Here is a 72,089-nt window from a genome sequence, read left to right as displayed (position 1 = left end):
GAAGTGAAATAAAATATTTTGATTAACATCCCTTACACAATAACCAAAACGTATTAAACGTATGAAAGAATAAGCTAACTAAAGTAAATACTAGAAATGAATACTATAAGCAAAACTATAAAATATTTAGGCATCTACTCGCCGTTTTCCTGCGGAACGGGCTCGGGAACCAAATCCTCCTGATCTGAAATGGTTAAGTAAGGAATAAACTACACTAGCCTAGTAAAGATGTCACACTATCTCACTGTCATAGAAATAAAGGTTGGTAGAAAACAAAAACGACCAATGGAGCATAATTTATAACAAATTCATTTATCAATAATAAAACCCTTTAATGTCCACTTACCTCGGTGAGATTCATAAAAATAACTTATGAAAATAATAACATTATAATATCATGAAATCATACGCACTCTGTAACATAACACATGTCATACTTTAATATTTCAATTATCAGGCAACAAATTTCCTCTTTTACCAGCCTACCAGTATCCATGGGGATCCATAGGGGTCCCTGCTACTCGTGAACCATTTACATTAATAACTTAACTCTAGGGTCGTCCCCATACCCCGTCCGGTATGGGCGCCAAAACCATAAACCTCAATACCCCGTTCGGTATGAGGGTGAAGTGGGTTGTCCCCATACCCCGTCCGGTATGAGCGCCAAAACATTTAAGATCTACATACCCTGTCTAGTATGAGAGACAACGTTCCCGGTAGGGTTCCCTATGGACCCGGTCCGTCCACCATCTCCCAGGATATCTAGTGAGGCTGTCGACTTATCCACTTATTAATTCACATACCTTTTCTATTCTTTTCTTAGTTTTCTGTTTCTCTCATAATCATGAATATTTAAACCAGTAACGAGCATCCAACAATGCAAGCATATCATCGGATTCACAAAATTAAGCAGTAGTGAAGTAAACAGTGATTCATGCATTCAAAACCATAAAATAAATAGATCGGACACCATAATACCTTTAAAACTGTAAAATAACTAAAATAGCAACTGACCAAAAATATATCAGATTCGGGCTCCATTAGTAACCTTAATCAATTATACATATCTATTGATTCATAAAATACTGTTTTATCATTTATTAAGCTTTAATGCCGTGATAGGATATGGGGTGAGAGATCCTTACTTGATTTGAAGTCTAAAATTGGTTTTTCACTGTACCTACGGGCAGTCCCTAGATTCCCTGAATTTTTCTCCGAGAACTGAAACACACTTCCAGTACCTGCACATGTCCCTAAAAAACTCCAAATCAGACTCAGGGCCTCCTCAACCAATTTCAGAATTCTGACTTGGCGGCCCCGCCGCCCACGGTGGCGATCCGCCTCGGGTTGGCTGTTTTCGGCCGTTTCAGGCTGAATTCAGCCAAACTAGCACCAGTTCCTGCGAGGAAACACACGTAGAGCCCTCGGTGGGCCAAAAAATACAAAAAACTGAGGCTTATTGGCGGCGGAGCTCTCGGGTGCGGCAGCTCCTCCGACATGAGTTGCAATTTGGCATTTTGCTCCGGTCAACCTGTAGAGGAAAGGACACTGGTCACAGTGGTGTAAAAATTACATTGAACGGGAATCGGGAAGGGCCTCATCGGAGACAAAAACTGAGAAAACTCACGGCGGAATTTTTCGGCCAATTGGCCAGTGGTTTGGCTCCAATTTGGCCACAAGTGGGTTCAGCATTAAAATCCGAACCAAGGGGAGAAATTTTACCTCGTTTGGCGGCCGAAAAGTACTCCGGTGCGGCAGCGGGTAGCGGTGGTCAATTCCTCTAGTGGCTGGGTTGTCTTCTCCGGCAAGGGCTCTGGCGGCTAGGGTTTGGGGTTGGGTGTGGATGAGATTATTTATAACCTTTCCATTTTAATCTTAGCCATCCATCACGATTTAATCTGGACCGTCCGATCGCGATTAAATTGGAAATGAATCTGGGCCATCCATAGCAATGCGATTTGGGCCATCCATGCGTGATTCAATCTGGGCCATCTGAACGCGTGCAATCTAGGCCATTCGCATGCGCGTTTGATCTGGGTCGTCCGTGCGTGCGGGAATGGAACTCAGCCGTCCGATCACGCGCACGCGGATCACCCACATGACTCCGTTCTGCGTAGCCTCCCGCATCAGCGTCTCTGCCACGCGGCGTGTCCTGGTTGGCCGGAGCTGCTGACTTGGCGCAATTTTTTTAAATTGTATTTTGACCCCCAGTTTCTAATTTTCTTTTCAAAAATACCCCCAGAATCCGAATTTTCACCCATTTTTTCCAAAATTATTTTCAATTAAACTCCAAAAATAATTTTACCCATTTTTATCATTATTTTTATTTTTATTTCTATTTAATTAAATTAAACTAAATGAAAACCATATATTATTACTTAAATAAATCAATTATAAAAAATAAAAATAAAATAAAATGAAAATAATTCCAATAATAATAATAATAAAAGAATCAAGGTGTTACACTCGATACAACGAATGTTTATATCTATTGTCCGAATAGATATGTCACTTAAAGATTTGTCATATTTGTATAAAATATCTTGTATACAGTTTTAATTTATTTTGAAAATTAAATATATATTAGTTTAGTTAATTTCTCTACATATATAAATTATGAAATTAATATTGATGAATAGTAGCCTCTCTATGGCCATATCTAACAACCACTTTATATCCATATGCAAGAGTCGAAAATTATAAGTACAAATGAGATATCAAAGTACCTTGAAGTTGAATCTCTCGAGGACTTGTTAAATGCTCCAAGAACTTTTATGCAAGAAGAAATTTATGAGGTGATCTTTTTTTTTTCTACTTAGAAGTTTAAGAAGGTTTGGTATTTTAATATGCATATATTTTCTTGAATAAACATAATATACAATTGAAAAGATTTCTATAATAGACATGTTTAGCTTCCATAATTAAATAACTAAGAAAATTACCATATATATTACTTACTTCATTTAATTGTATGCAGCAACTTTTGTGTGTATACATATCCATATATATTTGCATATATATATATATATGTATATTCACAAGTGAATAATACTTTATATAAATATATAGGTATATAAGGTACTTTCATCACTAAGATTCTTCAATGACTTGTTTATACATCTAGAAGTATACATAAGAAGAAAAGACCTATAAATGTAATTAGTGCATAGTTATAAAAATTTTGCAAAAATACAATATTTATTTAAAACTTTTAGTCTGTGATAAGTGTAATAGATAGGAACAAGAAATACAGTTAGCACATAAATCAAATATAAAGCTTAGACGATATTATTTGTCATATGTGTAAATCCTAATAGTCAATCAAATGGAGGTGATATATATAAAACCAATGAGAATGAAAGCATTTTAAAACACTTTAAACATTATAAAGTTGATCTTGATTGGACTTCAATAATGCCATATAAGCATTTCTTTAAACCTCATAAAAATGTCTAAAGCAATAGTTTTCAATAAACCACACCTCATTATCTTTGTTGTAAATGATATATGTATAACTAGTTTTTGAGAAGTAGCATGTTACCTAACACAAAATGAAAATTCAATTCTATGTATTTTATTTATTATGGATTAAAGGACAAATATATTGTGTTGTTGATGGTATCATGTCACACGATAAGTAGTTTAGAAAAATTAATTTTGAGTTCTTGAAGAAGAGATTATAACCAAATTAACTTAGCACGAAATTATTGATGGGGTTTTTTTTTTAAATCCTCATATTGATCACTTTCAGTTTTGGATAACACTAAAGTAACAAGTATAGATAAATTCTTAATTATTCTTTTTGTGATATACACAATCAATTCGTATAGAGAAGGCATATAGAAGTTATATTAAGAATTTAAATATCCGTAAAGTTGATCTCATTAATGACTCATCATCTAGCAAGACAGATAATGTTAAATAAAATCTGAGGTGTGCTTGGAATTATATCATGTAAAAATTAATAATTAAATTTTTATTATCATATAAAACTAATTTTTACAATCTATCTGTAGGTACTTCATAGAAGTCTCGATCAATTAAAGGTAACTAAAGTTCAACATTTTTTTCATATGAGAAAAAGTTCAAGGATGCATGCTATTATAGTGAAGACATTGATCAACAAGAACCTCATGAGGTAATTTTACCTTCTCTACTAAATAATAGTTTCTATACATGGTTTTCTCAATATTAACCAACATGCATGAGATATTAGTTTTTTAAAAAAAATTAAGTAAATACTTTTATTAATCAGGAAATCAACAATACATATAAATATGTCGAAGAGGACTAGGTAAACACATACAAATATTTTTTATTTATTTGTCTACATGTATGTATATATTCGTATCTTTCAAAAACTTTTGGCAATAAAAATGCTAAATATGTATAGGGAATACCTTATAATAAAATAAAACAAAAAGTTATTGTTGTATTTGTGCTCAAGACTTTTAATCGAAGGGTATTTTTTTTAATTATCAATCTGTATATATATACAGATTAACACATATATTTTTTTATTTATTTGTTCAGATATGTGTATATATTCATATTTAAAAAAAAAATTGGTAATGAAAGGCTAAATATGTATCAAGAATATCTTTATAATAAAATAAAACAAAAGTTATTATTTTATTTGTGCTCAAAATTTTTATAAAAGGGTATTTTTTTAATTATCAATATGTATATATATACGAAAATATTATACTATTACAAATTTATATATATATACACACACATAATATATAAGGCTTAAGATAAAATTGTAATTAAAATAAAAAAACTAGTTGTTATTAAATAATTGCATATTTTTTTACTTTAATTTGTCAGATTTATTAGTGGGCAAAGGGAAGGGACTGAAAGAGGAAAAAAATAAAAAAGATATGTAGATGGGTGGGAAAAAAATAAGAATTAATAATATGTCTCTTATCCCTATGAGGTCTTCCTCCATTAGCAGGTTTTTTTGGAAAACTCCATTTATTCTGGTGTGGATGGCTGGCAGGCCTATTTTTCTTGGTTTCAATGGAAGCATTGTACTCCATTTGCGAGGCTGTTGGTGACTAACGAATTACAAATATTTCTCTATACACCGATTGACAACTTTAGATTGCCCATCTGTCTGCGGGTGGTAAGAGGAGCTCATCTTGAGCTAGGTTCCTGAAAGCTTGAAGAACTGTTGCAAGAAATAACTGATGAATATTGGATCTCGATCAGTTACAATAGATCTAGGCATGCCATGCAATTTTACTACATTATCCACAAACTTCTCTATTACAGTCTTTGCTGAGAATGGATGAGATAGAACAACAAAATGAGCAGACTTATTGAGGTGGTCGACTACCAAAAAGATGACAGTTCTCCCATTGGAAGGTGAAAGTCCTTTGATAAATCCATTGTGATATCATCCCATACCAGACACAGAATTTAAAAAGGTTGCAGAAGTCTTGTAGGGGAAAGGGTTTCCACCTTTGCTCTTTGGCATGTGTCATAGGCTGAGACATATTGGTAGATTGTTTTGCGCATTGTGAGCTAGTGAAATTGTTGGGCTAGGCATATTTAAGTTCTAAGTGCACCTGAATTACCACCCCATGGAGAGTTATGAAATTCTTGTAATAACTGCTTACTAATCTTTGTATCTGGAGGTACCACTACCCAGTTCTTATAGTAGATTTGCCCAGTTCGTTCTGTGTATGGTTGTCCTAGTTTTTTGGAGGTAAGTTTCTTGAGTTTCTGCATATAAGGGTGCTCAAATGCTATCTTTTAAATGTTGTCCTAGATATTACAGTGGGGAACAGATAGGCTATGCAATACAGGACTTCCTTCTTTACTAGAGAGGCATCCGCGGCAGAGTTTTCCTTCTCTGATTTGTAGAAGATCTCATAGTCATACCCGAAGAGCTTGGACATCTATTTCTGTTGTTCTAGGGTAGTGATGCACTGTCCTAGAAGATATTTGAGACTTCTTTGATCTGTCTTGATGAAAAATTTATGGCTAAGGAGGTAGGGTCTACAGAGTCATACAACCATAATTATTGCTAACATCTCTTTTGCATAAACGGACCAGGACTGCTTTGACATTCTAAGGGCTCTGTTTATATAGGTTATGGGTTATCCATTTTAAGTAAGGACAACCTTGATTCCTTCTCCTGAAGCATCAGTCTCAATGGTGAAAGGCTCACTAAAGTTGGGTAAAGCCAATGTCGAGGTGGTGGTCATAGCTTTCTTCAAATTTTTAAATACTTCCCCTACCTCTAGTGTCAAGTCAAACTTCCCTTTGTTTAATAGGTTTGTCAGTGGTTGGGCTAGAATCCCATAATTACACACAAACTTTCTGTAGTACCTGGTTAGGCCTAAGAAGCCTATGAGCTTAGTGATGTTGTTTGGTGGAGGCTAGTGGGTCATAGCTTGAATCTTCTTCTGATAAACTTTTACTTTGTTAAGGGTGGTAATGTGCCCTAGGTATTCTATCTCTTACAGCTCAAACTCATATTTTTTTAGCTTGAGAAAGAATTGATTCTACTTTAAGACTTCTAGTACCTGTCTCACATGATCAAGGTAGAGGGCCCAAGTAGTATTGTAAACCAAAATATCATCAAAAAATAGTAACAAAAACTTACAAAGGAATGGACGGAACATGTCGTTCATGAGAGCTTGGAATGTAGAAAAGGCATTACATAGGCCGAAGGGCATCACCAAGTATTCATAGTGGCCACTGTGAGTTCGGAAGCCTGTCTTGTACACATCGAGAAGGTATACTCCGACTTGATGATACCCAGTTGTTAAGTCAAGTTTGGTAAAAAAAGTGGCACCATATAGCTCGTTGAGCATGTCATCAATGGTTGGAGTAGGGAAGTGGTCTTTGATAGTGATCATGTTGAGGGCCCTATAGTCAGTGCAGAATCTCCAGGTGCCATCTTTCTTTCGTACGACCAACAGTGGGGATGAAAAGGGGCTGGTGCTGTGTGATCTAGTACAATTATCGAGGAATCTAATTTGTAATAGACCCAAAACAACGTCGTTTTGGGAAAACTGCCAAAACGATGCCATTTTAGGTAAGAAAAAAACCAAAGGCATTCATCTTTGGTCGGGGAAGGAGGAGAGGCAGGGGCGTACACGCCCCTATCACCAACCAGGAAACACGGGAAGGAGACTTGCACGACAAGGAAAAAGAGTCGTGCAGGGCTCCTCCTACTCTTCCTTATAACAACGAAAGGAGGGGAGGTGATTGGTGCTAGAAGAGAGAGGAAGAGAGAGAAAGAGAGAGAGAGAGAGAGAGAAAAAAAAAGAGAGAGAGTAAGAGGGAGAGAGAGAGAGAGGAAAATAGGAACAGGAGGTTGTGACTACCATTAGTCGACAACCGAGAGAGGAGAGGAGGAAAAAAAAGAGGGAGAAGGAAGAAGAAAAGGGGATGTTGCGCACGGTAGTGTGTGGGAGAAGGGAGCGGTCCTCACGATGATTCTAAGCGCATTCAGCCGTTTTGTGACTCCCTCCGGCGCGGTTGTGCCAGATCCGAGGGCACGAGGCATTCTGCCATGAACTTTGGCCATTCTGCAGCGGTGATTGGTAGTGGGCGACAGCGGCGCATGGCGGTCAGATGGTGGTGCGTGTGGAGGTGCACAAACTTCTGTTGGTTGCGCGCGGTGAGTTCTAGGGACCAGGTTCGGGTAGGTGACTTTAAAAAATCCTGATGGTTTACTGTTTTTAAGGTTTATTAATCTTGTTTAATTTTAATATAATAAATTACGTATCTAGTTTATAATTAGGAACAAGTCCAGACATGGGTGTTTGAAATTAGGGGATAACCAGCTCGTTACTAATCTGATACGTATATCACTATAATAGGTTGATCTTGTACATTAGGGATAATTTCATGGGTGAGATTTAAAAAGAAATCAGGTAAGTGCTTACAAATGTAGTTTAATATTTCTAAGATATTAAAACTGTGACGTTTAATAATTGGTGATTAGGCACATGATTCCGACGAGATTTTTCTACTGATTTTTGTGTTCTTATTTATGTTCACTACTGAAATTGCTGATGAATTATTTCGTTATGTTTTGGTAACTGAATTCGTGTATATACTAGTTGCTATGTAATTGGGAGTATATTAGCAGTAGGTAGAAGAGTCTAGGGTGATGAATGGTTATAGTATGCGCGTTATAAGTATAGAATATATTAAATAATAAAAATTAGAAAATTTATTAGTGAGATTAAGAGTATATTAGCAATAGGTAGAAGAGTCTAGGGTGATGAATGGTTATAGTATGTGTGTTATAAGTATAGAATATGTTAAATAATAAAAATTAGAAAATTTATTAGTGAGATTAAATAAATAGATAAACATTAAAAGATTTGAAAAATCCATTTAATCGGTATCACCAAGGGGTGGGTGTATGTGTAGCCTTTGGCATGTGACTGTGGTGAACCCTACCTGTGGATACAACTTTAGCCAGATATGGTAAAGTGATAAAAACTGTGAACTGAATACTATGGACTGCAAACTGTAAACTGTGAACTGAATTGTAACGTATACACGTGGTAGAGAGGATCTTTACTGCTCTCGTTGATACTGACATAAATGACATCACGCGATAAAACTATTTTAATAGAATATAAACTGATATAAATAGATAGGAAGTCACGTGTAATGTTTATGATACTGAAACACTAAATTAGTATCTACTGAACTGCTTACTGTCTAAATCATGATACTAAATACTGAATTATGTTATCTACTGAATTGTTTATGCCATGAGTTATGATACTGAGATGATGGATTCTGAATGTTTATGGAATAAACTTATTTGTAAGGGTTGGTTAATAAATTAAGGTGTATCAAGTATTTTCTGAAGTAAAGAGAAAAGTGTTTCGAACCATCTCCGTCGCCAGTTTTATGTTTTCTACCAACTTGGATAGATTATTCTATTATTTATCGGTTACTTACATGTTTACTGAGCATAGTAAGCTCACCCTATATATTATTCATCTCTTCTATATCAAGATACCCAAAACCTCGCTCCTGAACAGTGAAGGACTTGCTAGGAGATCACTCAATTTTTATTTTAATTTGAACAGTACTTAATATTAAACATTTCCTTTTATAAGTGTTTATTTTAGAGTTTAGATGTGTTTTATAGACACTGGATATATTAAGTTAAATATGCAAGGGATGTACTTTTTATTATTTTAAAATTTGCTGCGCAAAGTATTCCTATAGATTATTTTATCATGATATTGTGTTCATATGGTCAGGACTCTGAATGGGAGTTCGGGCTATCACACTTGGTATCAGAGCACACGTTCTGGGAACTGTCCCTTATGCATGAGACTTAAGGATAGGATTATAGTTGAGAATATAATTTCAAAAAGATAAATCTTAAAACTTTTGCTTGGTGATGTAGGCAAACAAAAATGAGGCAAGGACGACCTCCCATGAAAAGATCTTCTCAGATAAAATTATTATAGGAAGATGTTGATCCTCTTTACAATTTGGTGGAGAGACTCGTTACTGGTCAGCAGGCTAGAGAATAAAGGGAGAGACCTTTCGAATCTTCCCCCTGTTCCTACATGGGAGGACTTTCCTGATCCTCCACCTCCTCATCCGCCTCAATAGGGCTCAACTCTATTAGCGATGGATCTAGGTTATGTTGAGAGGTACAAGCGACTAAATCCAGTCCCTTTTACACGTTCATCGACCTCCTATGATGTTGAAAATTAGCTAAAATCAACTGAATAAGTCTTTTAGGGTTATGGGGGTGACTGATGAACAGAAGGTTATCTTCGCCACCTTTATGCTTGAGGGAGAAGCAGAGCACTGGTGGGAAGTTAAGCAGACTACTCTACCCATGCCCATCACATTGGAGCACTTCTTGGAGGTGTTTAATGCCGAGTATTTCCTCGATCACATTCGTCATCAGAAAGAGATAGAGTTTGCCCAGCTTAACCAGGGAAGCCTCTCAGTCACTAATTATGCTAGAAGATTTACAGAGCTTAGTTGTTACTCTCTTGAGATTATATCTGATGAAGGGAAGTTGGCCCAAAGATTTTAGTGCGGTCTCCGTCCGAAGATTAGGAATCCCCTTATAGTACTGGAGCTTCATACCTATCAGCAGGTTCTGGTCAAGGCACGACTTATTGAGAGTACTATTTGGACCTCTACACCTACAACAAGTAGTTCCAAGCCTCCAGTCCTCTACAAAAAGCCATTCCCAGGTAAGGGCCACTAGAATAAGAGACCTAAGGTAGCTCATCCTATCCCACTGCAAGCTTTGCCAGCCAGACAAGGTCAGAGTTGCGTTCACTGTGGCAAGAATCATGGGAACATCCCGTGTTACCAGCTCAACAATGCATGCTTCAGATGTGGAAGTACCGATCATCAGATCTGCGATTGCCCCTAGCCTCAGTCATAAGCTAGACCAGCAGTCTCAGGCTGAGTTTATGCCATCATAGCAAAGGATGCAGAAGTTGCTCCCAACGTAATTCAGGGTGCATACCTTATTTTCAAGCACATAACATATACTTTAATTGATCTTGGAGCCACACATTCTTTTGTTTCACATGCATTTGCACCATATTTAAGTGTTGTTCTTGTGTCTCTTGATTTTGCTTTAGTAGTATCTACCCCCACAAATGGTAATATGGCGGCCAGTATAGTTTATAAGTCATGTATTATAGAAGTCGTAGATAAAAAAATTGAGGTAGATTTACTATTATTAGATATTAGGGATTTTGATGTGATACTAGAGATGGACTTGTTAGCAACCTATCATGTTACTGTTAACTGTTACCACAAGAAACTTATATTCAATATTCCTAATCAAGTACCATTTCATGCTAATGACCTTTCATTTTTCTTCTTAATTATTTGCGTATAAGGAAGATAATCTGTTGATTTTAATTTATGTGATGTGATATAACAATCTTAATATGTGATAGATAAGATAAGTAAGGGGGTTGATGTCCAAGAAATTCCAGTAGTCAGGGAATTTCTGGATATTTTTCCTGAGGACCTACCAGGATTGCATGTGGATCGAGAGGTGGAATTTGCCATCAATCTTCAGCCAGGTACTCAACCAATTTCATTGACCCCATATAAGATTATCCAAATTGCAGTGAAGGAGTTGGGGAAGCAGGTTCAAGAATGTTTAGATAAGGGTTTCATTCGATATAATGTGTCCCCTTGGGGTGCTCCAGTCACTTTTACAAAGAAGAATGACGGGAGATTGAGATTGTGCATAGATTATAGGGAGCTGAATAGAGTTACAATCAAGAATAAGTTCCCCCTTTTCCAGAATCGATGATCTATTTGACTAGTTGCAGGGTGCACGCGTCTTTTCCAAGATTGACCTACATTCGGGGTATCGTATGATAAATATAAAAGCCAAAGACATTTTGAAGACAGCTTTTCGAACTAGGTACAAACATTATGAGTTTCTTGTCATACCGTTTCGGTTGACTAATGCACCTGCAATATTCATGGACTTGATGAATCAGACTGTTTTTAGATCAATTTGTCATAGTCTTTATCGATGATATCTTGGTCTACTCTAAGAGTAAGGAAGAACATGCTTCGCATCTGGCTCAAGTTTTATAGATTCTTAGAGACAAGAAGTTGTATGCAAAGTTAAGTGTAGTTTTTGGCTCAATCAGGTTACCTTCTTAGGGCATGTAATATCAAAAGATGGTGTATTAGTGGATCCTCGCAAAATTGAGACTGTGTTAATTTGGGAACGACCTACTACGGCCAAGGGTATTAGAGAATTTTTAGGATTAGCTGGATATTACTGCAGGTTTGTGAAGGGATTCTCTAAGATTGTAGCTCCTCTTACTTGACTTACCAAGAAAGACATCAAGTTTGAATGGGATGAAACATGTGAGAGAAGTTTCACAGAGCTCAAGCAACGGTTGGCCACAACTCATGTGCTAGCTTTACCAAATGGGACTTGTGGGTATACTGTATACAATGATGCTTTTTATCAGGGATTAAGATGTGTTTTGATGAAGAATGGGCGGGTCATAGCGTATGGGTCTAGACAACTGAAGACACATGAATAGAATTACCCCACTCATGACTTAGAGCTTGCTGCAATTATCTATGCCCTGAAACTCTAACGTCATTACTTGTATGGGAAAACATTCGAGATCTATACTGATCATAAAAGTTTAAAATATATTTTCACTCATAAGGATCTCAGCATGCGCGAGAGGCGGTGGATAGAACTACTAAAAGATTATGACTGTAAGATCTTATATCATCCAGACAAGGGTAATGTTGTAGCAGATGCACTCAACAGGAAGAATATAGGTACACTGGCTTATATGATGGTTTCTGGGTGGAAGCTCTTAGAGGCTGTGTGGGAAATTCAAGTTCATGATCAAATTGAAGGTGTTTACTTGGCCAGTTTGAATGTCAAACCTGCAATACTACAACAGGTTAGAGATGCTCAGTTGACTAACTCTACATTATCAGCCATTAGGAGAAACACAGAGCAAGGTTTGAAGGGAGGGTTCAGAGTGTCAGATGATGGGTTACTCTGATTTAATGACAAGGTGTATGTCCCCATTAAGGATGAATTAAAGAAAGACATTTTGACTAAACCTCACTGCTACAAATTCGCCATGCACCCGGGAAGTACCAAAATGTATTAGAATTTGAGACCTCGATTTTGGTGGAATGGTATGAAAAGGGACATCATTAAATATGTTTCTAAATGCCTTACTTGTCAATAGGTGGAAGCATAACAATAGCATCCTGGTAGACCTCTCCAACCTTTACCGAGTCCCAAGTGGAAATGGGAACACATCACCCTAGACTTTGTGATTGGATTGCCCAAGACCCGAGTGGGATATGGTGCTATCTGGGTGATCGTGGATAGGTTAACCAAGTCTTCCTGCTTCCTAGAAGTGAAGATGACAGACTCCTTGGATAAGTTAACTAGAACTTATGTCTGTGAGATCGTAAGACTATATGGGATTCCAGTTTTAGTGATATTCGATAGAGATCCAAGATTTACCTCTAGGTTTTGGACAAGCTTTCAACAAGCCTTGGGCACCTAGCTATCCTTCAGTACTACTTTTGATCCTCAGATAGATGGTTAATCAGAGAGAACATTCACACATTAGAAGATATGCTATAAGCATATGTTTTAGATTTTGGCGGATCTTGGGATGACCATTTGCCATTGATAGAATTTGCTTATAGCAACAACTACCAAACAAACACTGGTATGGCCGACCCTATAGATCACTAATTTACTGGGGAAAAGTTGGGGAAAGAAAGTTGATTGGCCCATAGTTAGTAGACGAAACTATAGTAAAGATTGCTAAGATCAGGAAGAACATTCAGCTAGTCCAGAGTAAATAGAAAAGCTATGCAGATAACTAAAGAAGGGACTTTGAATTTGAGGTAGGTGACCATGTTTTTTTTAAGATCACGCCTGTCAAAAGCATTAGTAGATTCAAGAAGAAAGGAATGCTAAACCCTCGATTTATTGGCCCATTTGAGGTTTTAGAGAGAATTGGAGCAACTGGCTACCGACTAGCATTGCCCTAGAGCTATCTTGAGTTCACAACGTATTCCACGTATCAATGCTATGAAAGTATAATCTTGATCCATCTTATGTGATGCCTTACAGGCCTATTTCAATTCAGAAGGATCTATCCAATGAAAAAGTTCTTGTCACTGTCTTATACCGAAAGGAGAATGTACTTTGGAATAAAGTGATTCCCCTAGTCAAGATCTTCTGATGGAACCATACTCAAGAGGAAGCCACTTGGGAGCTAGAAACGGAATTTTGAGACAAGTATACCCATCTATTTAATGTTTTGTAATTTAGATTAACTTTATATAAGAATATTTTATATTAATAAATTAAATTGGGAGGATCAAATTTTTTCTAAGGAGGAAGGATTGTAATAGACCCAAAACGACACTGTTTTAGGTTTAAAAAAATAACCAGAGGCGAATGGAAGGAGGAGAGGTAGAGGCGTACACGCCTCTGCTACCAGCCGGGAAATGCAGGAAGGAGATCTGCACGACAAGGAAGAAGAGTCGAGCAGGGCTCTTCCCGCCACTCCTTATAAAGAAAAAAGGAAGGGAGGCGATCGATGATGGAAGAGAGAGGAAGAGAGAGAGAGAGAGAGAGAGAGAGAGAGAGGGAGAGAGAGAGATAGGAAAATAGGGGGAGAATGTTGCGACTATCATCAGTCGACAACCAAGAGAGGAGATGAGGAAGAAGAAGAGGGAAAAGGAAGAAGAAAAGGAGGTGTCGAGTGCGGGCGAAGTGGGTGGTCTGCACGGCGATTCGAGACGCTTTTGACCGTTCTATGGCTCTCTTCAGTGCGATTCCACTAGGTTGTGCTGGATCCAAGGGCATGAGGTGTTATGCGGTGAATTTTGAATGATATAATTTACATATAGTTGGTAGGTAATTAAATTGTTTTAGAAAAATATATTTTTTATTTGTTTATTTTTTGTCTATTTATGGTAGTTAAAATCCAATAAAGTTTAGTTTCTAATATATTCTCCTAATTGGAAATGTGCCATTTTTAAATTTATTTTAATGATTTAAAATTTTATTTTGATAGCAATGTGGAGTAAATAAGTAAATTTTCCAATCATACAAATGGTTCTTTCACCGCTGCAACACCTTGTTTATATATGTAGGTTGTGTACAATTGCTCCACAAGTATATATACGAAGAAAAGCCCTACAAATGTAATTAGTGCATAGTGAGAAATTTAAAAAAATAGTTATTATCTTTTCATTGAAAAACACAATATTTATTTAAAATTTCTAATATATGATAAGTTTAATGAATAAGAACTAGAGAGATAATTAGCATGCAAATCAAATATATAAGTTAGGCTATAAATCTTAATACTCCTTCAAATAGAAGTGATAGATAAAACTGATGAGAGTGAGTACATATTAAAACACTTGAAACTTTACAAGGTTGATCTTAGTTGGACCTTAATAACCCCTCCAAACTAGTAATGATGATTCCCATATATTAATTTTTTCTTTAAACCTCATAAAAAATGTTTGAGGCAATAGTTTAGTCAATAAATCCATATCTCATTATCTTTGTTGGAAATGGTATCCATAGCTAGTTTTTTGAGAAGCAGGATGTTACTTAACAAAGTGAAAATTTAATTCTATATGTTTTATTTCTCATGAACACAAGATTATGGGCAAATCTATTGTCTTGTTGATGGTACCATGTCTTATGATAAGTGATTCAGAAAAATTAACTTTAAGTTCCTAAAAAAGAGATATAACCAAACTAACTTAGTATAAAGTTACTGTTGGCTTTTCTATAAATCCTCAAATTGTTCAATTTCCATCTTGGACAATATTAACGTAACGAGTATAAGTATAACATAGTTTTGATATATTTATCATGTATAATAAATTAGTCATGACATGCTACATATTGCTTTGGGTATGTGACTAATAACTCTGTAAGTTTATTTTAATTCATTCAACTTTATTTATTTAGATATTTCATAATTAGCTACTCATAATTTCTAAAATAATTGTTCTTTTTTTGATATATACGGTCAATTCGCGTAGCAAATGTATATGTAAGTTACATTCAAAATTTGAACCTCTCTAAGGTTGATCTCATGGATGACTCATCATCTAATAAGATAGATACTGCTGAAATAGAAGTTGAGGTATGTTTGAAATTTCTAATATATAAAAATTAATCATTTAAATTTGATTACTAATAAAACTTATTTTTACAATCTAACTGTAGCCACTTCAGGGGATTCTCGATCAATCAAAGGTTGTTAAAGATTTAACGTTCATTCGAGCAAAAGTTAAAGTCTATGAGAACTTGTACGGAAGACAATGATCAACAAGAACCTAATAAGGTAATTTTACTTTTTTTGCTAAACAATAGGTTCTGTATATGGTTTCCTCAATGTTAACCAACATGTATTGAGAAAAAAATACTACTGAGGAAAAAAGCTAATGTGTGTTTGAAATTTCTATTATGTAAAAATTAATCATTTAATTTTGACTGCTATATAAAACTCATTTTTATAATGTATCTGCAATCACTTCATGGTATTTTCGATCAATCAAAGGTAATTAAAGATTTAACACATTTTTCCTTCAAGGTTGAGGGCTTTTATACTAGAGACAACAATCAACAAGAACTTAATGAGGTAATTTTATTTTCTCTACCAAAAATAGCTTCTATACATGGTTTTCTTAACATTAACCATCGTACATAAATATATTAGTTTTTTTAAAAATAATTTAAATAAATATTTTTAATAAAAAAACCAGTAATATATGCCAACAGACATGAAAAAGACTTGAGAATTAAGTTAAGAATATATATATGTTTTATTTACTTGTTTATAAATATATATATATATATTTAAAAAATTGGTAATAAAATAAAATACCAAGTTCTTATTTTAATTGTGCTCAAGATTTGGATAGAAGGGTATGTTTTTAGTTATCATTATATGTATAATATTGTACTATTATATATATGTATATATATATTCAAACAAATAATATATAAGACTTAGTGGGTTTAGATGAAATTATAATTAAAATCACAACAATGATTGTTATTAAATAATTATAGATTTTTATACTTTAAATTGGTTAGGAATGGAGTGAAAGAGGGAAAATAAAAAAGAGATGTAAAGAGGCAGGAAAAAAATATAAAATGTAATAAAATATCTTCACCTCTTTATGAAGAATCCATTTAAGGCTGCCACCCTCAATTTACATTACCATTCACTATATGATTCATCTCCAGATATACATCTCTCTCTCTTTCTCTCTCTCTCTCTGTATGTGTGTGTAACAATGTTTCATATGAAAATTAAGAGCCCAGAACTCGCTGGTTGCGAGATACAATGATATATTGAACCAAGTGTAAAAGAAGGTGGGGACAATCAAAATTCAACTAGTAAAGGAAGAGAAGTATCCAACATCGTCAATCGAGTACGAGCAATAGTTGGAGTAAGTTTCAAAATATACAAATATGTGAAGGATTTGATGGTTTTTTTTTTCTTTGGAACTTGTTAAAATGATCCCTCTTGAAACAAAAAAGTGTAAGGGAATTGAGAGCGAAGGTTCAAGAAGAGGAAAATGAGAAAAAAGCACGTGAAGCAACCGAGGTGCAAAATGTTGCACTTAAGGCCGAGGCAGCAGTTCTCATTTCTTCCAAAAGACCTAAGAAGAAATTGTCCATCCTTTTGAACACACCGAAATAGTATTTCCACAATATGTATATATATTTGTATGCATATCAATTTTTTTTACTGGGTCTTTATATCATAGAGTACTTAATGTGTGTAGGGGGGTCAACAACTACCCAAGAAACGAAGCAAGTTTCCAATAGTTGGAAGAGCTATAGTTTCGTTTACCCTTCCCGAGGATCTTTTGCAATTGACTAATAATATTAAACTTGTGAGTAAATTTTTTATCACTTAAATTTCTCATATCAACTTGTAGGTCATATGAATTTTGTGGATAAATGGTTAATTTTCTTGGTGATAGTACACTTATGAAGATCTTACTTCACCAAACAATAATCATCATTACACAATTTGGTAACGAACTGAAGGTTGGATGATTGAGAGATGCCAGTGCATAACAAAAGATATGATTCAGTAAGTCTCATTAATTTTTTGAACTGAATTTATTAGTTTCTTAGAGCATGCATCTACAGTTACCCCAAAAACTTGACAACATTTACTTTATTTAGGACTGCATTATTTTATGCATAAAGAATCATGAGGATTATTCGGATCAGTGTGGAAGTCACAGACTTTATAATTTATGAGATCTACCCAGACAAGCTAACTCCCAAGGCAAGGAAGACAAAAGTAGAGGAAGGGAGTAGTTCTGTTGTGCCAACAGGAGAAGGGAATACTCCAATGAAGAAAAGGGTTGGCAGGCCAAGGAAATAGGAGGATGGGGAAAATAACACTTCTTCGGTATGTTGTTTTTTAGTGTATATGTATATATATTAGAAACGTTAAAGTCATCATTAATTTTCTAATAGTAAAATACTTTATCTAGATTCTTTTTTGTTGTTGTGCAAGGTGCATGTGGTGAGGGAACCAAGGAAGAAGAAGGAGATAGAAAAGACTCCATCAGTGAGTGGAGTGTATATATTATATATATATGTATATATATAAGCTGCTTAGTTAGAAATGCATATAATAGTTTCTCAATGAGTAAGATTTTGATTAAAATGTACTTGGTTTACCTATTAATTTACAGATATCAACCGAGGAAGAAAACCAGAAGGGAGTGGCAAGAGATATGCCTTTTGTCATTGATGAAGTATTAATTAACATATAAGATTGAAATTGATATTTTTATTCATGTGTGGATTATTGGATTTAACATGGTTTTGTGTTCTTGTACAGGTGATGAATTCTTTTGGGACTAGGTCCATAAATTATGAGATAAAGAAGATAGCAGATGGGAATGATTCTACCGTAGTAACTCACTTAACCTAATTACATAGTATGTAGTTATTAATAGATTCATATGAAAGAAAATTACATTGACTTCATTTTTCGGAATTTATAGATGATAGTGAAGGCAACGAGGAAGGAAAAGAGAAAGAGGGCAGAAGAATTGATTGATCCCATTATAATCAGAGTAAATTTTACACACTATACATTTATAAATTTTATAGATGAAATAACTTCCTTTTTTATTTTATAAATTAAAAATGATTATTTAGTGGGTACAATTTGATAAATATTTAAGCCGTTATACGTTTATGCTACAAGTAATATATGTTTTTATATAGGAAGCAAAAAGAAAAGTTATTTTTCATGAGATAGAAGAAAATACAGGCAAGTGTAACTCAAACTATAAGCCAAGACATTCATTGAAGAGGTATGATCAGAAAATGAATGAGAAGATTCTAGAGTCTAGTGAGAATTCTTTAGAAGAGCTATTCATGAGGATGAGCTTACATTCAAATAAAGGCATTTTGATCAATGAAAAAGATGACAAGAGAAATAATAATGAGGAGAAAAAGATATATAGTGGTGGTCTTTGTGAAAAAACACAAAGGACCTCGAATACTTTCTTCAATCTAAACTTAGAACCATCTGTAAGTCTCTCTTAACTCAATAAATAGGTAATGATATAATATCTTAACCTAAACCTAACACCAATAAGACTCATATTTTGGTAATCGTGTATTGTGTATATATTGCTTATGCTTTCGCTTAAGATGTTATGTATCTATATGAACATCAGTTAAGTATTTGTTTAGATGCAATCTTACATTTAGGATATACATTAACATTAACTAATTATAATAACCTTTAGTAATCATATACTTTCTGACTAGCTACTCTTGTAATATCATAATATTTTAGGTCTAATTCTAATATAATTTTAAAACTAATTAAGCATTATATAAGTAACTTATCTTTTATTAATATTATTCTATCTATATATTATCTCCTCATATAAACTCTTTATATGGTGACCATATTAGGTAAGAATCTAATAGTAATATTAATGACATTGATTCGATTGTTGTAGCTGTAAAAGACGAAGAGACAACAACAGAAATAGAGAAAATGACCATGGAGATCAAAGATGAACTAATACTGGAGAACTTGAATCTACAAATGATGTAACGCAATGAGACAATCATTTTGCCTTTTGTAAATAAAGATTTTAATTCGCTAATTAATCGAGTAAATTGAGCTGTTAAATCTACAACAGATGATGTTGGGGTTAAAACTGATGTTGTGGGTTCTGTAAATGAAATTACTAGCTCCATAATTGAAGAATTAAAGTCTTAAATGATTCAAATGAATGGATTTGCTAGAGAAAGCTGTCCTCCCAAAATGAATCACCAGTACGCAATTCGACAAAGAACTAAAGGTTGGACTATAGAGCGACGACAACATGTAACCATGAGATATGATTCAATAGGTCCTATTTATTTTTTGAAATTAACAAGTTTTTTTTAGAGTGTGCATCTAGAAATTAAAAAATTTATATATGGTGACTCAAAAACCTTGATAACATTTACTTGATGTGTTACTGCAGTATTTCATCCATAGAGAATCATGGGGATTATTCCGATCAGCTGTGGAAGGCACAGACTTTATACTTTATGAGGTCTACCCAAACAAGCCAACTTCCAAGCCACGGAAGAAAAAAGCAGAAGAAGGGAGTTGTTCTGCACTGCCAGCAGGAGAATGGAGTAGTTGTGCGGTGCAGAAAAAGGTAGGCAGGCCAAAGAAAAATAAGGTGGATGGGGAACAAGGAAGTACTCCAGTAAGAAAGAAGGTTGGCAGGCCAAGGAAGTCGGTGGATGGGGAAAAAATGACTTCTTCTGTATGTTGTTTTCGAGTGCACATATATATATTGGAAATATTAAAGTCACCATTAATTTTTTAATACTAAAATATTTTATGTGGATTTATTTTATCTTTTTTGTTGTGCAGGTGGATGTGGTGAGGAAACCCAAGAAAAAGATGGAGAAAGAAAAGACTCCATCAGTGAGTGAAGTGTATATTATATATATAATATATATGTACATATATAAGCTGCTTAGTTAGAAATGCATATAATAGTTCCTCAATATGTAAAATTTTGATTAAATATACTTTGTTTGACTGTTAATTTACAGAAACCAATCAAAGAGGAAAAACACAACGGGGTGGTAGGAGAGATGCCTTGTGTCATTGATGAAGTAGTTTGTTAACATATAAGATTGAATGTTGTTCTTGATGAGGCAAAAGGAAATATGGACAAACTTTAAAGAATGTTGTTCTTGATGAAGTAAAAGGAAATATGGATAAACATAATTCAAAGTACAAGGCAAGAGGTGTATCCAAGGAGTACTATCATAAAATGAAAGAGAAGACCTCGGAGTCTAATAAGAAGAGTTATTTAAAAGAGTTGTTCATGATAATGTCACAATAATCAAATAAAGTCATTATGATCAATGACAAAAGCAACGAGAGAAATAATAATGAAGAACATCAAAAGATATACATTGCTGCTCTTTGTGGAAAAACCAAGAAGGATCTCCAATCCTTCTATCAATCTACACCTAGAACCATCTGTAAGTCTCCCTTAACCAATAAATCAGTACAAATACAGAAAAGGGTAAGGCAGTTACGAGTGAAGGTGCAAAAAGAAGAGAACGAGGAGAAAACACGCAAAGCAGTTGAGGCAAAACGGTTAGCTGCAGAAGGAGAAATATTGCATCTAAGGCCGTGGCAGCGGTCACCATTTTATTTGGAAGGCCTGATGAAGAAATTGTCAATCCTTACTAACACAGTCAAATAGTGCTTCCACAATTGGTATATATATGTGAAAAGACATATATATATCAAATTTTTTCTAGGTTTTTTAGATTATAACTTAATGCGTGTAGGGGTACCAGCAACAACCTAAGAAATGACATAAATGTCCAGCAGTAGGAAGAGCCACAGTTTCTTTTACCCTTCCAGAGGATCTTCTGGTCTTAGCTGATAACATCCAACTGGTTAGTAAATTTTCTATCACTTAAATCTCTCATATAATCTTGTAGGTCAAATGGGTTTTGTGGAATATTTGTAAATGGTTAATTTTCTTAATGGTAGTATACTTCTGACCAACTCATTCCGCCCAAAATAAGTCATTAGTACACAATTCAGCAAAGAACCGAAGGGTGGACTATAGAGAGATGGCACTATGCAACTATGATATATGATTCAGTAAGTTCCATTAATTTTATGAACTAAACAAGCTGGTTTTTTCAGAGCATGCATCTAGAAATTGAAAAATCTACACATGGTTGCCCAAGAACATTGACTACATTTATTTGATGTGTTACTATAGTATTTCATTCACAGGGAATCATAGGGATTATTCCGATCAGCAGTGGAAGTCATAGACTTTATACTATATCAAGTCTACCCAAAGAAGCTGACTCCCAAGCTAAAGAAGAAAAAAGTAGAAGAAGGGAGTAATTCTATAGTGCTAGTAGGAGAAGAGAATAATCCAGTGTGAAAGAAGGTAGGAAGGCTGAGGGAAAATAATGTGGATGAGGAACAAGGAAGTACTCCTATAAAAAAGAAAGTTGGCAGGCAAGGAAGGTGGTTGATGAGGAAAAGACGACTTCTTTTATACATTGTTTTTCAGTGTATATATATACATACATTGGAAATATTATAGTCACAATTAATTTTCTAATATTAAAATATTTTATCTAGCTTTCTTTTATTCTTTTTTGTTGTGTAGGCAGATGTGCAGGAAAAGGAAAAGGGAAAGAGAAAGAGGACAGAAGAAGAGGTTGATCCATTTATAATTAAATTTAACAGATAAAATAAACTCTGCTTCTTGTTTCTATAGTTGATAGAGTAGGAATTGATACTTGACCCCAATGACAAGATTACAAAAAGTTATTTGGTGGGTACAACTTAATAAATATTTAAGTTATGATATGATTAAGCTATAAGTAATATAATTTTTGTTCAGGAAGCAAAAACAAATGTTGTTCTTAATGAGGCATAAGGAAATATGAACATACATAAAATGAAAGAGAAGATGTCGTAGCCTAAAAAGAATTCTGTAGAAGAGCTGTACAGGAGAAATAATAATGAGGAGTAGTAAAAGTTATACATTTGTGGTTTTTCTGGAAAATCCAAGAAGGACCTCAACCTCTTCTATCAATCTAAACCTATAATTGCTTATAAATCTCCCTTATCTCAACAAATGGATAATGATATATATTTCCAGTTAGACCTAAAACCACTAATGCTCAAACTTTGGAAATCATGTATTGTGTATGTATTGCTTTTGTTCTTACTTTTAAGTGTAATGAATGCTTCATATTTGGTAACATATGAGGGAAGTAGCACGATGGGCAATGAAGAATTTGTCATTCCAGAAAGTGAGAAAGTCAATCAAAGTATTAACATATTATATATATACATAGATGAGGTGATATATATATATATATGTCTATATCTGTATATGTGCACAAACTGAAGTGTTTTTCTTTTACATATAATGAGTGTTTGATGTTTAGTATAAGAGAAAGACAAAAACATTACTAGTAATGAAGAATTTATCATACTAGAAAGAGAGAATGACAATCAAGATACGAACATATTTATATATGTAATGTGATATGTATATAGAGATCTACGTATCTATATATATGCATGTAATTAAGTGTTTGTTTAGGATGTAATTCACATCAACTAAGTATAAGAACCTATAGTAATATATGTGCACATATTTATTTGTTACCTAGTTGATGTTATATATAGATATATATATATTACTTAAGTTTTTGTTTATAATGTAATCTCACATCAACTAAGTATGATAACCTATAGTATTTTTTTACTATCATAACATTTTAGGTTAAATATAATATGATTTAGAGCCAATTAAGTATTATATATACAAGCTATCTTTTATCGATATTATTCTATCTATACACAATGATCATCTTAGGTAAGAATCTAAAAGTAATACTAATAACATTGACTCAATTGTTATAGCAGCAATGGATGGAGAGGCAGTAGCAAAAAGGGGCATCAATAAAATAGGGAATGCGGCGGTAATAAGTTTTGACAATGATGAGATAGAAAGAACGACAATGGACATTGGAGGCGTAATGGTATTGGAGAACTTGAATATGCTAAAATGCAATCCAATGAGAAAACTATTTTTACTTCTGCAAATGAAGATCTTGGGTCACTAATGAACTTACTATATGGAAAATTTAAGTCTAAAAATGATGTTGTTAGGCCTGAAATTGATGTTCTGGGTTCTGCAAATGAAATTACTGGTTCCACTACTGAAGAACTAGAGTCGTTAAGGGTTCAAATTGATGGATTTGCTGGAGAAAATTGTCCAGATTTGGGGTCAATAATAGAGGGTCTTTGTCGATTCAATCATTGTTGATTCTTATCATTATATTGATATTTTCTTAAATTTTCAAACATTTTTATTAAATTAAATCCTTTATATTTTATTAAATATCTAGACATTTTGATTAGATTAAATCTTTTTTATCTTTTTAAATTTTCAGAAATTTTTATTAGATTAAACTTTTTATCATTACACATCTCTTTCTATTGTCATTTTGACTTGGTATTAATAATTTTATTATAAACATATAATACACCTATCAGTATACAAATACAATTTAAATATAATTTCACTTCATTATATAAAATATGTCGAGTAGCATGCATGCTATGAATGATAACACTATTTACATACGATATATGCATTTTAAGTCTACTGCCTAATTATAACTATAGTCATATCTAATACCCACATCACACACATGTACTATACTCATCATAAAATATATATGATGATCCTTGTGAACACGTGTATATGTACAGTGTGATTAAAAGAAAAGATTGAGTAATTAATGGTGTCTCTAACTTAATAAAATTTATCATAATTTATATAAGTCTAATATTAGTTATATATAAAAGTTCATCCAAATGTTTGCACCCTATAAAAGAAATTCATCCTACATTTACACACTTGAAAGGAAAAGTAAAAAAGAAATTAATTATTTGTAATTAATATATATAATATAGGTTTTAAAATGAAGATGGAATAGAGAAATTAATATTAGGAAGTTATTTTAATTAAATAGAAATAAAAAAGGGTAAATAATAATAGATAATAAGGTCCATGCATTTTCGTGTTCAGTTTTCGACATGATAAATACACAAAATGTATAGCATTTTATTCAATAGATAATTTTATATGTAATATTATTGCTGTCAAAAGCACTTTACTTTCAGCAGAAGAAAAATATATAAATTCGGGATATAAACATAAATTATTTTTCTATAAACCTTCTCTTTATATCTTGTGCCAATTAAAAAAATGTCAATATTGTACATATATCATTAATTAAATTTTAAATGTAAGAGTTGAGAATAAAATTAATTATAAATATGTAATTAAAAATTTAACTAAAAATACATAATTTTATGAAATTTTCATATTCATTGACAACCCTATATTAGATTTAAAATATCAAATACATTTTTTACAAAAAAAAATTAGGAGAATCAACAATTCAAAATATCATATGTATGTATATTTTACTGTATACAATTTATTAACTAAGAATATATAAATTTTGTAATATATTTTTTTTTAAAAAAATTCTTCTCTCTATAAACTCCTTGATTTTGGACTTGATAGATATGCAAAATCCATAACATTTAATTCAATAGATGATTTAACCTGTAATGTTATTGTTGAGCAATCAAAAAGCATTATAGTTTATGAGATCTATAATGAGGATTATTCCGATCAGTAGAGATTATTCCGATCAGCTGTGGAAGTCACAAACTTAATAATTTATGAGATCTACCCAGACAAGACAACTCCCAAGCCAAGGAAGACAAAAGTAGAAGAAGGGAGTAGTTCTGCAGTGCCAACAGAGGAAGAGAATACCCTAGAGAGGAAGAAGGTTGGCAGGCCAAGGAAAAATAAGGTGGATGGGGAACAAGGGAGTACCCTAGAATGAAAGAAAGTTTGCAAGCTAAGGAAAGCGGTGGATGGGAAAAATAAGACTTCTTCGGTATGTTGTTTTTGAGTGTATATATATATGTATGTATATATATTGGAAATGTTAAAAAGTCATCATTAATTTTTTAATTATAAAATATTTTATCTAGATTCTTTTATTTTTTTTGTTGTGCAAGGTACGTGTTGTGAGGGAACAAAGGAAGAAAATGGAGAGAGAAAAGACTCCATCAGTGAGTGGAATGTATTTATTATATATATGTTTATATATATGTATAAGCTGCTTAGATAGAAATGCATATAATAGTTTCTCAATGTGTAAGATTTTGATCAAAATGTACTTAGTTCACCTATTAATTTACACATATCAACCAAGAAAGAAAACCAGAAAGGGGTGGCAGGAGATATGCCTTCTGTCGTTGATGAAGTAGTTAATTAACATATAAGACTGAAATTGATATTTTTATTCATGTGCATATTATTGGATTTAACTTGGTTTTGTGTTCTTGTATAGATGATGAATTCTTCAGGGACAAGCTCCATAGATTCCGAGATAAAGAAGGTAGCAAATGAGAATGATTCTGCCCAAGTAACTCACTTAACCTAATTATATAATATGTAGTTATTAATAGGTACATATGAAAGAAAAATACTGTGACTTCATTTTTTTGTACTTATAGATGACAGTGAAGACAACAAGGGTAGGAGAAAGAGGGTAGAATAATCAATTGATCCTATTATAATCAGAATAGTTTTTTCACACTATACATTTATAAATTTTATGGGTGAAATAACTTCGTTTTTTATTTTTATAGATTACAAATTATTATTTGGTGGGTACAATTTGATAAATATGTAAGTTGTTATATGGTTATGCTATAAGTAAATTATTTTTTTTAAGCAGAAATAAAAAAGAAAAGTTATTCTTCATAAGATAGAAGAAAATACAGACAAGTGTAACTCAAACTATAAGCCAAGACGCGTATTGAAGAGGTATGATCAGGAGATGAAAGAGAAGATTCTAGAGTCTATTGAGAATTCTTTAGAAGAGCTACTCATGAGGATGAGCTTACACTCAAACAAAGGTATTTCAATCAATGAAAAAGATAACAAGAGAAATAATGATGAGGAGCAAAAGATATATACCGATGGTCTTTGTGAAAAAACCACGAAGGACCTCCAATACTTCTTCGAATTTAAATCTAGAACCATCTGTAAGTCTCTCTTAATTAAATAAATGGGTAAAGATATAATATTTCAACCTAAACCTAAAACCACTAAGACTCGTATTTTGGCAATCATATATTCTTTATATTTATCTTTTGCTTTTGCTTAAGATGTTACATATATATGAACATCAATTAAGTATTTATTTAAAAAGTAATCTTATATTTAGGATATAAATTCACATTAACTAACTATAATAACCTATAATAATCATCTACTTTCTGACTAGTTAATCTTGTAATATCATAATATTTTAGGTCTAAATCTAATATAATTTTAAAACTAAAATTAAGTGTTATATAAATAATTTATTGTTTGTTAATATTATTCTACCTATACATTATCTCCTCATATAAACTTTTTATATGTAATCATATTAGGTAAGAATCTAACGGTAATATTAGTGACATTGAGTTGATTGTTGCAGTTGCAAGTGATGAAGAGGTAGCAACAGAAATATAAAAAAAGACTGTGGAGATCATATACGAACTAATATTGGAGAACTCGAATCTATCAACGATGCAATGCAATGAGAATATTATTTTATCTTTTACAAATAAAGATTTCGATTCGCTAATTAACTTAGTAGATAGAACTATTAAATCTACAACATATGATGTTGGGGTTAAAATTGATGTTGTGGGCTTTACAAATAAAATTACTGGCTCCACAACCGAAAAATTAGAGAAAGCTGTTCAGATTTTGAGTCAATAATGAAGGAGGGTCTTCGTCTCCTAGACCATCATTGATTCTAATCACCATATTTATATTTTCTTAATTTTTTAGATACTTTTGTTATATTTAACTCTTTATCATTAAAGATCTCTTTCTATTGCCATTTTGACTTGATACTAAGAATTTTGTTCCTTACATGTAATGTACTTCCCACTATGCATGTAACATATAGTTTACATATGTATGTGCATTTAATATGATGTATAACTTCTTTTCCGTACATATCATATGCCTAGTAGCATGCATGCAATGAATGTTAACACTATTTGCATATGATATATGTATTTTAAGTACAGACCAACACTATTTGCTTATGATATATGTATTTTAAGTACAGACAACTTGTGCTGCCTAATAATAACATTAATCATATCTAATATGCACATTATGTACGTATAATATACTCATCATAAAACATAAATGATGATCCTTGAATACATGCATATGTTTTATGTAATTAAAAGAAAGGATTTAGTAACTAATGGTATCTCCAACATATCAAAATTTATCATAATTTGTATAAGTCTAATATTAGTTATATATAAAAACTTATTCAAATTAAGTCCCTATAAAATAAATCGGTCTGCATTTACACACCTTAAAGGAAAATTAAAAAGAAATTTAATAATTATAGGTTATAAGATGAAGGCGAATGCGTAAAACTAATATTAGGAAGTTATTTTAATTAAATAGAAACAAAAACAGTAATTAATAATGGGGAATGAGCACTTTAGTTCGAAGTTGTATTCACATATATATTTTTTTATTTATTTGTTCACACGTATATATATTTTTTCAAAAAAAATATTTGATAATGAAAAACTAAATATGTATCAAGAATATCTTTATAATAAAATAAGACAAAAAGTTATTATTTTATTTGTGCTCAAAATTTTTAATAAAGGGCATTATTTAATTATCAATATGTGAATATATATATATATATATGAAAATATTATGCTATTACAAATATATACAGACACACACACACATAATATATAAGGCTTAGTAGGCTGAGATAAAAACTATATTTGTTATTAAATAATTGCAGATTTTTTAGCTTTAATTGGTCAGATTTATTAGTGGGCAAAGGGGATGGATTGAAAGAGGGAAAAAAGAGAAAAGAGATGTAGATGGACGGAAAAAAATAAAAGTTAATAATTTTTTAGGTTAAGAAAAAAATATAAAATGTAATAAAATATGTTTCTTTTACTCTAAAATAAGGGGAAAAAAAAAAGAGATATGTAATAAAATATCCAACGCCGCCATCCTCAATTTACATTTCTCTCTCTCTCTCTCTGTATCTCTCTCTGTGTGTGTCCCTCTCTCTCCCTCTCTCTCTCTCTCTCTATCTCTCTCTCAATTTACAGCATGTCTCGTACAAAAATTGAGAGTTCAGAACTCACTGGTTCGAATACAGCCATACATTGAACGACATGAAGAGACAGGTGCATCTAACCGAAATTCAACCTCTAAAGGATCGGAAGCATCAAACTTAATTGATCGAGTACGAGCTATAGTCGGAGTAAGTATCGAACTATACAGATATGCGAAGGATCCGATGGGGTTTTTTAAAATAAATTTACTAACACGCTCCCCCTTGAAACAGAAAAGGGTAAGGGAGTTGCGAGCGAAGGTGCAAGAAGAAGAGAATGAGAAGAAAGCACGCGAAGCAGCCGAGGCAGAACGGTTAGCTGCAGAAGGAGAAAATATTGCATCTGAGACCGTGGCAGCTATCCCCATTTCTTTCAGAAGGCCTGATGAAGAAATTGTCCATCCATACGAACCCAGTCAAATGGTGCGTCCACAATCTGCATATATATGTGTATAGAGATATATATATATATATATCAAATTTTTTCTAGGTTTTTTAGATTACAGCTTGATGTGTGTAGGGGCACCAGCAGCAACCTAAGAAACGACAGAAATGTCCAGTAGCAGGAAGAGCCACAGTTTCTTTTACCCTTCCAGAGGATCTTCTGGTCTTAGCTGATAACATCCAACTGGTTAGTAAATATTTCTGTCGCTTAAATCTCTCCTATCATCTTGTATGTCAAATGGGTTTTGTAGAAAATTGGTAAATGGTTAATTTTCTTGATGGTAGTATACTTCTGACCAACTCATTCCACCCAAAACGAGTCATCGGTACACAATCAGGCAAAGAACCGAAGGGTGGACTATAGAGAGACGGCGACGTGCAACTATGAGATATGATTCAGTAAGTCCCATTAATTTTTTGAACTGAACAAGCTGGTTTTTTCAGAGCATGCATCTAGAAATTGAGAACTCTACACATGGTTTCCCAAGAACATTGACAACATTTACTTGATGTGTTACTGCAGTATTTCATTCATAGGGAATCACAGGGATTATTCCGATCAGCGGTGGAAGTCACGGACTTTATACTATATGAGCTCTACCCAGAGAAGCCGACTCCCAAGCCAAGGAAGGAAAAAGCAGAAGAAGGGAGTGGTTCTCCAGTGAGGAAGAAGGTAGGCAGGCCGAGAAAAAATAAGGTGGATGGGGAACAAGGAAGTACTCCGGTAAGAAGGAAGGTTGGCAGGCCAAGGAAGGTGGTCAATTTAATTAAAAATAAATCGACCTCTTCTTCCATCCTCTTTCTCTTTCCCTTTTCCTTCCTCTGCACATCCACCTGCACAACAAAAAAGAATAAAAGAAATCTACATAAAATATTTTAGTATTAGAAAATTAATTGTGACCATAATATTTCCAATGTGTGTATGTATATACACGAAAAAACACCATACAGAAGAAGTCGGTTTTTCCCCATCCACCACCTTCCTTGGCCTGCCAACCTTCCTTCTTACCGGAATACTTTCTTGTTCCCCATCCACCTTATTTTTTCTTGGCCTTCCCACCTTATTTCTCACCGGAGAACTACTCCCTTCTCCTGCTGGCACTGCAGAACTACTCCCTTCTTCTGTTATTTTCTTCCTTGGCTTGGGAATCGGCTTCTCTGGGTAGACCTCCTGCAGTATAAAGTCTGTGACTTCCACTGCTGGTCGGAATAATCCCCGTGATTCCCTATGAATGAAATACTGCAGTAACACATCAAGTAAATGTTGTCAAGGTTTTTGAGTAACCATATATAAATTTCTAATTTCTAGATGCACGCTCTAAAAAAGACTTGTTAAGTTCAAAAAATTAATAGGACTAACTGAATCATATCTCATAGTTACACGCTGTCGTCGCTCTATAGTCCAACATTTGGTTCTTTGCCGAATTGTGTACCGGTTATTCGTTTTGGGAGAAACGAGGTCGTCTGAAGTGAACTCCCTTACCCTTTTCTGTATCAAGATGGAGCATTTTAAAAAGTTATAAAAAAACATATCGAATCCTTAGCACATATGCATATTTCGATACTTACTCCAACCATTGCTCGTACTTGATCGAAGATGTTGGATGCTTCTGATCCTTTAGCGTTTGAATTTTGATTTGATGCACCTGCCCCTTCATGTTGCTCAATGTATGGCTGTATTTCGAAACCAGAGAGTTCTAGACTCTCAATTTTTGTGTGGGACATGTTGTACAGGGATAGATAGATAGATAGATAGATAGACAGAGGGACAGAGAGAGAGAGAGAGAGAGATGTTTATCTGGAGATGAATCAAGTAGTGAACGGTCATATATATTGAGGATGGCAACCTTGGATGGATTCTTCATTTTTTTTCTTTCCTTTCTGTCTTGTTCTAAAAAACGTCTTTGATATTTTTAATCTAATTTAAGAATATTGTGAATGAATATGGAAATTTTATAAAATTTAATGTGTTTTTAGTTAAATTTTTAATTTTATATTTATAGTTAGTTTTAATTCTTAAGTAATACATTTATAATTTAATTAATGATACATGTACAATATTCAAATTTTTTTAATTGGCTCAAGATATAAAGAGAATGTTTATATTAATAGTGAAAAATATCTTACCTATTTTATCAATATCAATAGACATTTTTTGTTCATATCAAAAATTTATATGTTTTCCTTCTAGTGAAAGCAAAATGATTCTTGACCGCTCAACATTAACATAACAATGAAATGTATCTATTGAATTTAATGCTATGGATTTTGCATATCTATCATGTCCAAAACTAGACACTGAAATGCATGTACCTTATTACCTGCAATTAATTACCCTTTTTTGCTTCTATGTAATTAAAATAACTTCCTAATATTAATTTCTCTCATTTATCTTCATTTATAACCTATATTATACATATAAATTGCAACTAATTAATTTCTTTTCTCTTTTCCTTTTCAAGTGTGTAAAGGTAGGATGAATTTCTTTTATATGGCGTGTACATTCGGATCAATTTTTATATATAATTAATATCAAACTTATAGAAATTATGATAAGTTTCATTTTTAGTTAATAAAATATATATATTTTTTAGTAAAAGATACATATACTTGATGTTTTGAATTGCATAATTCTCTTATATTTTAGTAAAAAAAGGTATTTGATACTTTAAATCTAGTTTAGGAATATTTTGAATGAATACGAAAACTTTATAAAATTTTTGTTTTTAGTTAAACTTGTAATTTTATATTCATAGCTAATTTTAATGCCTAATTAATTATAATTATGACTTAATTAATGATACATGTACAGTATTCAATTTCTATTTTAGTTGGCACAAGATATAAAGAGAATGTTTATACTAATAGAGAAAAACATCTTACCTATTCTACCAATAGACATTTTCTGTTCATATTTAAAATTTATATATTTTACAGATAGTGAAAGCTTATTGATTGCTCAATAGTAAAATGTATCTATTGAATTGAATGCTGTGGATTTTGCATATCTATCTTGTCTAAAACTGAACACTAAAGAGCATGAACCTTATTCCCCATTATTAATTACCGTTTCTGTTTCTATTTAATTAAAATAACTTCCTAATATTAATTGTCGGCATCCGTCTTCATCTTATAACCTATAATTATTAAATTTCTTTTCAATTTTCCTTTCAGGTGTGTAAATGCGGACCGATTTATTTTATATGGATGTGATTTGAATGAGTTTTTACATATAACTAATGTTAGACTTATACAAATTGTGATAAATTTTGATATGTTGGAGATACCATTAGTTACTAAATCCTTTCTTTTAATTACATAATACATATGCATGTATTCACAAGGATCATCATATATGTTTTATGATGAGTATATTCTATGTATGTAATGTGCATATTAGATACGATTATTATTATTATTAGGCAGCACAAGTTGTCTGTACTTAAAATACATATATCATGTGCAAATAGTGTTAACATTCATTGCATGCGTGCTAGCTACTGGGCATATGTTATGTACGAAAATGAAGTTATACATCATATTAAACGCATATATCATATGTAAACTATATGCTGCACGCATACTGAGAAGTATATTATATGTAAGGAATGAGATTCTTAGTAGCAAGTCAAAATGGCAATAGAAAGAGATCTCTAATGATAAAGGGTTTAATATAACAAAAATATCTAAAAAATTAAGAAAGTATAAATATGGTGATTAAAATCTATGGTGGTCTGGGAGACGAAGACCCTCCTTCATTGTTGACTCAAAATCTGAATAGCTTTCTCTAATTCTTCAATTGTGGAGCCAGTAATTTTATTTGTAAAACCCACAACATCAATTTTAACCCACAACATCTTATGTTGTAGATTTAATAGCTCTATCTACTCGGTTAATTAGCAAATCGAAATCTTTATTTGCAAAAGACAAAATAATGTTCTCATTGCATTGCATCGTTGGTAGATTCAAGTTCTCCAATAATTGTTTGTCTATGATCTCCACAGTCGTTTTCTCTATTTCTATTGCTGCCTCTTCATCAGTTGCAGCTGCAACAATCAAATCAATGTCGTTAATTTTACCGTTAGATTCTTACCTAATATGATCACCATATAAAGAGTTCATATGAGGAGATAATGTATAGATAGAATAATATTAACAAACGATGTATTACTTATATAATACTTAATTAGTTTTAAAATTATATTAGATTTAGACATAAAATGTTATGATATTACAAGAGTAACTAGTAAGAAAGTATATGATTACTATAGGTTATTATAGTTAGTTAATGTGAATTTACATCTTAAATGTAAGATTACATTTTAAATAAATACTTAATTGATGTTCATATATGTGTAACATCTTAAGCAAAAGCAAAAGCAATACAAAAAGAATATATGATCGCCGAAATACGAGTCTTAGTGGTTTTAGGTTTAGGTTGAAATATTATATCTTTACCCATTAATTTAGTTAAGAGAGACTTACAGATGGTTCTAGATTTAGATTGAAAGAAGCATTGGAGGTCCTCTGTGTTTTTTTCACAAAGACCACCGGTATATATCTTTTGCTCCTCATCATTATTTCTCTTGTTATCTTTTTCATTGATTGAAATACCTTTATTTGAGTGTAAGCTCATCCTCATGAATAGCTCTTCTAGGGAATTCTCAATAGACTCTAGAATCTTCTCCTTCATCTTCTGATCATACCTCTTCAATACACGTCTTGGCTTACAGTTTGAGTTACACTTGTCTGTATTTTCTTCTATCTCATGAAGAATAACTTTTCTTTTTTTCTTTCCGCTTAAAAAAAAATTTTACTTATAGCATAACCGTGTAACAACTTACGTATTTATCAAATTGTACCCACCAAATAAAAATTTGTAATCTATAAAAATAAAAAACGAAGTTATTTCACCGATAAAATTTATAAATGTATAGTGTGTAAAAACCATTCTTATTACAATAGGATCAATTGATTATTCTGCCCCCTTTCTCTTTCCCTTGTTGTCTTCACTGTCATCTATAAGTACTAAAAAATGAAGTCACTGTAATTTTCTTTTACATGCACCTATTAATAACTACATATTATGTAATGAGGCTAAGTGAGTTACTTGGGCTTAATCATTCTCATTTGCTATCTTCTTTATCTCGGAATCTATGGATCTTGTACCTGAAGAATTCATCATCTATACAATCACACAAAACCAAGTTAAATCCAATAATCTGCACATGAATAAAAATATCAATTTCAGTCTTATATGTTAATTAACTACTTCATCAATGACAAAAGGCATATCTCCTGCCACCCCCTTCTGGTTTTCTTCCTTGGTTGATATGTGTAAATTAACAGGCGAACTAAGTACATTTTGATCAAAATCTTGCACATTGAGAAACTATTATATGCATTTCTATCTAAGCATCTTATATATATACACACATATATATAATAAATACACTCCACTCACTGATGGAGTCTTTTCTCTCTCTCCATCTTCTTCCTTTGTTCCCTCACCACATGTACCTTGCACAACAAAAAAAATAAAAGAGTCTAGATAAAATATTTTACAATCAAAAAATTAATGATGACTTTAACATTTCCAATATATATACACTCAAAAACAACATACCGAAGAAGTCTTATTTCCCATCCACCCCTTTCCTTGGCCTGCCAACTTTCTTTCGTTCTAGGGTACTCCCTCGTTCCCCATCCACCTTATTTTTTCTTGGCCTGCCAACCTTCTTCCTCCCTAGGGTATTCTCTTCTTCTGTTGGCACCGCAAAATTACTCCCTTCTTCTGCTTTTGTCTTCCTTGGCTTGGGAGTTGTCTTGTTTGGGTAGATCTCATAAACTATAAAGTTTGTGACTTCCACAGCTGATCGGAATAATCTCTACTGATTGGAATAATCCTCGTTATAGATCTCATAAACTATAATGCTTTTTGACTGCTCAACAATAACATTACAGGTTAGATCATCTACTGAATTAAATGTTAAGGATTTTGCATATCTATCAAGTCCAAAATAAAGGAGTTTATGGAGAGAAGAATTTTTTCAAAAAAATATGATTACAAAATTTACATATTTTTAGTTAATAAATTGTATACAGTAAAAGATTCATACATACGATATGTTGAATTGTTGATTATGTTAAATTTTTAATTTCATATTTGTAATTAATTTTAGGCTTAACTCTTACATTTAAAATTTAATTAATGATATATGTACAATATTGAAATTTTTTTAGTTGGCACAAGATATAAAGAGAAGGTTTATAGAAAAATAATTTATGTTTATATCCCAAATTTATATATTTTCCTTCTGCTAGAAGTAAAGTACTTTTTGACAGCAATAATATTACAGATAAAATTATCTATTGAATTAAATGCTATGCATTTTGTGTATTTATCATGTCCAAAACTGAACACTAAATGCATGGACCTCATTACCTATTATTATTTACCTTTTTTTTTGTTTCTATTTAATTAAAATAACTTCCTAATATTAATTTCTCTGTTCCATCTTCATTTTAAAACCATTAATATATATATTAATTAAAAATAATTAATTTCTTCTTTACTTTTCCTTTCAAGTGTGTAAATGTAGGATGAATTTCTTTTATAGGGTGTGAACATTTGGATGAAATTTTATATATAACTAATATTAGACTTATATAAATTACGATAACCTTTATTAAGTTGGAGACACCATTAATTACTCAATTTTTTCTTTTAATCACACTTTACATATACACGTGTTCACAAGGATCATCATATATATCTTATGATGTGTATAATACATGTGTGTGATGTGGGTATTAGATATGACTATAGTTATTATTAGGCAGTAGACTTAAAATGCATAGATCGTATGTAAATAGTGTTATCATTCATAGCATGCATGCTACTCGACATATTTTATGTAATGAAGTGAAATTATATGTAAATTGTATTAACATACTGATAGGTGTATTATATGTTCAGAATAAAATTATTAATACCAAGTCAAAATGGCAATAGAAAGAGATGTGTAATTATAAAGAGTTTAATCTAATAAAAATTTATGAAAATTTAAAAAGATAAAAAGGATCTAATCTAATCAAAATGTCCAGATATTTAATAAAATATAAAGGATTTAATTTAATGAAAATGTTTGAAAATTTAAGAAAATTATTTTGTTGATGCCTCTATTTGCTGCTACCTCTTCATCCATTACCGTTGCAATAATTGAATCAATAAGATGATCACTATGTAAAGAATGTATATGAAGAGACAATGTATAGATAGAATAATATTGACGAAAGATAGGTAGTGTATATGATACTTAATTGATTCTAATATCATATAAGATTTAGATAAAAAAATTTATGATATTACAGGAGTAGCTAGTTAGAAAGTAGAAAATTGCTATAGGTTATTATACTTAATTAAAGTGAGATTGTTGTCTTCCTTGGATATTTTAAAGCAGTTTGTTAATACTGATACAATTAACGAACTTTGTACATCTTGACTTGTAATTTGACGAAATAAACTAGTTTACCTAAAGCAATGAGTTTGTAGAGAGAGGAATTCTTGAAAAAACATATGGAGATTTTATGAAAATTTATGCGTCTTTAGCTAAAATTTGTAAATATTTTAATAAAAGATATATACATTTGATATTTTAAACTGCATGATTCTCTTAATTTTTAGTTAAAAAATGTATTTGATATTTTAAATCTAATTAGGAATATTGTGAATGAATATGAAAATTTTATCAAATTTATGTATTTTTAGTTAAATTTGTAATTTTATATTTATACTTAATTTTAATGCTTAAGTAATAAAATTTATAATTTAATTAATGATATATGTACAATATTCGATTTTTTTTAATTGGCACAAGATATAAAGAGAAGGTTTACATTAAGAGAGAAAAATATTTTATCTGTTTTAGCAATGGACATTTTCTGTTTACACCCAAAATTTATGTATTTTCCTTCTAGTGAAAGTAAAATACTTTTTGAGTTCTTAGCAATAACATTGCAGATAAAATATATCTAGTAAATTAAATACTATGGATTTTACATATCTATCATGTCCAAAACTGGACACTCAAATGCATGGACCTTATTACCTATTACTACCTACCCTTTGTGTTTCTATTTATAGAAAATAACTTTCTAATATTAATTTCTCTTAATATATATAAATTACAAATAGTTAATTTCTTTTTATTTTTCCTTTCAGGTGTTTAAATGTAGGGTGAATTTGTATATATAACTAATATTAGACTTATATAAATTATGATATGTTTATCAAGTTGGAGACACCATTAATTACTAAATGTTTTCTTTTAATTATGCAATACATGTAACGGCCCTGGAAATTTAAATGAAGATGTATGTATTAAAAATTTTAAATGCGGAAGCGAAATAAAAATTATGATTAACATCCCTTACACAATAACCAAAAACGTATTCAACGTATGAAAGAATAAGCTAATTAAAAGAAATACTCGAAATAAAAACTATAAATATAACTATAAAATCTTTAGGCGTCTAACTCGCCGTCTTCCTGCGGAACGGGCTCGGGAACCACGTCTTCCTGATCTGAAATGGTTAAGTAAGGAATGAGCTACACTAGCCCAGTAAAGACATCACACTATCTCACTGCCACAGAAGTAAAGGTTGGTAGAAAACAAAAACGACCAATGGAGCATAATTTATAACAAACTCATTTATTAATAATAAAAACCTTTACGATCCGCCTCGGGTTGGCTGTTTTCGGCCGAATTCGGCCAAACTGGCATTGGTTCCTGCGATAAAACAACCTTAGGGCCCTCGGTGGGCAGAAAAATCACGGAAAACCAAGACTTACCGGCGGCGCAGCTCTCGGGTGCGGCGGCTTCTCCGGCGCGAGTGGCGGTTTGATGTTTTGCTCCGGTCAACCTGTAGAGAAAAGGACGGTGATAACAGTGGTGTAAAAATTGAATCGAACGGGAACCAGAAAGGGCCTCATCAGAGGCAAAAATCGAGGGATGCCGCGGCGCCGCCGCTGGACTTCGGTGGTGTTTTTCGGTCGATTGGCGGACGGTTTGGCTCCAATTTGGCCATAGGCGGATTCAGCATCGAAAAATGAGCCAAGGGGAGAAAATTTACCTCGTTTGGCGGTCGGAAAACCCTCCGGTGCGGCGGCGGGTGGCGGCGGCCGGCTCCTCCGACGACTGGTTCTTCTTCTCCGGCGAGGGTACTGGCGGCTAGGGTTTGGGGTCGGGTGTGGGTGAGGTTATTTATAACCTTCCCCTATTAATCTCAGCCGTCCATCACGATTTAATCTGCACCGTCCGATCGCGATTGAAATTGGAACAACTCTGGGCCGTCCATCGCGATGCGATCTGGGCTATCTGTGCGTGATTCAATCTGGGCCATCCGCACGCGTGAGATCTGGGCTGTCCGTGCGCGTGAGATCTGGGCCGTCCGCACGCGTAAGATCTGGACCGTTCGATCACGTGCACGCGGATCGCTCATGTGGCTCCGTCCCGCGTGGCCTCCCGCGTCAGCTTCTTTGCCATACGGCGTGTTCTGGTTGGCCGGAGCTGCTGACGTGACTGCTGACGTGGCACAACCTTTCTTAATTGCGTTTTGACCCCCCGATTTCTGATTTTCCTTTCAAAAACACCCCCAGAATCTAAATTTTCACCCCTTTTTCCCAAAATCAATTTCAATTAAATCCCAAAAATAATTTTACCCTATTTTATCATTATTATTATTTTTATTTTTATTAAATTAAATTAAAACCTTATAAATTAAATATTGAAAAATTAAACTTTAAATTCTAATCTAAATTAAAAAATAAAAATAATAAATTTGGGTGTTACAATGCATATGGATGAATTCACAAGAATCATCATATATGTTTTATGATGAGTATAACATGTATGTAATGCGGGTATTAGATATGATTATAATTATTATTTAGGCAGTGTACTTAAAATGCATATATCATATGTAAATAGTGTTATCATTCATTCATGCACACTACTGGGCATGTTATATGAAAGAAAATGAAACTATATGTAAATAACATTAGCAATCTAGTAAGCATATTATATGCTCAAAATGAAATTATCAATAGCAAGTCAAAATGGCAATAGAAAGAGATCTGTAATGATAAAGGATTTAATCTAATAAAAATGTCTTGAAATTTGAGAATACATAAATATGATGATTAAGATCTATAACGATTAGAATTGACAAAGACCCTCCATCATTATCGACATCAAATCAGCACAGCTTTCTCCGGCGAATCCATCCACTTAAATCCTTAAGACTCAAGTTCTTTAGCAGTGGAGCCAGTAATTTCATTTGCAGAACCCACAACATCAATTTTAGGCCTAACAGTATCATTTGTAGATTTAACTTCTCCATCTGCTAGGTTTATCAGCAACTCGAAATCTTTATTTGCAGAAGTAAAAATGATTTTCTCATTAGATTATATCCTTGGCATATTCGAGTTCTCTAGTATCACTTTGTCTCTGATATTTACCACCGTTTTCTTTATCTTCTCCTTGTTATTGACACATTTTCTATTTTGTTGATGCCCCTTTTTGCTGCTGTCTCTCAGTCTATTGCCAATGCAATAATTGAATCAAACTTCGTGCCACCCGTTAGATTCTTACTTAAGACGATCACCATGTAAAAAGTGTATATAAGGAGATAATGCATAGATAGAATAATATTGACAAAAGATAGGTGGCATATATAATATATACTTAGTTGGTTCTAATATCATATTAGATTTAGACACAAAATATTATGATATTACAGGAGTAGCAAGTTAGAAAATAGATAACTACTATAAGTTATTATATTTAGTTGATGTGAGATTACATTCTAAACAATCTTAAATAGCGTGTGTGTATTTTTTATATATAAACATCCATTATGTAACATGTAAACATTTGCATATAGTACTATAGGTTCTTATATTTAGTTTATGTGAATTACATCCTAAACAAACATTTAATTACGTGCATGTATGTACATATGTAAATATATATACATATATATACATATCATACTATACATATAAATATGTGTGATTGACATTCTCTCTTTCTGGTACAATAAATATATGTGGTTCTAGGTTTAGATTGATAGAAGAGTTGGAGGTTCTTCTTTGTTTTTCCAGGAAAACCACCAATGTATAACTTTTCCTACTCCTCATTATTATTTCACCTATACAGCTCTTCTACATAATTCTTTTTAGGCTCCGACATCTTCTCTTTCATTTTATGCCTGTTCGTATTTCTTTCTGCCTCATCAAGAACAACATTTCCTTTTGCTTCCTGAACAAAAATTATATTACTTGTAGTTTAATCGTATTATAACTTAAATATTTATCGAACTGTACCCACCAAATAACTTTTTGTAATTTTTTCATTGGGTTCAAGTATCAATTTCTGCTTGAAACGCTCTATCAACTATAGGAACAAGAAACAAAGTTTATTTCAGCTGTAAAATTTATAAATATGTAGTGTATAAGAATCAATTTAATTACAAATGGATCAACCTCTTCTTCCATCCTCTTTCTCCATCCTTTTTCCTTCCTGTGCACATCCACCTGCACAACAAAAAAGAATAAAAGAAATATAGATAAAATATTTTAGTATTAGAACATTAATTGTGACTATAATATTTCCGATGTATGTATGTGTACACTGAAAAACAACATATAGAAGAAGTCGTCTTCTCCCCATCCACCACCTTCCTTGGCCTGCCAACCTACCTTTTTTTACTGGAGTGCTTCTTTTTTCCTCATCCACCTTATTTTTCCTCGGCCTTCCTATCTTCTTTCGCATTGGATTATTCCCTTCTCCTGCTGGCACTGCAGAACTACTCCCTTCTTCTGCTGTTTTCTTCCTTGGCTTGGGAGTCGGCTTCTCTGGGTAGACCTCATATAATATAAAGTCTGTGACTTCCACTACTGATCGGAATAATCCCCGTGATTCCCTATGAATGAAATATTGCAGTAACACATCAAGTAAATGTTGTCAATGTTCTTAGGCAACCATGTGTAGAGTTTTTAATTTCTAGATGCATGCTCTGAGAAATCCAGCTTGTTCAATTCATAAAATTAATGGGACTTACTGAATCATATCTCATAGTTGCGCACTGCAATCTCTCTATAGTCCACCCTTCGGTTCTTTGCTAAATTGTGTACCGATGACTCGTTTTGGGCAGAACGAGTTGGTCAGAAGTATACTACTATCAAGAAAATTAACCACTTACAAGTTTTCCACAAAACCCACTACTTTGAATTGGACAAAATTATTTACTAACCAGTTGGATGCTATTAGCTAAGACCAGAAGATCCTCTAGAAGGGTAAAAGAAACCGCGGCTCTTCCTGCTACTGGATATTTTTGTCGTTTCTTAGGTTGCTGCTGTGCCCATACACACATTTTAAGTTATATTCTTAAAAACCTAGAAAAAGTTTGATATATATATCTATACACATATATATATATACAGATAGTGGAAGCACCATTTGACCGGGTTCGTAAGGATGGAAAATTTTTTCATAAGGTCTTTTGAAAGAAATGGCTCAGCTGCCACGACAAAAGATAGCTCGTATAGATAATACGTAATTAGTTCTAAATCAGATTAGATTTAGACCTAAAATGTTATGATAGTAAAAAAAAATTACTATAGTTTATCATACTTAGTCAATGTGAGATTACACTATAAACAAACACTTAAGTAATGTGTATATATATAACATCAACTAGGTAACATATAAATATGTGCATATATATAACTATAGGTTCTTATACTTAGTTGATGTGAATTACATCCTAAACAAACACTTAATTACATGACTATATATAGATATGTAGATCTGTATATATGTCACACTACATATATAAATATGTGTATATCTTGTTTGTCATTCTCTCTTTTTAGAATGATAAATTCTTTATTACCAGTCATGCTTTTGTCTTTCTCTGTTATCAAACATCAAACATCAAACATTCATTATATGTAAAAGAAAAACACTTCAATTTGTGCACATATATAGATATAAACATTTATATATGTATCGCCTCAACTGTGTACATATATAATATGTTAATACCTTGACTGACTTTCTCATTTTCTGGAATGAAAAATTCTTCGTTGCCCATCGTGCTACATCCCTCATCTGTTACCAAATATGAAGCATTCATTACACTTAAAAGCAAGAACAAAAGCAATACATACACAACACATGATTGCCAAAATTTGAGCATTAGTGGTTTTAGGTCTAGTTCGAAATATATATATCATTATCAATTTGTTGAGTTAAGGGAGACTTACAAGTAGTTCTAGGTTTAGATTGATAGAAGAGTTGGAGGTCCTTCTTGGATTTTCCAGAAAAACCACCAATGTATAACTTTCGATGCTCCTCATTATTATTTCTCCTGTACATCTCTTCCACAGAATTCTTTTTAGGCTCCGACATCTTCTCTTTCATTTTATGCCTGTTCGTATTTCCTTCTGCCTCATCAAGAACAACATTTCCCTTCGCTTCCTGAAAGAAAATTATATTACTTGTACCTTAATCATACCATAGCTTAAATATTTATCGAACTGTACCCACCAAATAACTTTCTATAATCTTGTCATTGGGTTCAAGTATCGATTTCTGCTGTAAATGCTCTATCAACTATAGAAACAAGAAACAAAGTTAGCTTCAGCTGTAAAATTTATAAATGTATATTGTATAAGAATCAATTTAATTAAAAATGAATCAACCTCTTCTTCCATCCTCTTTCTCTTTCCCTTTTCCTTCCTCTGCACATCCACCTGCACAACAAAAAAGAATAAAAGAAATCTACATAAAATATTTTAGTATTAGAAAATTAATTGTGACCATAATATTTCCAATGTGTGTATGTATATACGCGAAAAAACACCATACAAAAGAAGTCGGTTTTTCCCCATCCACCACCTTCCTTGGCCTGCCAACCTTCCTTCTTACCGGAGTACTTTCTTGTTCCCCATCCACCTTATTTTTTCTTGGCCTTCCCACCTTATTTCTCACCGGAGAACTACTCCCTTCTCCTGCTGGCACTGCAGAACTACTCCCTTCTTCTGTTATTTTCTTCCTTGGCTTGGGAATCGGCTTCTCTGGGTAGACCTCCTGCAGTATAAAGTCTGTGACTTCCACTGCTGGTCGGAATAATCCCCGTGATTCCCTATGAATGAAATACTGCAGTAACACATCAAGTAAATGTTGTCAAGGTTTTTGAGTAACCATATATAAATTTCTAATTTCTAGATGCACGCTCTAAAAAAGACTTGTTAAGTTCAAAAAATTAATAGGACTAACTGAATCATATCTCATAGTTACACGCTGTCGTCGCTCTATAGTCCAACATTTGGTTCTTTGCCGAATTGTGTACCGGTTATTCGTTTTGGGAGAAACGAGGTCGTCTGAAGTGAACTCCCTTACCCTTTTCTGTATCAAGATGGAGCATTTTAAAAAGTTATAAAAAAACATATCGAATCCTTAGCACATATGCATATTTCGATACTTACTCCAACCATTGCTCGTACTTGATCGAAGATGTTGGATGCTTCTGATCCTTTAGCGTTTGAATTTTGATTTGATGCACCTGCCCCTTCATGTTGCTCAATGTATGGCTGTATTTCGAAACCAGAGAGTTCTAGACTCTCAATTTTTGTGTGGGACATGTTGTACAGGGATAGATAGATAGATAGATAGATAGACAGAGGGACAGAGAGAGAGAGAGAGAGAGATGTTTATCTGGAGATGAATCAAGTAGTGAACGGTCATATATATTGAGGATGGCAACCTTGGATGGATTCTTCATTTTTTTTCTTTCCTTTCTGTCTTGTTCTAAAAAACGTCTTTGATATTTTTAATCTAATTTAAGAATATTGTGAATGAATATGGAAATTTTATAAAATTTAATGTGTTTTTAGTTAAATTTTTAATTTTATATTTATAGTTAGTTTTAATTCTTAAGTAATACATTTATAATTTAATTAATGATACATGTACAATATTCAAATTTTTTTAATTGGCTCAAGATATAAAGAGAATGTTTATATTAATAGTGAAAAATATCTTACCTATTTTATCAATATCAATAGACATTTTTTGTTCATATCAAAAATTTATATGTTTTCCTTCTAGTGAAAGCAAAATGATTCTTGACCGCTCAACATTAACATAACAATGAAATGTATCTATTGAATTTAATGCTATGGATTTTGCATATCTATCATGTCCAAAACTAGACACTGAAATGCATGTACCTTATTACCTGCAATTAATTACCCTTTTTTGCTTCTATGTAATTAAAATAACTTCCTAATATTAATTTCTCTCATTTATCTTCATTTATAACCTATATTATACATATAAATTGCAACTAATTAATTTCTTTTCTCTTTTCCTTTTCAAGTGTGTAAAGGTAGGATGAATTTCTTTTATATGGCGTGTACATTCGGATCAATTTTTATATATAATTAATATCAAACTTATAGAAATTATGATAAGTTTCATTTTTAGTTAATAAAATATATATATTTTTTAGTAAAAGATACATATACTTGATGTTTTGAATTGCATAATTCTCTTATATTTTAGTAAAAAAAGGTATTTGATATTTTAAATCTAGTTTAGGAATATTGTGAATGAATACGAAAACTTTATAAAATTTTTGTTTTTAGTTAAACTTGTAATTTTATATTCATAGCTAATTTTAATGCCTAATTAATTATAATTATGACTTAATTAATGATACATGTACAGTATTCAATTTCTATTTTAGTTGGCACAAGATATAAAGAGAATGTTTATACTAATAGAGAAAAACATCTTACCTATTCTACCAATAGACATTTTCTGTTCATATTTAAAATTTATATATTTTACAGATAGTGAAAGCTTATTGATTGCTCAATAGTAAAATGTATCTATTGAATTGAATGCTGTGGATTTTGCATATCTATCTTGTCTAAAACTGAACACTAAAGAGCATGAACCTTATTCCCCATTATTAATTACCGTTTCTGTTTCTATTTAATTAAAATAACTTCCTAATATTAATTGTCGGCATCCGTCTTCATCTTATAACCTATAATTATTAAATTTCTTTTCAATTTTCCTTTCAGGTGTGTAAATGCTGACCGATTTATTTTATAGGGATGTGATTTGAATGAGTTTTTACATATAACTAATGTTAGACTTATACAAATTGTGATAAATTTTGATATGTTGGAGATACCATTAGTTACTAAATCCTTTCTTTTAATTACATAATACATATGCATGTATTCACAAGGATCATCATATATGTTTTATGATGAGTATATTCTATGTATGTAATGTGCATATTAGATACGATTATTATTATTATTAGGCAGCACAAGTTGTCTGTACTTAAAATACATATATCATGTGCAAATAGTGTTAACATTCATTGCATGCGTGCTAGCTACTGGGCATATGTTATGTACGAAAATGAAGTTATACATCATATTAAACGCATATATCATATGTAAACTATATGCTGCACGCATACTGGGAAGTATATTATATGTAAGGAAAGAGATTCTTAGTAGCAAGTCAAAATGGAAATAGAAAGAGATCTCTAATGATAAAGGGTTTAATATAACAAAAATATCTAAAAAATTAAGAAAGTATAAATATGGTGATTAAAATCTATGGTGGTCTGGGAGACGAAGACCCTCCTTCATTGTTGACTCAAAATCTGGATAGCTTTCTCTAATTCTTCAATTGTGGAGCCAGTAATTTTATTTGTAAAACCCACAACATCAATTTTAACCCACAACATCTTATGTTGTAGATTTAATAGCTCTATCTACTCGGTTAATTAGCAAATCGAAATCTTTATTTGCAAAAGACAAAATAATGTTCTCATTGCATTGCATCGTTGGTAGATTCAAGTTCTCCAATAATTGTTTGTCTATGATCTCCACAGTCGTTTTCTCTATTTCTATTGCTGCCTCTTCATCAGTTGCAGCTGCAACAATCAAATCAATGTCGTTAATTTTACCGTTAGATTCTTACCTAATATGATCACCATATAAAGAGTTCATATGAGGAGATAATGTATAGATAGAATAATATTAACAAACGATGTATTACTTATATAATACTTAATTAGTTTTAAAATTATATTAGATTTAGACATAAAATGTTATGATATTACAAGAGTAACTAGTAAGAAAGTATATGATTACTATAGGTTATTATAGTTAGTTAATGTGAATTTACATCTTAAATGTAAGATTACATTTTAAATAAATACTTAATTGATGTTCATATATGTGTAACATCTTAAGCAAAAGCAAAAGCAATACAAAAAGAATATATGATCGCCGAAATACGAGTCTTAGTGGTTTTAGGTTTAGGTTGAAATATTATATCTTTACCCATTAATTTAGTTAAGAGAGACTTACAGATGGTTCTAGATTTAGATTGAAAGAAGCATTGGAGGTCCTCTGTGTTTTTTTCACAAAGACCACCGGTATATATCTTTTGCTCCTCATCATTATTTCTCTTGTTATCTTTTTCATTGATTGAAATACCTTTATTTGAGTGTAAGCTCATCCTCATGAATAGCTCTTCTAGGGAATTCTCAATAGACTCTAGAATCTTCTCCTTCATCTTCTGATCATACCTCTTCAATACACGTCTTGGCTTACAGTTTGAGTTACACTTGTCTGTATTTTCTTCTATCTCATGAAGAATAACTTTTCTTTTTTTCTTTCCGCTTAAAAAAAAATTTTACTTATAGCATAACCGTGTAACAACTTACGTATTTATCAAATTGTACCCACCAAATAAAAATTTGTAATCTATAAAAATAAAAAACGAAGTTATTTCACCGATAAAATTTATAAATGTATAGTGTGTAAAAACCATTCTTATTACAATAGGATCAATTGATTATTCTGCCCCCTTTCTCTTTCCCTTGTTGTCTTCACTGTCATCTATAAGTACTAAAAAATGAAGTCACTGTAATTTTCTTTTACATGCACCTATTAATAACTACATATTATGTAATGAGGCTAAGTGAGTTACTTGGGCTTAATCATTCTCATTTGCTATCTTCTTTATCTCGGAATCTATGGATCTTGTACCTGAAGAATTCATCATCTATACAATCACACAAAACCAAGTTAAATCCAATAATCTGCACATGAATAAAAATATCAATTTCAGTCTTATATGTTAATTAACTACTTCATCAATGACAAAAGGCATATCTCCTGCCACCCCCTTCTGGTTTTCTTCCTTGGTTGATATGTGTAAATTAACAGGCGAACTAAGTACATTTTGATCAAAATCTTGCACATTGAGAAACTATTATATGCATTTCTATCTAAGCATCTTATATATATACACACATATATATAATAAATACACTCCACTCACTGATGGAGTCTTTTCTCTCTCTCCATCTTCTTCCTTTGTTCCCTCACCACATGTACCTTGCACAACAAAAAAAATAAAAGAGTCTAGATAAAATATTTTACAATCAAAAAATTAATGATGACTTTAACATTTCCAATATATATACACTCAAAAACAACATACCGAAGAAGTCTTATTTCCCATCCACCCCTTTCCTTGGCCTGCCAACTTTCTTTCGTTCTAGGGTACTCCCTCGTTCCCCATCCACCTTATTTTTTCTTGGCCTGCCAACCTTCTTCCTCCCTAGGGTATTCTCTTCTTCTGTTGGCACCGCAAAATTACTCCCTTCTTCTGCTTTTGTCTTCCTTGGCTTGGGAGTTGTCTTGTTTGGGTAGATCTCATAAACTATAAAGTTTGTGACTTCCACAGCTGATCGGAATAATCTCTACTGATTGGAATAATCCTCGTTATAGATCTCATAAACTATAATGCTTTTTGACTGCTCAACAATAACATTACAGGTTAGATCATCTACTGAATTAAATGTTAAGGATTTTGCATATCTATCAAGTCCAAAATAAAGGAGTTTATGGAGAGAAGAATTTTTTCAAAAAAATATGATTACAAAATTTACATATTTTTAGTTAATAAATTGTATACAGTAAAAGATTCATACATACGATATGTTGAATTGTTGATTCTCCTAAATTTTCTTTTTGCGAAAAATATATTTAATATTTTAAATCTAATATAGGATTTTGTGTGAATATGAAAATTTTATAAAATTATGTTAAATTTTTAATTTCATATTTGTAATTAATTTTAGGCTTAACTCTTACATTTAAAATTTAATTAATGATATATGTACAATATTGAAATTTTTTTAGTTGGCACAAGATATAAAGAGAAGGTTTATAGAAAAATAATTTATGTTTATATCCCAAATTTATATATTTTCCTTCTGCTAGAAGTAAAGTACTTTTTGACAGCAATAATATTACAGATAAAATTATCTATTGAATTAAATGCTATGCATTTTGTGTATTTATCATGTCCAAAACTGAACACTAAATGCATGGACCTCATTACCTATTATTATTTACCTTTTTTTTGTTTCTATTTAATTAAAATAACTTCCTAATATTAATTTCTCTGTTCCATCTTCATTTTAAAACCATTAATATATATATTAATTAAAAATAATTAATTTCTTCTTTACTTTTCCTTTCAAGTGTGTAAATGTAGGATGAATTTCTTTTATAGGGTGTGAACATTTGGATGAAATTTTATATATAACTAATATTAGACTTATATAAATTACGATAACCTTTATTAAGTTGGAGACACCATTAATTACTCAATTTTTTCTTTTAATCACACTTTACATATACACGTGTTCACAAGGATCATCATATATATCTTATGATGTGTATAATACATGTGTGTGATGTGGGTATTAGATATGACTATAGTTATTATTAGGCAGTAGACTTAAAATGCATAGATCGTATGTAAATAGTGTTATCATTCATAGCATGCAGGCTACTCGACATATTTTATGTAATGAAGTGAAATTATATGTAAATTGTATTAACATACTGATAGGTGTATTATATGTTCAGAATAAAATTATTAATACCAAGTCAAAATGGCAATAGAAAGAGATGTGTAATTATAAAGAGTTTAATCTAATAAAAATTTATGAAAATTTAAAAAGATAAAAAGGATCTAATCTAATCAAAATGTCCAGATATTTAATAAAATATAAAGGATTTAATTTAATGAAAATGTTTGAAAATTTAAGAAAATTATTTTGTTGATGCCTCTATTTGCTGCTACCTCTTCATCCATTACCGTTGCAATAATTGAATCAATAAGATGATCACTATGTAAAGAATGTATATGAAGAGACAATGTATAGATAGAATAATATTGACGAAAGATAGGTAGTGTATATGATACTTAATTGATTCTAATATCATATAAGATTTAGATAAAAAAATTTATGATATTACAGGAGTAGCTAGTTAGAAAGTAGAAAATTGCTATAGGTTATTATACTTAATTAAAGTGAGATTGTTGTCTTCCTTGGATATTTTAAAGCAGTTTGTTAATACTGATACAATTAACGAACTTTGTACATCTTGACTTGTAATTTGACGAAATAAACTAGTTTACCTAAAGCAATGAGTTTGTAGAGAGAGGAATTCTTGAAAAAACATATGGAGATTTTATGAAAATTTATGCGTCTTTAGCTAAAATTTGTAAATATTTTAATAAAAGATATATACATTTGATATTTTAAACTGCATGATTCTCTTAATTTTTAGTTAAAAAATGTATTTGATATTTTAAATCTAATTAGGAATATTGTGAATGAATATGAAAATTTTATCAAATTTATGTATTTTTAGTTAAATTTGTAATTTTATATTTATACTTAATTTTAATGCTTAAGTAATAAAATTTATAATTTAATTAATGATATATGTACAATATTCGATTTTTTTTAATTGGCACAAGATATAAAGAGAAGGTTTACATTAAGAGAGAAAAATATTTTATCTGTTTTAGCAATGGACATTTTCTGTTTACACCCAAAATTTATGTATTTTCCTTCTAGTGAAAGTAAAATACTTTTTGAGTTCTTAGCAATAACATTGCAGATAAAATATATCTAGTAAATTAAATACTATGGATTTTACATATCTATCATGTCCAAAACTGGACACTCAAATGCATGGACCTTATTACCTATTACTACCTACCCTTTGTGTTTCTATTTATAGAAAATAACTTTCTAATATTAATTTCTCTTAATATATATTAATTACAAATAGTTAATTTCTTTTTATTTTTCCTTTCAGGTGTTTAAATGTAGGGTGAATTTGTATATATAACTAATATTAGACTTATATAAATTATGATATGTTTATCAAGTTGGAGACACCATTAATTACTAAATGTTTTCTTTTAATTATGCAATACATGTAACGGCCCTGGAAATTTAAATGAAGATGTATGTATTAAAAATTTTAAATGCGGAAGCGAAATAAAAATTCTGATTAACATCCCTTACACAATAACCAAAAACGTATTCAACGTATGAAAGAATAAGCTAATTAAAAGAAATACTCGAAATAAAAACTATAAATATAACTATAAAATCTTTAGGCGTCTAACTCGCCGTCTTCCTGCGGAACGGGCTCGGGAACCACGTCTTCCTGATCTGAAATGGTTAAGTAAGGAATGAGCTACACTAGCCCAGTAAAGACATCACACTATCTCACTGCCACAGAAGTAAAGGTTGGTAGAAAACAAAAACGACCAATGGAGCATAATTTATAACAAACTCATTTATTAATAATAAAAACCTTTACGATCCGCCTCGGGTTGGCTGTTTTCGGCCGAATTCGGCCAAACTGGCATTGGTTCCTGCGATAAAACAACCTTAGGGCCCTCGGTGGGCAGAAAAATCACGGAAAACCAAGTCTTACCGGCGGCGCAGCTCTCGGGTGCGGCGGCTTCTCCGGCGCGAGTGGCGGTTTGATGTTTTGCTCCGGTCAACCTGTAGAGAAAAGGACGGTGATAACAGTGGTGTAAAAATTGAATCGAACGGGAACCAGAAAGGGCCTCATCACAGGCAAAAATCGAGGGATGCCGCGGCGCCGCCGCTGGACTTCGGTGGTGTTTTTCGGTCGATTGGCGGACGGTTTGGCTCCAATTTGGCCATAGGCGGATTCAGCATCGAAAAATGAGCCAAGGGGAGAAAATTTACCTCGTTTGGCGGTCGGAAAACCCTCCGGTGCGGCGGCGGGTGGCGGCGGCCGGCTCCTCCGACGACTGGTTCTTCTTCTCCGGCGAGGGTACTGGCGGCTAGGGTTTGGGGTCGGGTGTGGGTGAGGTTATTTATAACCTTCCCCTATTAATCTCAGCCGTCCATCACGATTTAATCTGCACCGTCCGATCGCGATTGAAATTGGAACAACTCTGGGCCGTCCATCGCGATGCGATCTGGGCTATCTGTGCGTGATTCAATCTGGGCCATCCGCACGCGTGAGATCTGGGCTGTCCGTGCGCGTGAGATCTGGGCCGTCCGCACGCGTAAGATCTGGACCGTTCGATCACGTGCACGCGGATCGCTCATGTGGCTCCGTCCCGCGTGGCCTCCCGCGTCAGCTTCTTTGCCATACGACGTGTTCTGGTTGGCCGGGGCTGCTGACGTGACTGCTGACGTGGCACAACCTTTCTTAATTGCGTTTTGACCCCCCGATTTCTGATTTTCCTTTCAAAAACAACCCCAGAATCTAAATTTTCACCCCTTTTTCCCAAAATCAATTTCAATTAAATCCCAAAAATAATTTTACCCTATTTTATCATTATTATTATTTTTATTTTTATTAAATTAAATTAAAACCTTATAAATTAAATATTGAAAAATTAAACTTTAAATTCTAATCTAAATTAAAAAATAAAAATAATAAATTTGGGTGTTACAATGCATATGGATGAATTCACAAGAATCATCATATATGTTTTATGATGAGTATAACATGTATGTAATGCGGGTATTAGATATGATTATAATTATTATTTAGGCAGTGTACTTAAAATGCATATATCATATGTAAATAGTGTTATCATTCATTCATGCACACTACTGGGCATGTTATATGAAAGAAAATGAAACTATATGTAAATAACATTAGCAATCTAGTAAGCATATTATATGCTCAAAATGAAATTATCAATAGCAAGTCAAAATGGCAATAGAAAGAGATCTGTAATGATAAAGGATTTAATCTAATAAAAATGTCTTGAAATTTGAGAATACATAAATATGATGATTAAGATCTATAACGATTAGAATTGACAAAGACCCTCCATCATTATCGACATCAAATCAGCACAGCTTTCTCCGGCGAATCCATCCACTTAAATCCTTAAGACTCAAGTTCTTTAGCAGTGGAGCCCGTAATTTCATTTGCAGAACCCACAACATCAATTTTAGGCCTAACAGTATCATTTGTAGATTTAACTTCTCCATCTGCTAGGTTTATCAGCAACTCGAAATCTTTATTTGCAGAAGTAAAAATGATTTTCTCATTAGATTATATCCTTGGCATATTCGAGTTCTCTAGTATCACTTTGTCTCTGATATTTACCACCGTTTTCTTTATCTTCTCCTTGTTATTGACACATTTTCTATTTTGTTGATGCCCCTTTTTGCTGCTGTCTCTCAGTCTATTGCCAATGCCATAATTGAATCAAACTTCGTGCCACCCGTTAGATTCTTACTTAAGACGATCACCATGTAAAAAGTGTATATAAGGAGATAATGCATAGATAGAATAATATTGACAAAAGATAGGTGGCATATATAATATATACTTAGTTGGTTCTAATATCATATTAGATTTAGACACAAAATATTATGATATTACAGGAGTAGCAAGTTAGAAAATAGATAACTACTATAAGTTATTATATTTAGTTGATGTGAGATTACATTCTAAACAATCTTAAATAGCGTGTGTGTATTTTTTATATATAAACATCCATTATGTAACATGTAAACATTTGCATATAGTACTATAGGTTCTTATATTTAGTTTATGTGAATTACATCCTAAACAAACATTTAATTACGTGCATGTATGTACATATGTAAATATATATACATATATATACATATCATACTATACATATAAATATGTGTGATTGACATTCTCTCTTTCTGGTACAATAACTATATGTGGTTCTAGGTTTAGATTGATAGAAGAGTTGGAGGTTCTTCTTTGTTTTTCCAGGAAAACCACCAATGTATAACTTTTCCTACTCCTCATTATTATTTCACCTATACAGCTCTTCTACATAATTCTTTTTAGGCTCCGACATCTTCTCTTTCATTTTATGCCTGTTCGTATTTCTTTCTGCCTCATCAAGAACAACATTTCCTTTTGCTTCCTGAACAAAAATTATATTACTTGTAGTTTAATCGTATTATAACTTAAATATTTATCGAACTGTACCCACCAAATAACTTTTTGTAATTTTTTCATTGGGTTCAAGTATCAATTTCTGCTTGAAACGCTCTATCAACTATAGGAACAAGAAACAAAGTTTATTTCAGCTGTAAAATTTATAAATATGTAGTGTATAAGAATCAATTTAATTACAAATGGATCAACCTCTTCTTCCATCCTCTTTCTCCATCCTTTTTCCTTCCTGTGCACATCCACCTGCACAACAAAAAAGAATAAAAGAAATATAGATAAAATATTTTAGTATTAGAACATTAATTGTGACTATAATATTTCCGATGTATGTATGTGTACACTGAAAAACAACATATAGAAGAAGTCGTCTTCTCCCCATCCACCACCTTCCTTGGCCTGCCAACCTACCTTTTTTTACTGGAGTGCTTCTTTTTTCCTCATCCACCTTATTTTTCCTCGGCCTTCCTATCTTCTTTCGCATTGGATTATTCCCTTCTCCTGCTGGCACTGCAGAACTACTCCCTTCTTCTGCTGTTTTCTTCCTTGGCTTGGGAGTCGGCTTCTCTGGGTAGACCTCATATAATATAAAGTCTGTGACTTCCACTACTGATCGGAATAATCCCCGTGATTCCCTATGAATGAAATATTGCAGTAACACATCAAGTAAATGTTGTCAATGTTCTTAGGCAACCATGTGTAGAGTTTTTAATTTCTAGATGCATGCTCTGAGAAATCCAGCTTGTTCAATTCATAAAATTAATGGGACTTACTGAATCATATCTCATAGTTGCGCACTGCAATCTCTCTATAGTCCACCCTTCGGTTCTTTGCTAAATTGTGTACCGATGACTCGTTTTGGGCAGAACGAGTTGGTCAGAAGTATACTACTATCAAGAAAATTAACCACTTACAAGTTTTCCACAAAACCCACTACTTTGAATTGGACAAAATTATTTACTAACCAGTTGGATGCTATTAGCTAAGACCAGAAGATCCTCTAGAAGGGTAAAAGAAACCGCGGCTCTTCCTGCTACTGGATATTTTTGTCGTTTCTTAGGTTGCTGCTGTGCCCATACACACATTTTAAGTTATATTCTTAAAAACCTAGAAAAAGTTTGATATATATATCTATACACATATATATATATACAGATAGTGGAAGCACCATTTGACCGGGTTCGTAAGGATGGAAAATTTTTTCATAAGGTCTTTTGAAAGAAATGGCTCAGCTGCCACGACAAAAGATAGCTCGTATAGATAATACGTAATTAGTTCTAAATCAGATTAGATTTAGACCTAAAATGTTATGATAGTAAAAAAAAATTACTATAGTTTATCATACTTAGTCAATGTGAGATTACACTATAAACAAACACTTAAGTAATGTGTATATATATAACATCAACTAGGTAACATATAAATATGTGCATATATATAACTATAGGTTCTTATACTTAGTTGATGTGAATTACATCCTAAACAAACACTTAATTACATGACTATATATAGATATGTAGATCTGTATATATGTCACACTACATATATAAATATGTGTATATCTTGTTTGTCATTCTCTCTTTTTAGAATGATAAATTCTTTATTACCAGTCATGCTTTTGTCTTTCTCTGTTATCAAACATCAAACATCAAACATTCATTATATGTAAAAGAAAAACACTTCAATTTGTGCACATATATAGATATAAACATTTATATATGTATCGCCTCAACTGTGTACATATATAATATGTTAATACCTTGACTGACTTTCTCATTTTCTGGAATGAAAAATTCTTCGTTGCCCATCGTGCTACATCCCTCATCTGTTACCAAATATGAAGCATTCATTACACTTAAAAGCAAGAACAAAAGCAATACATACACAACACATGATTGCCAAAATTTGAGCATTAGTGGTTTTAGGTCTAGTTCGAAATATATATATCATTATCAATTTGTTGAGTTAAGGGAGACTTACAAGTAGTTCTAGGTTTAGATTGATAGAAGAGTTGGAGGTCCTTCTTGGATTTTCCAGAAAAACCACCAATGTATAACTTTCGATGCTCCTCATTATTATTTCTCCTGTACATCTCTTCCACAGAATTCTTTTTAGGCTCCGACATCTTCTCTTTCATTTTATGCCTGTTCGTATTTCCTTCTGCCTCATCAAGAACAACATTTCCCTTCGCTTCCTGAAAGAAAATTATATTACTTGTACCTTAATCATACCATAGCTTAAATATTTATCGAACTGTACCCACCAAATAACTTTCTATAATCTTGTCATTGGGTTCAAGTATCGATTTCTGCTGTAAATGCTCTATCAACTATAGAAACAAGAAACAAAGTTAGCTTCAGCTGTAAAATTTATAAATGTATATTGTATAAGAATCAATTTAATTAAAAATGAATCAACCTCTTCTTCCATCCTCTTTCTCTTTCCCTTTTCCTTCCTCTGCACATCCACCTGCACAACAAAAAAGAATAAAAGAAATCTACATAAAATATTTTAGTATTAGAAAATTAATTGTGACCATAATATTTCCAATGTGTGTATGTATATACGCGAAAAAACACCATACAAAAGAAGTCGGTTTTTCCCCATCCACCACCTTCCTTGGCCTGCCAACCTTCCTTCTTACCGGAGTACTTTCTTGTTCCCCATCCACCTTATTTTTTCTTGGCCTTCCCACCTTATTTCTCACCGGAGAACTACTCCCTTCTCCTGCTGGCACTGCAGAACTACTCCCTTCTTCTGTTATTTTCTTCCTTGGCTTGGGAATCGGCTTCTCTGGGTAGACCTCGTGCAGTATAAAGTCTGTGACTTCCACTGCTGGTCGGAATAATCCCCGTGATTCCCTATGAATGAAATACTGCAGTAACACATCAAGTAAATGTTGTCAAGGTTTTTGAGTAACCATATATAAATTTCTAATTTCTAGATGCACGCTCTAAAAAAGACTTGTTAAGTTCAAAAAATTAATAGGACTAACTGAATCATATCTCATAGTTACACGCTGTCGTCGCTCTATAGTCCAACATTTGGTTCTTTGCCGAATTGTGTACCGGTTATTCGTTTTGGGAGAAACGAGGTCGTCTGAAGTGAACTCCCTTACCCTTTTCTGTATCAAGATGGAGCATTTTAAAAAGTTATAAAAAAACATATCGAATCCTTAGCACATATGCATATTTCGATACTTACTCCAACCATTGCTCGTACTTGATCGAAGATGTTGGATGCTTCTGATCCTTTAGCGTTTGAATTTTGATTTGATGCACCTGCCCCTTCATGTTGCTCAATGTATGGCTGTATTTCGAAACCAGAGAGTTCTAGACTCTCAATTTTTGTGTGGGACATGTTGTACAGGGATAGATAGATAGATAGATAGATAGACAGAGGGACAGAGAGAGAGAGAGAGAGAGATGTTTATCTGGAGATGAATCAAGTAGTGAACGGTCATATATATTGAGGATGGCAACCTTGGATGGATTCTTCATTTTTTTTCTTTCCTTTCTGTCTTGTTCTAAAAAACGTCTTTGATATTTTTAATCTAATTTAAGAATATTGTGAATGAATATGGAAATTTTATAAAATTTAATGTGTTTTTAGTTAAATTTTTAATTTTATATTTATAGTTAGTTTTAATTCTTAAGTAATACATTTATAATTTAATTAATGATACATGTACAATATTCAAATTTTTTTAATTGGCTCAAGATATAAAGAGAATGTTTATATTAATAGTGAAAAATATCTTACCTATTTTATCAATATCAATAGACATTTTTTGTTCATATCAAAAATTTATATGTTTTCCTTCTAGTGAAAGCAAAATGATTCTTGACCGCTCAACATTAACATAACAATGAAATGTATCTATTGAATTTAATGCTATGGATTTTGCATATCTATCATGTCCAAAACTAGACACTGAAATGCATGTACCTTATTACCTGCAATTAATTACCCTTTTTTGCTTCTATGTAATTAAAATAACTTCCTAATATTAATTTCTCTCATTTATCTTCATTTATAACCTATATTATACATATAAATTGCAACTAATTAATTTCTTTTCTCTTTTCCTTTTCAAGTGTGTAAAGGTAGGATGAATTTCTTTTATATGGCGTGTACATTCGGATCAATTTTTATATATAATTAATATCAAACTTATAGAAATTATGATAAGTTTCATTTTTAGTTAATAAAATATATATATTTTTTAGTAAAAGATACATATACTTGATGTTTTGAATTGCATAATTCTCTTATATTTTAGTAAAAAAAGGTATTTGATATTTTAAATCTAGTTTAGGAATATTGTGAATGAATACGAAAACTTTATAAAATTTTTGTTTTTAGTTAAACTTGTAATTTTATATTCATAGCTAATTTTAATGCCTAATTAATTATAATTATGACTTAATTAATGATACATGTACAGTATTCAATTTCTATTTTAGTTGGCACAAGATATAAAGAGAATGTTTATACTAATAGAGAAAAACATCTTACCTATTCTACCAATAGACATTTTCTGTTCATATTTAAAATTTATATATTTTACAGATAGTGAAAGCTTATTGATTGCTCAATAGTAAAATGTATCTATTGAATTGAATGCTGTGGATTTTGCATATCTATCTTGTCTAAAACTGAACACTAAAGAGCATGAACCTTATTCCCCATTATTAATTACCGTTTCTGTTTCTATTTAATTAAAATAACTTCCTAATATTAATTGTCGGCATCCGTCTTCATCTTATAACCTATAATTATTAAATTTCTTTTCAATTTTCCTTTCAGGTGTGTAAATGCTGACCGATTTATTTTATAGGGATGTGATTTGAATGAGTTTTTACATATAACTAATGTTAGACTTATACAAATTGTGATAAATTTTGATATGTTGGAGATACCATTAGTTACTAAATCCTTTCTTTTAATTACATAATACATATGCATGTATTCACAAGGATCATCATATATGTTTTATGATGAGTATATTCAATGTATGTAATGTGCATATTAGATACGATTATTATTATTATTAGGCAGCACAAGTTGTCTGTACTTAAAATACATATATCATGTGCAAATAGTGTTAACATTCATTGCATGCGTGCTAGCTACTGGGCATATGTTATGTACGAAAATGAAGTTATACATCATATTAAACGCATATATCATATGTAAACTATATGCTGCACGCATACTGGGAAGTATATTATATGTAAGGAATGAGATTCTTAGTAGCAAGTCAAAATGGCAATAGAAAGAGATCTCTAATGATAAAGGGTTTAATATAACAAAAATATCTAAAAAATTAAGAAAGTATAAATATGGTGATTAAAATCTATGGTGGTCTGGGAGACGAAGACCCTCCTTCATTGTTGACTCAAAATCTGGATAGCTTTCTCTAATTCTTCAATTGTGGAGCCAGTAATTTTATTTGTAAAACCCACAACATCAATTTTAACCCACAACATCTTATGTTGTAGATTTAATAGCTCTATCTACTCGGTTAATTAGCAAATCGAAATCTTTATTTGCAAAAGACAAAATAATGTTCTCATTGCATTGCATCGTTGGTAGATTCAAGTTCTCCAATAATTGTTTGTCTATGATCTCCACAGTCGTTTTCTCTATTTCTATTGCTGCCTCTTCATCAGTTGCAGCTGCAACAATCAAATCAATGTCGTTAATTTTACCGTTAGATTCTTACCTAATATGATCACCATATAAAGAGTTCATATGAGGAGATAATGTATAGATAGAATAATATTAACAAACGATGTATTACTTATATAATACTTAATTAGTTTTAAAATTATATTAGATTTAGACATAAAATGTTATGATATTACAAGAGTAACTAGTAAGAAAGTATATGATTACTATAGGTTATTATAGTTAGTTAATGTGAATTTACATCTTAAATGTAAGATTACATTTTAAATAAATACTTAATTGATGTTCATATATGTGTAACATCTTAAGCAAAAGCAAAAGCAATACAAAAAGAATATATGATCGCCGAAATACGAGTCTTAGTGGTTTTAGGTTTAGGTTGAAATATTATATCTTTACCCATTAATTTAGTTAAGAGAGACTTACAGATGGTTCTAGATTTAGATTGAAAGAAGCATTGGAGGTCCTCTGTGTTTTTTTCACAAAGACCACCGGTATATATCTTTTGCTCCTCATCATTATTTCTCTTGTTATCTTTTTCATTGATTGAAATACCTTTATTTGAGTGTAAGCTCATCCTCATGAATAGCTCTTCTAGGGAATTCTCAATAGACTCTAGAATCTTCTCCTTCATCTTCTGATCATACCTCTTCAATACACGTCTTGGCTTACAGTTTGAGTTACACTTGTCTGTATTTTCTTCTATCTCATGAAGAATAACTTTTCTTTTTTTCTTTCCGCTTAAAAAAAAATTTTACTTATAGCATAACCGTGTAACAACTTACGTATTTATCAAATTGTACCCACCAAATAAAAATTTGTAATCTATAAAAATAAAAAACGAAGTTATTTCACCGATAAAATTTATAAATGTATAGTGTGTAAAAACCATTCTTATTACAATAGGATCAATTGATTATTCTGCCCCCTTTCTCTTTCCCTTGTTGTCTTCACTGTCATCTATAAGTACTAAAAAATGAAGTCACTGTAATTTTCTTTTACATGCACCTATTAATAACTACATATTATGTAATGAGGCTAAGTGAGTTACTTGGGCTTAATCATTCTCATTTGCTATCTTCTTTATCTCGGAATCTATGGATCTTGTACCTGAAGAATTCATCATCTATACAATCACACAAAACCAAGTTAAATCCAATAATCTGCACATGAATAAAAATATCAATTTCAGTCTTATATGTTAATTAACTACTTCATCAATGACAAAAGGCATATCTCCTGCCACCCCCTTCTGGTTTTCTTCCTTGGTTGATATGTGTAAATTAACAGGCGAACTAAGTACATTTTGATCAAAATCTTGCACATTGAGAAACTATTATATGCATTTCTATCTAAGCATCTTATATATATACACACATATATATAATAAATACACTCCACTCACTGATGGAGTCTTTTCTCTCTCTCCATCTTCTTCCTTTGTTCCCTCACCACATGTACCTTGCACAACAAAAAAAATAAAAGAGTCTAGATAAAATATTTTACAATCAAAAAATTAATGATGACTTTAACATTTCCAATATATATACACTCAAAAACAACATACCGAAGAAGTCTTATTTCCCATCCACCCCTTTCCTTGGCCTGCCAACTTTCTTTCGTTCTAGGGTACTCCCTCGTTCCCCATCCACCTTATTTTTTCTTGGCCTGCCAACCTTCTTCCTCCCTAGGGTATTCTCTTCTTCTGTTGGCACCGCAAAATTACTCCCTTCTTCTGCTTTTGTCTTCCTTGGCTTGGGAGTTGTCTTGTTTGGGTAGATCTCATAAACTATAAAGTTTGTGACTTCCACAGCTGATCGGAATAATCTCTACTGATTGGAATAATCCTCGTTATAGATCTCATAAACTATAATGCTTTTTGACTGCTCAACAATAACATTACAGGTTAGATCATCTACTGAATTAAATGTTAAGGATTTTGCATATCTATCAAGTCCAAAATAAAGGAGTTTATGGAGAGAAGAATTTTTTCAAAAAAATATGATTACAAAATTTACATATTTTTAGTTAATAAATTGTATACAGTAAAAGATTCATACATACGATATGTTGAATTGTTGATTCTCCTAAATTTTCTTTTTGCGAAAAATATATTTAATATTTTAAATCTAATATAGGATTTTGTGTGAATATGAAAATTTTATAAAATTATGTTAAATTTTTAATTTCATATTTGTAATTAATTTTAGGCTTAACTCTTACATTTAAAATTTAATTAATGATATATGTACAATATTGAAATTTTTTTAGTTGGCACAAGATATAAAGAGAAGGTTTATAGAAAAATAATTTATGTTTATATCCCAAATTTATATATTTTCCTTCTGCTAGAAGTAAAGTACTTTTTGACAGCAATAATATTACAGATAAAATTATCTATTGAATTAAATGCTATGCATTTTGTGTATTTATCATGTCCAAAACTGAACACTAAATGCATGGACCTCATTACCTATTATTATTTACCTTTTTTTTGTTTCTATTTAATTAAAATAACTTCCTAATATTAATTTCTCTGTTCCATCTTCATTTTAAAACCATTAATATATATATTAATTAAAAATAATTAATTTCTTCTTTACTTTTCCTTTCAAGTGTGTAAATGTAGGATGAATTTCTTTTATAGGGTGTGAACATTTGGATGAAATTTTATATATAACTAATATTAGACTTATATAAATTACGATAACCTTTATTAAGTTGGAGACACCATTAATTACTCAATTTTTTCTTTTAATCACACTTTACATATACACGTGTTCACAAGGATCATCATATATATCTTATGATGTGTATAATACATGTGTGTGATGTGGGTATTAGATATGACTATAGTTATTATTAGGCAGTAGACTTAAAATGCATAGATCGTATGTAAATAGTGTTATCATTCATAGCATGCAGGCTACTCGACATATTTTATGTAATGAAGTGAAATTATATGTAAATTGTATTAACATACTGATAGGTGTATTATATGTTCAGAATAAAATTATTAATACCAAGTCAAAATGGCAATAGAAAGAGATGTGTAATTATAAAGAGTTTAATCTAATAAAAATTTATGAAAATTTAAAAAGATAAAAAGGATCTAATCTAATCAAAATGTCCAGATATTTAATAAAATATAAAGGATTTAATTTAATGAAAATGTTTGAAAATTTAAGAAAATTATTTTGTTGATGCCTCTATTTGCTGCTACCTCTTCATCCATTACCGTTGCAATAATTGAATCAATAAGATGATCACTATGTAAAGAATGTATATGAAGAGACAATGTATAGATAGAATAATATTGACGAAAGATAGGTAGTGTATATGATACTTAATTGATTCTAATATCATATAAGATTTAGATAAAAAAATTTATGATATTACAGGAGTAGCTAGTTAGAAAGTAGAAAATTGCTATAGGTTATTATACTTAATTAAAGTGAGATTGTTGTCTTCCTTGGATATTTTAAAGCAGTTTGTTAATACTGATACAATTAACGAACTTTGTACATCTTGACTTGTAATTTGACGAAATAAACTAGTTTACCTAAAGCAATGAGTTTGTAGAGAGAGGAATTCTTGAAAAAACATATGGAGATTTTATGAAAATTTATGCGTCTTTAGCTAAAATTTGTAAATATTTTAATAAAAGATATATACATTTGATATTTTAAACTGCATGATTCTCTTAATTTTTAGTTAAAAAATGTATTTGATATTTTAAATCTAATTAGGAATATTGTGAATGAATATGAAAATTTTATCAAATTTATGTATTTTTAGTTAAATTTGTAATTTTATATTTATACTTAATTTTAATGCTTAAGTAATAAAATTTATAATTTAATTAATGATATATGTACAATATTCGATTTTTTTTAATTGGCACAAGATATAAAGAGAAGGTTTACATTAAGAGAGAAAAATATTTTATCTGTTTTAGCAATGGACATTTTCTGTTTACACCCAAAATTTATGTATTTTCCTTCTAGTGAAAGTAAAATACTTTTTGAGTTCTTAGCAATAACATTGCAGATAAAATATATCTAGTAAATTAAATACTATGGATTTTACATATCTATCATGTCCAAAACTGGACACTCAAATGCATGGACCTTATTACCTATTACTACCTACCCTTTGTGTTTCTATTTATAGAAAATAACTTTCTAATATTAATTTCTCTTAATATATATTAATTACAAATAGTTAATTTCTTTTTATTTTTCCTTTCAGGTGTTTAAATGTAGGGTGAATTTGTATATATAACTAATATTAGACTTATATAAATTATGATATGTTTATCAAGTTGGAGACACCATTAATTACTAAATGTTTTCTTTTAATTATGCAATACATGTAACGGCCCTGGAAATTTAAATGAAGATGTATGTATTAAAAATTTTAAATGCGGAAGCGAAATAAAAATTCTGATTAACATCCCTTACACAATAACCAAAAACGTATTCAACGTATGAAAGAATAAGCTAATTAAAAGAAATACTCGAAATAAAAACTATAAATATAACTATAAAATCTTTAGGCGTCTAACTCGCCGTCTTCCTGCGGAACGGGCTCGGGAACCACGTCTTCCTGATCTGAAATGGTTAAGTAAGGAATGAGCTACACTAGCCCAGTAAAGACATCACACTATCTCACTGCCACAGAAGTAAAGGTTGGTAGAAAACAAAAACGACCAATGGAGCATAATTTATAACAAACTCATTTATTAATAATAAAAACCTTTACGATCCGCCTCGGGTTGGCTGTTTTCGGCCGAATTCGGCCAAACTGGCATTGGTTCCTGCGATAAAACAACCTTAGGGCCCTCGGTGGGCAGAAAAATCACGGAAAACCAAGTCTTACCGGCGGCGCAGCTCTCGGGTGCGGCGGCTTCTCCGGCGCGAGTGGCGGTTTGATGTTTTGCTCCGGTCAACCTGTAGAGAAAAGGACGGTGATAACAGTGGTGTAAAAATTGAATCGAACGGGAACCAGAAAGGGCCTCATCACAGGCAAAAATCGAGGGATGCCGCGGCGCCGCCGCTGGACTTCGGTGGTGTTTTTCGGTCGATTGGCGGACGGTTTGGCTCCAATTTGGCCATAGGCGGATTCAGCATTGAAAAATGAGCCAAGGGGAGAAAATTTACCTCGTTTGGCGGTCGGAAAACCCTCCGGTGCGGCGGCGGGTGGCGGCGGCCGGCTCCTCCGACGACTGGTTCTTCTTCTCCGGCGAGGGTACTGGCGGCTAGGGTTTGGGGTCGGGTGTGGGTGAGGTTATTTATAACCTTCCCCTATTAATCTCAGCCGTCCATCACGATTTAATCTGCACCGTCCGATCGCGATTGAAATTGGAACAACTCTGGGCCGTCCATCGCGATGCGATCTGGGCTATCTGTGCGTGATTCAATCTGGGCCATCCGCACGCGTGAGATCTGGGCTGTCCGTGCGCGTGAGATCTGGGCCGTCCGCACGCGTAAGATCTGGACCGTTCGATCACGTGCACGCGGATCGCTCATGTGGCTCCGTCCCGCGTGGCCTCCCGCGTCAGCTTCTTTGCCATACGACGTGTTCTGGTTGGCCGGGGCTGCTGACGTGACTGCTGACGTGGCACAACCTTTCTTAATTGCGTTTTGACCCCCCGATTTCTGATTTTCCTTTCAAAAACAACCCCAGAATCTAAATTTTCACCCCTTTTTCCCAAAATCAATTTCAATTAAATCCCAAAAATAATTTTACCCTATTTTATCATTATTATTATTTTTATTTTTATTAAATTAAATTAAAACCTTATAAATTAAATATTGAAAAATTAAACTTTAAATTCTAATCTAAATTAAAAAATAAAAATAATAAATTTGGGTGTTACAATGCATATGGATGAATTCACAAGAATCATCATATATGTTTTATGATGAGTATAACATGTATGTAATGCGGGTATTAGATATGATTATAATTATTATTTAGGCAGTGTACTTAAAATGCATATATCATATGTAAATAGTGTTATCATTCATTCATGCACACTACTGGGCATGTTATATGAAAGAAAATGAAACTATATGTAAATAACATTAGCAATCTAGTAAGCATATTATATGCTCAAAATGAAATTATCAATAGCAAGTCAAAATGGCAATAGAAAGAGATCTGTAATGATAAAGGATTTAATCTAATAAAAATGTCTTGAAATTTGAGAATACATAAATATGATGATTAAGATCTATAACGATTAGAATTGACAAAGACCCTCCATCATTATCGACATCAAATCAGCACAGCTTTCTCCGGCGAATCCATCCACTTAAATCCTTAAGACTCAAGTTCTTTAGCAGTGGAGCCCGTAATTTCATTTGCAGAACCCACAACATCAATTTTAGGCCTAACAGTATCATTTGTAGATTTAACTTCTCCATCTGCTAGGTTTATCAGCAACTCGAAATCTTTATTTGCAGAAGTAAAAATGATTTTCTCATTAGATTATATCCTTGGCATATTCGAGTTCTCTAGTATCACTTTGTCTCTGATATTTACCACCGTTTTCTTTATCTTCTCCTTGTTATTGACACATTTTCTATTTTGTTGATGCCCCTTTTTGCTGCTGTCTCTCAGTCTATTGCCAATGCCATAATTGAATCAAACTTCGTGCCACCCGTTAGATTCTTACTTAAGACGATCACCATGTAAAAAGTGTATATAAGGAGATAATGCATAGATAGAATAATATTGACAAAAGATAGGTGGCATATATAATATATACTTAGTTGGTTCTAATATCATATTAGATTTAGACACAAAATATTATGATATTACAGGAGTAGCAAGTTAGAAAATAGATAACTACTATAAGTTATTATATTTAGTTGATGTGAGATTACATTCTAAACAATCTTAAATAGCGTGTGTGTATTTTTTATATATAAACATCCATTATGTAACATGTAAACATTTGCATATAGTACTATAGGTTCTTATATTTAGTTTATGTGAATTACATCCTAAACAAACATTTAATTACGTGCATGTATGTACATATGTAAATATATATACATATATATACATATCATACTATACATATAAATATGTGTGATTGACATTCTCTCTTTCTGGTACAATAACTATATGTGGTTCTAGGTTTAGATTGATAGAAGAGTTGGAGGTTCTTCTTTGTTTTTCCAGGAAAACCACCAATGTATAACTTTTCCTACTCCTCATTATTATTTCACCTATACAGCTCTTCTACATAATTCTTTTTAGGCTCCGACATCTTCTCTTTCATTTTATGCCTGTTCGTATTTCTTTCTGCCTCATCAAGAACAACATTTCCTTTTGCTTCCTGAACAAAAATTATATTACTTGTAGTTTAATCGTATTATAACTTAAATATTTATCGAACTGTACCCACCAAATAACTTTTTGTAATTTTTTCATTGGGTTCAAGTATCAATTTCTGCTTGAAACGCTCTATCAACTATAGGAACAAGAAACAAAGTTTATTTCAGCTGTAAAATTTATAAATATGTAGTGTATAAGAATCAATTTAATTACAAATGGATCAACCTCTTCTTCCATCCTCTTTCTCCATCCTTTTTCCTTCCTGTGCACATCCACCTGCACAACAAAAAAGAATAAAAGAAATATAGATAAAATATTTTAGTATTAGAACATTAATTGTGACTATAATATTTCCGATGTATGTATGTGTACACTGAAAAACAACATATAGAAGAAGTCGTCTTCTCCCCATCCACCACCTTCCTTGGCCTGCCAACCTACCTTTTTTTACTGGAGTGCTTCTTTTTTCCTCATCCACCTTATTTTTCCTCGGCCTTCCTATCTTCTTTCGCATTGGATTATTCCCTTCTCCTGCTGGCACTGCAGAACTACTCCCTTCTTCTGCTGTTTTCTTCCTTGGCTTGGGAGTCGGCTTCTCTGGGTAGACCTCATATAATATAAAGTCTGTGACTTCCACTACTGATCGGAATAATCCCCGTGATTCCCTATGAATGAAATATTGCAGTAACACATCAAGTAAATGTTGTCAATGTTCTTAGGCAACCATGTGTAGAGTTTTTAATTTCTAGATGCATGCTCTGAGAAATCCAGCTTGTTCAATTCATAAAATTAATGGGACTTACTGAATCATATCTCATAGTTGCGCACTGCAATCTCTCTATAGTCCACCCTTCGGTTCTTTGCTAAATTGTGTACCGATGACTCGTTTTGGGCAGAACGAGTTGGTCAGAAGTATACTACTATCAAGAAAATTAACCACTTACAAGTTTTCCACAAAACCCACTACTTTGAATTGGACAAAATTATTTACTAACCAGTTGGATGCTATTAGCTAAGACCAGAAGATCCTCTAGAAGGGTAAAAGAAACCGCGGCTCTTCCTGCTACTGGATATTTTTGTCGTTTCTTAGGTTGCTGCTGTGCCCATACACACATTTTAAGTTATATTCTTAAAAACCTAGAAAAAGTTTGATATATATATCTATACACATATATATATATACAGATAGTGGAAGCACCATTTGACCGGGTTCGTAAGGATGGAAAATTTTTTCATAAGGTCTTTTGAAAGAAATGGCTCAGCTGCCACGACAAAAGATAGCTCGTATAGATAATACGTAATTAGTTCTAAATCAGATTAGATTTAGACCTAAAATGTTATGATAGTAAAAAAAAATTACTATAGTTTATCATACTTAGTCAATGTGAGATTACACTATAAACAAACACTTAAGTAATGTGTATATATATAACATCAACTAGGTAACATATAAATATGTGCATATATATAACTATAGGTTCTTATACTTAGTTGATGTGAATTACATCCTAAACAAACACTTAATTACATGACTATATATAGATATGTAGATCTGTATATATGTCACACTACATATATAAATATGTGTATATCTTGTTTGTCATTCTCTCTTTTTAGAATGATAAATTCTTTATTACCAGTCATGCTTTTGTCTTTCTCTGTTATCAAACATCAAACATCAAACATTCATTATATGTAAAAGAAAAACACTTCAATTTGTGCACATATATAGATATAAACATTTATATATGTATCGCCTCAACTGTGTACATATATAATATGTTAATACCTTGACTGACTTTCTCATTTTCTGGAATGAAAAATTCTTCGTTGCCCATCGTGCTACATCCCTCATCTGTTACCAAATATGAAGCATTCATTACACTTAAAAGCAAGAACAAAAGCAATACATACACAACACATGATTGCCAAAATTTGAGCATTAGTGGTTTTAGGTCTAGTTCGAAATATATATATCATTATCAATTTGTTGAGTTAAGGGAGACTTACAAGTAGTTCTAGGTTTAGATTGATAGAAGAGTTGGAGGTCCTTCTTGGATTTTCCAGAAAAACCACCAATGTATAACTTTCGATGCTCCTCATTATTATTTCTCCTGTACATCTCTTCCACAGAATTCTTTTTAGGCTCCGACATCTTCTCTTTCATTTTATGCCTGTTCGTATTTCCTTCTGCCTCATCAAGAACAACATTTCCCTTCGCTTCCTGAAAGAAAATTATATTACTTGTACCTTAATCATACCATAGCTTAAATATTTATCGAACTGTACCCACCAAATAACTTTCTATAATCTTGTCATTGGGTTCAAGTATCGATTTCTGCTGTAAATGCTCTATCAACTATAGAAACAAGAAACAAAGTTAGCTTCAGCTGTAAAATTTATAAATGTATATTGTATAAGAATCAATTTAATTAAAAATGAATCAACCTCTTCTTCCATCCTCTTTCTCTTTCCCTTTTCCTTCCTCTGCACATCCACCTGCACAACAAAAAAGAATAAAAGAAATCTACATAAAATATTTTAGTATTAGAAAATTAATTGTGACCATAATATTTCCAATGTGTGTATGTATATACGCGAAAAAACACCATACAAAAGAAGTCGGTTTTTCCCCATCCACCACCTTCCTTGGCCTGCCAACCTTCCTTCTTACCGGAGTACTTTCTTGTTCCCCATCCACCTTATTTTTTCTTGGCCTTCCCACCTTATTTCTCACCGGAGAACTACTCCCTTCTCCTGCTGGCACTGCAGAACTACTCCCTTCTTCTGTTATTTTCTTCCTTGGCTTGGGAATCGGCTTCTCTGGGTAGACCTCGTGCAGTATAAAGTCTGTGACTTCCACTGCTGGTCGGAATAATCCCCGTGATTCCCTATGAATGAAATACTGCAGTAACACATCAAGTAAATGTTGTCAAGGTTTTTGAGTAACCATATATAAATTTCTAATTTCTAGATGCACGCTCTAAAAAAGACTTGTTAAGTTCAAAAAATTAATAGGACTAACTGAATCATATCTCATAGTTACACGCTGTCGTCGCTCTATAGTCCAACATTTGGTTCTTTGCCGAATTGTGTACCGGTTATTCGTTTTGGGAGAAACGAGGTCGTCTGAAGTGAACTCCCTTACCCTTTTCTGTATCAAGATGGAGCATTTTAAAAAGTTATAAAAAAACATATCGAATCCTTAGCACATATGCATATTTCGATACTTACTCCAACCATTGCTCGTACTTGATCGAAGATGTTGGATGCTTCTGATCCTTTAGCGTTTGAATTTTGATTTGATGCACCTGCCCCTTCATGTTGCTCAATGTATGGCTGTATTTCGAAACCAGAGAGTTCTAGACTCTCAATTTTTGTGTGGGACATGTTGTACAGGGATAGATAGATAGATAGATAGATAGACAGAGGGACAGAGAGAGAGAGAGAGAGAGATGTTTATCTGGAGATGAATCAAGTAGTGAACGGTCATATATATTGAGGATGGCAACCTTGGATGGATTCTTCATTTTTTTTCTTTCCTTTCTGTCTTGTTCTAAAAAACGTCTTTGATATTTTTAATCTAATTTAAGAATATTGTGAATGAATATGGAAATTTTATAAAATTTAATGTGTTTTTAGTTAAATTTTTAATTTTATATTTATAGTTAGTTTTAATTCTTAAGTAATACATTTATAATTTAATTAATGATACATGTACAATATTCAAATTTTTTTAATTGGCTCAAGATATAAAGAGAATGTTTATATTAATAGTGAAAAATATCTTACCTATTTTATCAATATCAATAGACATTTTTTGTTCATATCAAAAATTTATATGTTTTCCTTCTAGTGAAAGCAAAATGATTCTTGACCGCTCAACATTAACATAACAATGAAATGTATCTATTGAATTTAATGCTATGGATTTTGCATATCTATCATGTCCAAAACTAGACACTGAAATGCATGTACCTTATTACCTGCAATTAATTACCCTTTTTTGCTTCTATGTAATTAAAATAACTTCCTAATATTAATTTCTCTCATTTATCTTCATTTATAACCTATATTATACATATAAATTGCAACTAATTAATTTCTTTTCTCTTTTCCTTTTCAAGTGTGTAAAGGTAGGATGAATTTCTTTTATATGGCGTGTACATTCGGATCAATTTTTATATATAATTAATATCAAACTTATAGAAATTATGATAAGTTTCATTTTTAGTTAATAAAATATATATATTTTTTAGTAAAAGATACATATACTTGATGTTTTGAATTGCATAATTCTCTTATATTTTAGTAAAAAAAGGTATTTGATATTTTAAATCTAGTTTAGGAATATTGTGAATGAATACGAAAACTTTATAAAATTTTTGTTTTTAGTTAAACTTGTAATTTTATATTCATGGCTAATTTTAATGCCTAATTAATTATAATTATGACTTAATTAATGATACATGTACAGTATTCAATTTCTATTTTAGTTGGCACAAGATATAAAGAGAATGTTTATACTAATAGAGAAAAACATCTTACCTATTCTACCAATAGACATTTTCTGTTCATATTTAAAATTTATATATTTTACAGATAGTGAAAGCTTATTGATTGCTCAATAGTAAAATGTATCTATTGAATTGAATGCTGTGGATTTTGCATATCTATCTTGTCTAAAACTGAACACTAAAGAGCATGAACCTTATTCCCCATTATTAATTACCGTTTCTGTTTCTATTTAATTAAAATAACTTCCTAATATTAATTGTCGGCATCCGTCTTCATCTTATAACCTATAATTATTAAATTTCTTTTCAATTTTCCTTTCAGGTGTGTAAATGCTGACCGATTTATTTTATAGGGATGTGATTTGAATGAGTTTTTACATATAACTAATGTTAGACTTATACAAATTGTGATAAATTTTGATATGTTGGAGATACCATTAGTTACTAAATCCTTTCTTTTAATTACATAATACATATGCATGTATTCACAAGGATCATCATATATGTTTTATGATGAGTATATTCTATGTATGTAATGTGCATATTAGATACGATTATTATTATTATTAGGCAGCACAAGTTGTCTGTACTTAAAATACATATATCATGTGCAAATAGTGTTAACATTCATTGCATGCGTGCTAGCTACTGGGCATATGTTATGTACGAAAATGAAGTTATACATCATATTAAACGCATATATCATATGTAAACTATATGCTGCACGCATACTGGGAAGTATATTATATGTAAGGAATGAGATTCTTAGTAGCAAGTCAAAATGGAAATA

General features: G+C 32.0%; 4 protein-coding genes across 16 annotated transcripts; 1 reads left to right on the top strand and 3 right to left on the bottom strand.

Moving 5' to 3' along the window:
- The first annotated feature begins 28,740 nt into the window (after positions 1-28,740).
- LOC148240392 (uncharacterized) lies at positions 28,741-31,254 on the top strand. The gene is made up of 5 exons (XM_088210051.1): positions 28,741-29,017; positions 29,102-29,290; positions 29,388-29,498; positions 29,597-29,710; positions 29,835-31,254. The coding sequence occupies exons 2-5, from the start codon at positions 29,288-29,290 to the stop codon at positions 30,189-30,191; spliced, it is 585 nt and encodes a 194-aa protein (XP_088066177.1). The 5' UTR covers positions 28,741-29,017; positions 29,102-29,287; the 3' UTR covers positions 30,192-31,254.
- A 9,441-nt stretch (positions 31,255-40,695) lies between these two features.
- LOC148240391 (uncharacterized) lies at positions 40,696-44,334 on the bottom strand. Of its 5 annotated transcripts, none has more exons than XM_088209996.1 (10): positions 43,869-44,334; positions 43,660-43,788; positions 43,249-43,539; positions 43,083-43,133; positions 42,928-42,993; positions 42,645-42,858; positions 42,424-42,489; positions 41,438-41,728; positions 41,076-41,299; positions 40,696-40,910 (listed from the first exon to the last, which is right to left on the bottom strand). In XM_088209996.1, exons 1-8 carry the CDS (start codon positions 44,022-44,024, stop codon positions 41,721-41,723), a joined length of 981 nt encoding a protein of 326 aa, XP_088066122.1. In that variant the 5' UTR covers positions 44,025-44,334; the 3' UTR covers positions 40,696-40,910; positions 41,076-41,299; positions 41,438-41,720. The 5 variants fall into 5 exon arrangements, with proteins under 5 accessions (XP_088066122.1, XP_088066123.1, XP_088066124.1 ...); XM_088209997.1 differs by having other exon boundaries at positions 41,076-41,554; positions 41,630-41,728; XM_088209998.1 differs by having other exon boundaries at positions 41,076-41,551; positions 41,630-41,728.
- A 9,435-nt stretch (positions 44,335-53,769) lies between these two features.
- Positions 53,770-57,408, bottom strand: LOC148240390 (uncharacterized). Of its 5 annotated transcripts, none has more exons than XM_088210007.1 (10): positions 56,943-57,408; positions 56,734-56,862; positions 56,323-56,613; positions 56,157-56,207; positions 56,002-56,067; positions 55,719-55,932; positions 55,498-55,563; positions 54,512-54,802; positions 54,150-54,373; positions 53,770-53,984 (listed from the first exon to the last, which is right to left on the bottom strand). In XM_088210007.1, exons 1-8 carry the CDS (start codon positions 57,096-57,098, stop codon positions 54,795-54,797), a joined length of 981 nt encoding a protein of 326 aa, XP_088066133.1. In that variant the 5' UTR covers positions 57,099-57,408; the 3' UTR covers positions 53,770-53,984; positions 54,150-54,373; positions 54,512-54,794. The 5 variants fall into 5 exon arrangements, with proteins under 5 accessions (XP_088066133.1, XP_088066134.1, XP_088066135.1 ...); XM_088210008.1 differs by having other exon boundaries at positions 54,150-54,628; positions 54,704-54,802; XM_088210009.1 differs by having other exon boundaries at positions 54,150-54,625; positions 54,704-54,802.
- Positions 57,409-66,843: 9,435 nt separating this feature from the next.
- LOC148240389 (uncharacterized) lies at positions 66,844-70,482 on the bottom strand. 5 transcript variants are annotated; one of them, XM_088210002.1, is made up of 10 exons: positions 70,017-70,482; positions 69,808-69,936; positions 69,397-69,687; positions 69,231-69,281; positions 69,076-69,141; positions 68,793-69,006; positions 68,572-68,637; positions 67,586-67,876; positions 67,224-67,447; positions 66,844-67,058 (listed from the first exon to the last, which is right to left on the bottom strand). In XM_088210002.1, the coding sequence occupies exons 1-8, from the start codon at positions 70,170-70,172 to the stop codon at positions 67,869-67,871; spliced, it is 981 nt and encodes a 326-aa protein (XP_088066128.1). In that variant the 5' UTR covers positions 70,173-70,482; the 3' UTR covers positions 66,844-67,058; positions 67,224-67,447; positions 67,586-67,868. The 5 variants fall into 5 exon arrangements, with proteins under 5 accessions (XP_088066128.1, XP_088066129.1, XP_088066130.1 ...); XM_088210003.1 differs by having other exon boundaries at positions 67,224-67,702; positions 67,778-67,876; XM_088210004.1 differs by having other exon boundaries at positions 67,224-67,699; positions 67,778-67,876.
- Positions 70,483-72,089: the final 1,607 nt, after the last annotated feature.

Source organism: Carica papaya, chromosome 8, assembly GCF_054855325.1.
Source record: "Carica papaya isolate Zhongbai chromosome 8, ASM5485532v1, whole genome shotgun sequence".
Lineage (NCBI taxonomy): Eukaryota > Viridiplantae > Streptophyta > Magnoliopsida > Brassicales > Caricaceae > Carica > Carica papaya.
Note: the sequence above shows the minus strand (reverse complement) of the source record. Positions and strands in the feature narration are given on the sequence as shown.

Coding starts and splice junctions, on each gene's coding strand:
- LOC148240389 (XM_088210000.1), bottom strand. CDS start 70,172: ATGTCCCACACAAAAATTGAGAGTCTAGAACTCTCTGGTTTCGAAATA. Junction 69,282..69,396: donor GGGAAAAACCGACTTCTTTT/GTATGGTGTTTT, acceptor TTTGTTGTGCAG/GTGGATGTGCAGAGGAAGGA. Junction 69,007..69,075: donor AGATTATAGAAAGTTATTTG/GTGGGTACAGTT, acceptor ATTTTCTTTCAG/GAAGCGAAGGGAAATGTTGT.
- LOC148240391 (XM_088209994.1), bottom strand. CDS start 44,024: ATGTCCCACACAAAAATTGAGAGTCTAGAACTCTCTGGTTTCGAAATA. Junction 43,789..43,868: donor AAGTACGAGCAATGGTTGGA/GTAAGTATCGAA, acceptor ATCTTGATACAG/AAAAGGGTAAGGGAGTTCAC. Junction 42,490..42,644: donor ATCTAAACCTAGAACTACTT/GTAAGTCTCCCT, acceptor ATTTGGTAACAG/ATGAGGGATGTAGCACGATG.
- LOC148240392 (XM_088210051.1), top strand. Junction 29,499..29,596: donor TAGCTGATAACATCCAACTG/GTTAGTAAATAT, acceptor TCTTGATGGTAG/TATACTTCTGACCAACTCAT. Junction 29,711..29,834: donor CAACTATGAGATATGATTCA/GTAAGTCCCATT, acceptor GTGTTACTGCAG/TATTTCATTCATAGGGAATC.
- LOC148240390 (XM_088210005.1), bottom strand. CDS start 57,098: ATGTCCCACACAAAAATTGAGAGTCTAGAACTCTCTGGTTTCGAAATA. Junction 56,863..56,942: donor AAGTACGAGCAATGGTTGGA/GTAAGTATCGAA, acceptor ATCTTGATACAG/AAAAGGGTAAGGGAGTTCAC. Junction 56,208..56,322: donor GGGAAAAACCGACTTCTTTT/GTATGGTGTTTT, acceptor TTTGTTGTGCAG/GTGGATGTGCAGAGGAAGGA.